General features: G+C 40.3%; 1 long non-coding RNA gene across 1 annotated transcript; it reads right to left on the bottom strand.

Annotated features, from left to right (window-relative positions):
* Nucleotides 1-33,915: 33,915 nt before the first annotated feature.
* On the bottom strand, nt 33,916-35,437 carry LOC137045446 (uncharacterized). Its single transcript, XR_010898775.1, has 2 exons — nt 35,385-35,437; nt 33,916-34,210 (listed from the first exon to the last, which is right to left on the bottom strand). It is a non-coding gene; the product is annotated as an uncharacterized lncRNA (long non-coding RNA).
* Nucleotides 35,438-72,089: the final 36,652 nt, after the last annotated feature.

Raw genomic sequence — 72,089 nt, forward strand, 5'->3', positions numbered from 1 at the left:
TGAGCTACCACCTGAATTGCAATAGCCCCTACTGGCCTCACTAAAGCATCTTCCAATAAAAATGTAGGTTTTGCCCAAAAAGTCTACCTTTCTTGTCACATCCTGGATAGAGCTGTTTAGATTTGTTAGGTAGCCAGCCTCTGGCCATGGGATGTTTCAGCAGAAAAATGTGAAGCTTACAAAAAACAATCAAGTTTTTTTCCAAAAAAAATTTATATTCATGTCACCGTCAGGCTAGAACCAGTAAAGTTTTGGTTGGGAGTCAGGCTTTGGCAATCAGACACCACAGCAGAGATGAGTTTTCCTATTTTTATAAAACGGGTCTAATGGAGGGGCAGCAAAATCTGAGGAGCTCCTAATTCCTCTCAGAATGAGCTGCCACCTGTATTGCAATAGCCCCTACTGGTCTCACTTAAGCATCTTCCAATAAAAATGTAGGTTTTGCAAAAAAAGTCTCCCTTTCATTTCACATCCTGGCTAGAACTGTTTAGATTTGGTAGGTAGCCAGCCTTTGGCCATGGGATGTTTCAGCAGAAAAAGGTGAAGCTTACAATAACAATCAAGTTTTTTTCCAAAAAAAAAAAATCCATTCATGTCACCGTCAGGTTAGAACCAGTAAAGTTTCGGTTGGTAGTCAGGCTTTGATAATCAGACACTACAGCAGAGATGAGGTTTTCTAATTTTATAAAACGGGTCTTATGGAGGGGCAGCAAAATCTGAGGAGCTCCTAATTCCTCTCAGAATGAGCTACCACCTGAATTGCAATAGCCCCTACTGGCCTCACTAAAGCATCTTCCAATAAAAATGTAGGTTTTGCAAAAAAAGTCTCCCTTTCATTTCACATCCTGGCTAGAACTGTTTAGATTTGGTAGTTAGCCAGCCTTTGGCCATGGGATGTTTCAGCAGAAAAAGGTGAAGCTTACAATAACAATCAAGTTTTTTTCCCAAAAAAAAAAATTCCATTCATGTCACCGCCAGGTTAGAACCAGTTAAGTTTCGGTTGGTAGTCAGGCTTTGATAATCAGACACTACAGCAGAGATGAGGTTTCCTAATTTTATAAAACGGGTCTTATGGAGGGGCAGCAAAATCTGAGGAGCTCATAAATCCTCTCAGAATGAGCTACCCCCTGAATTGCAATAGCCCCTACTGGCCTCACTAAAGCATCTTCCAATAAAAATGTAGGTTTTGCCAACAATGTCTACCTTTCTTGTCACATCCTGGATAGAGCTGTTTAGATTTGTTAGGTAGCCAGCGTCTGGCCATGGGATGTTTCAGCAGAAAAATGTGAAGATTACAATAACAATCAAGTTTTTTTCCAAAAAAAAATTTCCATTCATGTCACCATCAGGCTAGAACCTGTATAGTTTCGGTTGGAAGTCAGGCTTTGGTAATGAGACACTACAGAAGAGACGAGGTTTCCTAATTTTATAAAACGGGTCTTATGGAGGGGCAGCAAAATCTGAGGAGCTCCTAATTCCTCTCAGAATGAGCTACCACCTGAATTGCAATAGCCCCTACTGGCCTCACTAAAGCATCTTCCAATAAAAATGTAGGTTTTGCCAACAATGTCTACCTTTCTTGTCACATCCTGGATAGAGCTGTTTAGATTTGTTAGGTAGCCAGCGTCTGGCCATGGGATGTTACAGCAGAAAAATGTGAAGCTTACAAAAAACAATTAACTTGTTTTCCAAAAAAAAATTCCATTGATGTCACCGTCAGGCTAGAACCAGTAAAGCTTCAGTTGGTAGTCAGGCTTTGGTATTCAGACGCTACAGCAGAGATGAGGTTTCATATTTTTATAAAACGGGTCTTATGGAGGGGCAGCAAAATCTGAGGAGCTCATAAATCCTCTCAGAATGAGCTACCACCTGAATTGCAATAGCCCCTACTGGCTTCACATAAGCATCTTCCAATAAAAATGTAGGTTTTGCCAAAAATGTCTACCTTTCATGTCACATCCTGGCTAGAGCTGTTTAGATTTGGTAGGTAGCCAGCCTTTGGCCATGGGATGTTTCAGCAGAAAAATGTGAAGATTACAATAACAATCAAGTTTTTTTCCCAAAAAAAAATTCCATTCATGTCACCGTCAGGCTAGAACCAGTAAAGTTTTGGTTGGGAGTCAGGCTTTGGCAATCAGACACAACAACAGAGATGAGGTTTCCTAATTTTATAAAACGGGTCTAATGGAGGGGCAGCAAAATCTGAGGAGCTCCTAATTCCTCTCAGAATAAGCTGCCACCTGTATTGCAATAGCCCCTACTGGTCTCACTTAAGCATCTTCCAATAAAAATGTAGGTTTTGCAAAAAAAGTCTCCCTTTCATTTCACATCCTGGCTAGAACTGTTTAGATTTGGTAGGTAGCCAGACTTTGGCCATGGATATTTCAGCAGAAAAAGGTGAAGCTTACAATAACAATCAAGTTTTTTTCCAAAAAAAAAAAATTCCATTCATGTCACCGTCAGGTTAGAACCAGTAAAGTTTCGGTTGGTAGTCAGGCTTTGATAATCAGACACTACAGCAGAGATGAGGTTTCCTAATTTTATAAAACGGGTCTTATGGAGGGCCAGCAAAATCTGAGGAGCTCATAAATCCTCTCAGAATGAGCTACCACCTGAATTGCAATAGCCCCTACTGGCTTCACATAAGCATCTTCCAAAAAAAATGTAGGTTTTGCCAAAAATGTCTACCTTTCATGTCACATCCTGGCTAGAGCTGTTTAGATTTGGTAGGTAGCCAGCCTTTGGCCATGGGATGTTTCAGCAGAAAAATGTGAAGATTACAATAACAATCAAGTTTTTTTCCAAAAAAAAATTTCCATTCATGTCACCATCAGGCTAGAACCTGTAAAGTTTCGGTTGGTAGTCAGGCTTTGGTAATGAGACACTACAGCAGAGACGAGGTTTCCTAATTTTATAAAACGGGTCTTATGGAGGGGCAGCAAAATCTGAGGCGCTCCTAATTCCTCTCAGAATGAGCTACCACCTGAATTGCAATAGCCCCTACTGGCCTCACTAAAGCATCTTCCAATAAAAATGTAGGTTTTGCCAACAATGTCTACCTTTCTTGTCACATCCTGGATAGAGCTGTTTAGATTTGTTAGGTAGCCAGCGTCTGGCCATGGGATGTTTCAGCAGAAAAATGTGAAGATTACAATAACAATCAAGTTTTTTTCCAAAAAAAAATTTCCATTCATGTCACCATCAGGCTAGAACCTGTATAGTTTCGGTTGGAAGTCAGGCTTTGGTAATGAGACACTACAGAAGAGACGAGGTTTCCTAATTTTATAAAACGGGTCTTATGGAGGGGCAGCAAAATCTGAGGAGCTCCTAATTCCTCTCAGAATGAGCTACCACCTGAATTGCAATAGCCCCTACTGGCCTCACTAAAGCATCTTCCAATAAAAATGTAGGTTTTGCCAACAATGTCTACCTTTCTTGTCACATCCTGGATAGAGCTGTTTAGATTTGTTAGGTAGCCAGCGTCTGGCCATGGGATGTTACAGCAGAAAAATGTGAAGCTTACAAAAAACAATTAACTTGTTTTCCAAAAAAAAATTCCATTGATGTCACCGTCAGGCTAGAACCAGTAAAGCTTCAGTTGGTAGTCAGGCTTTGGTATTCAGACGCTACAGCAGAGATGAGGTTTCATATTTTTATAAAACGGGTCTTATGGAGGGGCAGCAAAATCTGAGGAGCTCATAAATCCTCTCAGAATGAGCTACCACCTGAATTGCAATAGCCCCTACTGGCTTCACATAAGCATCTTCCAATAAAAATGTAGGTTTTGCCAAAAATGTCTACCTTTCATGTCACATCCTGGCTAGAGCTGTTTAGATTTGGTAGGTAGCCAGCCTTTGGCCATGGGATGTTTCAGCAGAAAAATGTGAAGATTACAATAACAATCAAGTTTTTTTCCAAAAAAAATTCCATTCATGTCACCGTCAGGCTAGAACCAGTAAAGTTTTGGTTGGGAGTCAGGCTTTGGCAATCAGACACCACAACAGAGATGAGGTTTCCTAATTTTATAAAACGGGTCTAATGGAGGGGCAGCAAAATCTGAGGAGCTCCTAATTCCTCTCAGAATAAGCTGCCACCTGTATTGCAATAGCCCCTACTGGTCTCACTTAAGCATCTTCCAATAAAAATGTAGGTTTTGCAAAAAAAGTCTCCCTTTCATTTCACATCCTGGCTAGAACTGTTTAGATTTGGTAAGTAGCCAGACTTTGGCCATGGATGTTTCAGCAGAAAAAGGTGAAGCTTACAATAACAATCAAGTTTTTTTCCAAAAAAAAAAATTCCATTCATGTCACCATCAGGCTAGAACCTGTAAAGTTTCGGTTGGTAGTCAGGCTTTGGTAATGAGACACTACAGCAGAGACGAGGTTTCCTAATTTTATAAAAACGGGTCTTATGGAGGGGCAGCAAAATCTGAGGAGCTCCTAATTCCTCTCAGAATGAGCTACCACCTGAATTGCAATAGCCCCTACTGGTCTCACTTAAGCATCTTCCAATAAAAATGTAGGTTTTGCAAAAAAAGTCTCCCTTTCATTTCACATCCTGGCTAGAACTGTTTAGATTTGGTAGGTAGCCAGACTTTGGCCATGGATGTTTCAGCAGAAAAAGGTGAAGCTTACAATAACAATCAAGTTTTTTTCCAAAAAAAAAAATTCCATTCATGTCACCATCAGGCTAGAACCTGTAAAGTTTCGGTTGGTAGTCAGGCTTTGGTAATGAGACACTACAGCAGAGACGAGGTTTCCTAATTTTATAAAAACGGGTCTTATGGAGGGGCAGCAAAATCTGAGGAGCTCCTAATTCCTCTCAGAATGAGCTACCACCTGAATTGCAATAGCCCCTACTGGTCTCACTTAAGCATCTTCCAATAAAAATGTAGGTTTTGCAAAAAAAGTCTCCCTTTCATTTCACATCCTGGCTAGAACTGTTTAGATTTGGTAGGTAGCCAGCTTTTGGCCATGGGATGTTTCAGCAGAAAAAGGTGAAGCTTACAATAACAATCAAGTTTTTTCCCAAAAAAAAATAATTCCATTCATGTCACCGTCAGGTTAGAACCAGTAAAGTTTCGGTTGGTAGTCAGGCTTTGATAATCAGACACTACAGCAGAGATGAGGTTTTCTAATTGTATAAAACGGGTCTTATGGAGGGGCAGCAAAATCTGAGGACCTCCTAATTCCTCTCAGAATGAGCTACCACCTGAATTGCAATAGCCCCTACTGGCCTCACTAAAGCATCTTCCAATAAAAATGTAGGTTTTGCCCAAAATGTCTACCTTTCTTGTCACATCCTGGATAGAGCTGTTTAGATTTGTTAGGTAGCCAGCCTCTGGCCATGGGATGTTTCAGCGGAAAAAAATGTGAAGCTTACAAAAAACAATCAAGGTTTTTTCCAAAAAAAAATTCCATTCATGTCACCGTCAGGCTAGAACCAGTAAAGTTTTGGTTGGTAGTCAGGCTTTGGCAATCAGACACCACAGCAGAGATGAGTTTTTCTATTTTTATAAAACGGGTCTAATGGAGGGGCAGCAAAATCTGAGGAGCTCCTAATTCCTCTCAGAATGAGCTGCCACCTGTATTGCAATAGCCCCTACTGGTCTCACTTAAGCATCTTCCAATAAAAATTTAGGTTTTGCAAAAAAAGTCTCCCTTTCATTTCACATCCTGGCTAGAACTGTTTAGATTTGGTAGGTAGCCAGCCTTTGGCCATGGGATGTTTCAGCAGAAAAAGGTGAAGATTACAAAAAACAATCAACTTGTTTTCCAAAAAAAAATTCCATTGATGTCACCGTCAGTCTAGAACCAGTAAAGCTTTGGTTGGTAGTCAGGCTTTGGTATTCAGACGCTACAGCAGAGATGAGGTTTCATATTTTTATAAAACGGGTCTTATGGAGGGGCAGCAAAATCTGAGGAGCTCATAAATCCTCTCAGAATGAGCTACCACCTGAATTGCAATAGCCCTTATTGTCTTCACATAAGCATCTTCCAATAAAAATGTAGTTTTTGCCAAAAATGTCTACCTTTCATGTCACATCCTGGCTAGAGCTGTTTAGATTTGGTTGGTAGCCAGCCTTTGGCCATGGGATGTTTCAGCAGAAAAATTTGAAGATTACAATAACAATCAAGTTTTTTTCCAAAAAAAAAATTTCCATTCATGTCACCATCAGGCTAGAACCTGTAAAGTTTCGGTTGGTAGTCAGGCTTTGGTAATGAGACACTACAGCAGAGACGAGGTTTCCTAATTTTATAAAACGGGTCTTATGGAGGGGCAGCAAAATCTGAGGAGCTCCTAATTCCTCTCAGAATGAGCTACCACCTGAATTGCAATAGCCCCTACTGGTCTCACTTAAGCATCTTCCAATAAAAATGTAGGTTTTGCAAAAAAAGTCTCCCTTTCATTTCACATCCTGGCTAGAACTGTTTAGATTTGGTAGGTAGCCAGCTTTTGGCCATGGGATGTTTCAGCAGAAAAAGGTGAAGCTTACAATAACAATCAAGTTTTTTTCCAAAAAAAAAAATTCCATTCATGTCACCATCAGGCTAGAACCTGTAAAGTTTCGGTTGGTAGTCAGGCTTTGGTAATGAGACACTACAGCAGAGACGAGGTTTCCTAATTTTATAAAACGGGTTTTATGGAGGGGCAGCAAAATCTGAGGAGCTCCTAATTCCTCTCAGAATGAGCTACCACCTGAATTGCAATAGCCCCTACTGGCTTCACATAAGCATCTTCCAATAAAAATGTAGGTTTTGCCAACAATGTCTACCTTTCTTGTCACATCCTGGATAGAGCTGTTTAGATTTGTTAGGTAGCCAGCGTCTGGCCATGGGATGTTTCAGCAGAAAAATGTGAAGCTTACAAAAAACAATCAACTTGTTTTCCAAAAATAAATTCCATTGATGTCACCGTCAGGCTAGAACCAGTAAAGCTTCGGTTGGTAGTCAGGCTTTGGTATTCAGACGCTACAGCAGAGATGAGGTTTCATATTTTTATAAAACGGGTCTTATGGAGGGGCAGCAAAATCTGAGGAGCTCCTAATTCCTCTCAGAATGAGCTACCACCTGAATTGCAATAGCCCCTACTGGCCTCACTAAAGCATCTTCCAATAAAAATGTAGGTTTTGCAAAAAAAGTCTCCCTTTCATTTCACATCCTGGCTAGAACTGTTTAGATTTGGTAGGTAGCCAGCCTTTGGCCATGGGATGTTTCAGCAGAAAAAGGTGAAGCTTACAATAACAATCAAGTTTTTTTCCAAAAAAAAAAAATCCATTCATGTCACCATCAGGTTAGAACCAGTAAAGTTTCGATTGGTAGTCAGGCTTTGATAATCAGACACTACAGCAGAGATGAGGTTTTCTAATTTTATAAAACGGGTCTTATGGAGGGGCAGCAAAATCTGAGGAGCTCCTAATTCCTCTCAGAATGAGCTACCACCTGAATTGCAATAGCCCCTACTGGCCTCACTAAAGCATCTTCCAATAAAAATGTAGGTTTTGCAAAAAAAGTCTCCCTTTCATTTCACATCCTGGCTAGAACTGTTTAGATTTGGTAGTTAGCCAGCCTTTGGCCATGGGATGTTTCAGCAGAAAAAGGTGAAGCTTACAATAACAATCAAGTTTTTTTCCCAAAAAAAAAAATTCCATTCATGTCACCGCCAGGTTAGAACCAGTTAAGTTTCGGTTGGTAGTCAGGCTTTGATAATCAGACACTACAGCAGAGATGAGGTTTCCTAATTTTATAAAACGGGTCTTATGGAGGGGCAGCAAAATCTGAGGAGCTCATAAATCCTCTCAGAATGAGCTACCCCCTGAATTGCAATAGCCCCTTCTGGCTTCACATAAGCATCTTCCAATAAAAATGTAGGTTTTGCCAAAAATGTCTACCTTTCATGTCACATCCTGGCTAGAGCTGTTTAGATTTGGTTGGTAGCCAGCCTTTGGCCATGGGATGTTTCAGCAGAAAAATGTGAAGATTACAATAACAATCAAGTTTTTTTCCAAAAAAAAAATTACATTCATGTCACCATCAGGCTAGAACCTGTAAAGTTTCGGTTGGTAGTCAGGCTTTGGTAATGAGACACTACAGCAGAGACGAGGTTTCCTAATTTTATAAAACGGGTCTTATGGAGGGGCAGCAAAATCTGAGGAGCTCCTAATTCCTCTCAGAATGAGCTACCACCTGAATTGCAATAGCCCCTACTGTCCTCACTAAAGCATCTTCCAATAAAAATGTAGGTTTTGCCCAAAATGTCTACCTTTCTTGTCACATCCTGGATAGAGCTGTTTAGATTTGGTAGGTAGCCAGTCTCTGGCCATGGGATGTTTCAGCAGAAAAATGTGAAGCTTACAAAAAACAATCAAGTTTTTTTCCAAAAAAAATTTCCATTCATGTCACCGTCAGGCTAGAACCAGTAAAGTTTTGGTTGGTAGTCAGGCTTTGGTAATCAGACACCACAGCAGAGATGAGTTTTCCTGTTTTTATAAAACGGGTCTAATGGAGGGGCAGCAAAATCTGAGGAGCTCCTAATTCCTCTCAGAATGAGCTGCCACCTGTATTGCAATAGCCCCTACTGGTCTCACTTAAGCATCTTCCAATAAAAATGTAGGTTTTGCAAAAAAAGTCTCCCTTTCATTTCACATCCTGGCTAGAACTGTTTAGATTTGGTAGGTAGCCAGACTTTGGCCATGGATGTTTCAGCAGAAAAAGGTGAAGCTTACAATAACAATCAAGTTTTTTTCCAAAAAAAAAAAATTCCATTCATGTCACCGTCAGGTTAGAACCAGTAAAGTTTCGGTTGGTAGTCAGGATTTGATAATCAGACACTACAGCAGAGATGAGGTTTTCTAATTTTATAAAACGGGTCTTATGGAGGGGCAGCAAAATCTGAGGAGCTCATAAATCCTCTCAGAATGAGCTACCACCTGAATTGCAATAGCCCCTACTGGCTTCACATAAGCATCTTCCAAAAAAAATGTAGGTTTTGCCAAAAATGTCTACCTTTCATGTCACATCCTGGCTAGAGCTGTTTAGATTTGGTAGGTAGCCAGCCTTTGGCCATGGGATGTTTCAGCAGAAAAATGTGAAGATTACAATAACAATCAAGTTTTTTTCCAAAAAAAAATTTCCATTCATGTCACCATCAGGCTAGAACCTGTAAAGTTTCGGTTGGTAGTCAGGCTTTGGTAGTGAGACACTACAGCAGAGACGAGGTTTCCTAATTTTATAAAACGGGTCTTATGGAGGGGCAGCAAAATCTGAGGAGCTCCTAATTCCTCTCAGAATGAGCTACCACCTGAATTGCAATAGCCCCTACTGGCCTCACTAAAGCATCTTCCAATAAAAATGTAGGTTTTGCCAACAATGTCTACCTTTCTTGTCACATCCTGGATAGAGCTGTTTAGATTTGTTAGGTAGCCAGCGTCTGGCCATGGGATGTTTCAGCAGAAAAATGTGAAGATTACAATAACAATCAAGTTTTTTTCCAAAAAAAAATTCCATTGATGTCACCGTCAGGCTAGAACCAGTAAAGCTTCGGTTGGTAGTCAGGCTTTGGTATTCAGACGCTACAGCAGAGATGAGGTTTCATATTTTTATAAAACGGGTCTTATGGAGGGGCAGCAAAATCTGAGGAGCTCCTAATTCCTCTCAGAATGAGCTACCACCTGAATTGCAATAGCCCCTACTGGCCTCACTAAAGCATCTTCCAATAAAAATGTAGGTTTTGCCCAAAAAGTCTACCTTTCTTGTCACATCCTGGATAGAGCTGTTTAGATTTGTTAGGTAGCCAGCCTCTGGCCATGGGATGTTTCAGCAGAAAAATGTGAAGCTTACAAAAAACAATCAAGTTTTTTTCCAAAAAAAATTTATATTCATGTCACCGTCAGGCTAGAACCAGTAAAGTTTTGGTTGGGAGTCAGGCTTTGGCAATCAGACACCACAGCAGAGATGAGTTTTCCTATTTTTATAAAACGGGTCTAATGGAGGGGCAGCAAAATCTGAGGAGCTCCTAATTCCTCTCAGAATGAGCTGCCACCTGTATTGCAATAGCCCCTACTGGTCTCACTTAAGCATCTTCCAATAAAAATGTAGGTTTTGCAAAAAAAGTCTCCCTTTCATTTCACATCCTGGCTAGAACTGTTTAGATTTGGTAGGTAGCCAGCCTTTGGCCATGGGATGTTTCAGCAGAAAAAGGTGAAGCTTACAATAACAATCAAGTTTTTTTCCAAAAAAAAAAAATCCATTCATGTCACCGTCAGGTTAGAACCAGTAAAGTTTCGGTTGGTAGTCAGGCTTTGATAATCAGACACTACAGCAGAGATGAGGTTTTCTAATTTTATAAAACGGGTCTTATGGAGGGGCAGCAAAATCTGAGGAGCTCCTAATTCCTCTCAGAATGAGCTACCACCTGAATTGCAATAGCCCCTACTGGCCTCACTAAAGCATCTTCCAATAAAAATGTAGGTTTTGCAAAAAAAGTCTCCCTTTCATTTCACATCCTGGCTAGAACTGTTTAGATTTGGTAGTTAGCCAGCCTTTGGCCATGGGATGTTTCAGCAGAAAAAGGTGAAGCTTACAATAACAATCAAGTTTTTTTCCCAAAAAAAAAAATTCCATTCATGTCACCGCCAGGTTAGAACCAGTTAAGTTTCGGTTGGTAGTCAGGCTTTGATAATCAGACACTACAGCAGAGATGAGGCTTCCTAATTTTATAAAACGGGTCTTATGGAGGGGCAGCAAAATCTGAGGAGCTCATAAATCCTCTCAGAATGAGCTACCCCCTGAATTGCAATAGCCCCTACTGGCCTCACTAAAGCATCTTCCAATAAAAATGTAGGTTTTGCCAACAATGTCTACCTTTCTTGTCACATCCTGGATAGAGCTGTTTAGATTTGTTAGGTAGCCAGCGTCTGGCCATGGGATGTTTCAGCAGAAAAATGTGAAGATTACAATAACAATCAAGTTTTTTTCCAAAAAAAAATTTCCATTCATGTCACCATCAGGCTAGAACCTGTATAGTTTCGGTTGGAAGTCAGGCTTTGGTAATGAGACACTACAGAAGAGACGAGGTTTCCTAATTTTATAAAACGGGTCTTATGGAGGGGCAGCAAAATCTGAGGAGCTCCTAATTCCTCTCAGAATGAGCTACCACCTGAATTGCAATAGCCCCTACTGGCCTCACTAAAGCATCTTCCAATAAAAATGTAGGTTTTGCCAACAATGTCTACCTTTCTTGTCACATCCTGGATAGAGCTGTTTAGATTTGTTAGGTAGCCAGCGTCTGGCCATGGGATGTTTCAGCAGAAAAATGTGAAGATTACAATAACAATCAAGTTTTTTTCCAAAAAAAAATTCCATTCATGTCACCGTCAGGCTAGAACCAGTAAAGTTTTGGTTGGGAGTCAGGCTTTGGCAATCAGACACAACAACAGAGATGAGGTTTCCTAATTTTATAAAACGGGTCTAATGGAGGGGCAGCAAAATCTGAGGAGCTCCTAATTCCTCTCAGAATAAGCTGCCACCTGTATTGCAATAGCCCCTACTGGTCTCACTTAAGCATCTTCCAATAAAAATGTAGGTTTTGCAAAAAAAGTCTCCCTTTCATTTCACATCCTGGCTAGAACTGTTTAGATTTGGTAGGTAGCCAGACTTTGGCCATGGATATTTCAGCAGAAAAAGGTGAAGCTTACAATAACAATCAAGTTTTTTTCCAAAAAAAAAAAATTCCATTCATGTCACCGTCAGGTTAGAACCAGTAAAGTTTCGGTTGGTAGTCAGGCTTTGATAATCAGACACTACAGCAGAGATGAGGTTTCCTAATTTTATAAAACGGGTCTTATGGAGGGGCAGCAAAATCTGAGGAGCTCATAAATCCTCTCAGAATGAGCTACCACCTGAATTGCAATAGCCCCTACTGGCTTCACATAAGCATCTTCCAAAAAAAATGTAGGTTTTGCCAAAAATATCTACCTTTCATGTCACATCCTGGCTAGAGCTGTTTAGATTTGGTAGGTAGCCAGCCTTTGGCCATGGGATGTTTCAGCAGAAAAATGTGAAGATTACAATAACAATCAAGTTTTTTTCCAAAAAAAAATTTCCATTCATGTCACCATCAGGCTAGAACCTGTAAAGTTTCGGTTGGTAGTCAGGCTTTGGTAATGAGACACTACAGCAGAGACGAGGTTTCCTAATTTTATAAAACGGGTCTTATGGAGGGGCAGCAAAATCTGAGGCGCTCCTAATTCCTCTCAGAATGAGCTACCACCTGAATTGCAATAGCCCCTACTGGCCTCACTAAAGCATCTTCCAATAAAAATGTAGGTTTTGCCAACAATGTCTACCTTTCTTGTCACATCCTGGATAGAGCTGTTTAGATTTGTTAGGTAGCCAGCGTCTGGCCATGGGATGTTTCAGCAGAAAAATGTGAAGATTACAATAACAATCAAGTTTTTTTCCAAAAAAAAATTTCCATTCATGTCACCATCAGGCTAGAACCTGTATAGTTTCGGTTGGAAGTCAGGCTTTGGTAATGAGACACTACAGAAGAGACGAGGTTTCCTAATTTTATAAAACGGGTCTTATGGAGGGGCAGCAAAATCTGAGGAGCTCCTAATTCCTCTCAGAATGAGCTACCACCTGAATTGCAATAGCCCCTACTGGCCTCACTAAAGCATCTTCCAATAAAAATGTAGGTTTTGCCAACAATGTCTACCTTTCTTGTCACATCCTGGATAGAGCTGTTTAGATTTGTTAGGTAGCCAGCGTCTGGCCATGGGATGTTACAGCAGAAAAATGTGAAGCTTACAAAAAACAATTAACTTGTTTTCCAAAAAAAAATTCCATTGATGTCACCGTCAGGCTAGAACCAGTAAAGCTTCAGTTGGTAGTCAGGCTTTGGTATTCAGACGCTACAGCAGAGATGAGGTTTCATATTTTTATAAAACGGGTCTTATGGAGGGGCAGCAAAATCTGAGGAGCTCATAAATCCTCTCAGAATGAGCTACCACCTGAATTGCAATAGCCCCTACTGGCTTCACATAAGCATCTTCCAATAAAAATGTAGGTTTTGCCAAAAATGTCTACCTTTCATGTCACATCCTGGCTAGAGCTGTTTAGATTTGGTAGGTAGCCAGCCTTTGGCCATGGGATGTTTCAGCAGAAAAATGTGAAGATTACAATAACAATCAAGTTTTTTTCCAAAAAAAATTCCATTCATGTCACCGTCAGGCTAGAACCAGTAAAGTTTTGGTTGGGAGTCAGGCTTTGGCAATCAGACACCACAACAGAGATGAGGTTTCCTAATTTTATAAAACGGGTCTAATGGAGGGGCAGCAAAATCTGAGGAGCTCCTAATTCCTCTCAGAATAAGCTGCCACCTGTATTGCAATAGCCCCTACTGGTCTCACTTAAGCATCTTCCAATAAAAATGTAGGTTTTGCAAAAAAAGTCTCCCTTTCATTTCACATCCTGGCTAGAACTGTTTAGATTTGGTAAGTAGCCAGACTTTGGCCATGGATGTTTCAGCAGAAAAAGGTGAAGCTTACAATAACAATCAAGTTTTTTTCCAAAAAAAAAATTCCATTCATGTCACCATCAGGCTAGAACCTGTAAAGTTTCGGTTGGTAGTCAGGCTTTGGTAATGAGACACTACAGCAGAGACGAGGTTTCCTAATTTTATAAAAACGGGTCTTATGGAGGGGCAGCAAAATCTGAGGAGCTCCTAATTCCTCTCAGAATGAGCTACCACCTGAATTGCAATAGCCCCTACTGGTCTCACTTAAGCATCTTCCAATAAAAATGTAGGTTTTGCAAAAAAAGTCTCCCTTTCATTTCACATCCTGGCTAGAACTGTTTAGATTTGGTAGGTAGCCAGCTTTTGGCCATGGGATGTTTCAGCAGAAAAAGGTGAAGCTTACAATAACAATCAAGTTTTTTCCCAAAAAAAAATTCCATTCATGTCACCGTCAGGCTAGAACCAGTAAAGTTTTGGTTGGGAGTCAGGCTTTGGCAATCAGACACAACAACAGAGATGAGGTTTCCTAATTTTATAAAACGGGTCTAATGGAGGGGCAGCAAAATCTGAGGAGCTCCTAATTCCTCTCAGAATAAGCTGCCACCTGTATTGCAATAGCCCCTACTGGTCTCACTTAAGCATCTTCCAATAAAAATGTAGGTTTTGCAAAAAAAGTCTCCCTTTCATTTCACATCCTGGCTAGAACTGTTTAGATTTGGTAGGTAGCCAGACTTTGGCCATGGATGTTTCAGCAGAAAAAGGTGAAGCTTACAATAACAATCAAGTTTTTTTCCAAAAAAAAAAATTCCATTCATGTCACCATCAGGCTAGAACCTGTAAAGTTTCGGTTGGTAGTCAGGCTTTGGTAATGAGACACTACAGCAGAGACGAGGTTTCCTAATTTTATAAAAACGGGTCTTATGGAGGGGCAGCAAAATCTGAGGAGCTCCTAATTCCTCTCAGAATGAGCTACCACCTGAATTGCAATAGCCCCTACTGGTCTCACTTAAGCATCTTCCAATAAAAATGTAGGTTTTGCAAAAAAAGTCTCCCTTTCATTTCACATCCTGGCTAGAACTGTTTAGATTTGGTAGGTAGCCAGCTTTTGGCCATGGGATGTTTCAGCAGAAAAAGGTGAAGCTTACAATAACAATCAAGTTTTTTCCCAAAAAAAAATAATTCCATTCATGTCACCGTCAGGTTAGAACCAGTAAAGTTTCGGTTGGTAGTCAGGCTTTGATAATCAGACACTACAGCAGAGATGAGGTTTTCTAATTGTATAAAACGGGTCTTATGGAGGGGCAGCAAAATCTGAGGACCTCCTAATTCCTCTCAGAATGAGCTACCACCTGAATTGCAATAGCCCCTACTGGCCTCACTAAAGCATCTTCCAATAAAAATGTAGGTTTTGCCCAAAATGTCTACCTTTCTTGTCACATCCTGGATAGAGCTGTTTAGATTTGTTAGGTAGCCAGCCTCTGGCCATGGGATGTTTCAGCGGAAAAAAATGTGAAGCTTACAAAAAACAATCAAGGTTTTTTCCAAAAAAAAATTCCATTCATGTCACCGTCAGGCTAGAACCAGTAAAGTTTTGGTTGGTAGTCAGGCTTTGGCAATCAGACACCACAGCAGAGATGAGTTTTTCTATTTTTATAAAACGGGTCTAATGGAGGGGCAGCAAAATCTGAGGAGCTCCTAATTCCTCTCAGAATGAGCTGCCACCTGTATTGCAATAGCCCCTACTGGTCTCACTTAAGCATCTTCCAATAAAAATTTAGGTTTTGCAAAAAAAGTCTCCCTTTCATTTCACATCCTGGCTAGAACTGTTTAGATTTGGTAGGTAGCCAGCCTTTGGCCATGGGATGTTTCAGCAGAAAAAGGTGAAGATTACAAAAAACAATCAACTTGTTTTCCAAAAAAAAATTCCATTGATGTCACCGTCAGTCTAGAACCAGTAAAGCTTTGGTTGGTAGTCAGGCTTTGGTATTCAGACGCTACAGCAGAGATGAGGTTTCATATTTTTATAAAGGGGTCTTATGGAGGGGCAGCAAAATCTGAGGAGCTCATAAATCCTCTCAGAATGAGCTACCACCTGAATTGCAATAGCCCCTACTGTCTTCACATAAGCATCTTCCAATAAAAATGTAGGTTTTGCCAAAAATGTCTACCTTTCATGTCACATCCTGGCTAGAGCTGTTTAGATTTGGTTGGTAGCCAGCCTTTGGCCATGGGATGTTTCAGCAGAAAAATGTGAAGATTACAATAACAATCAAGTTTTTTTCCAAAAAAAAATTTCCATTCATGTCACCATCAGGCTAGAACCTGTAAAGTTTCGGTTGGTAGTCAGGCTTTGGTAATGAGACACTACAGCAGAGACGAGGTTTCCTAATTTTATAAAAACGGGTCTTATGGAGGGGCAGCAAAATCTGAGGAGCTCCTAATTCCTCTCAGAATGAGCTACCACCTGAATTGCAATAGCCCCTACTGGTCTCACTTAAGCATCTTCCAATAAAAATGTAGGTTTTGCAAAAAAAGTCTCCCTTTCATTTCACATCCTGGCTAGAACTGTTTAGATTTGGTAGGTAGCCAGCTTTTGGCCATGGGATGTTTCAGCAGAAAAAGGTGAAGCTTACAATAACAATCAAGTTTTTTTCCAAAAAAAAATAATTCCATTCATGTCACCGTCAGGTTAGAACCAGTAAAGTTTCGGTTGGTAGTCAGGCTTTGATAATCAGACACTACAGCAGAGATGAGGTTTTCTAATTTTATAAAACGGGCCTTATGGAGGGGCAGCAAAATCTGAGGACCTCCTAATTCCTCTCAGAATGAGCTACCACCTGAATTGCAATAGCCCCTACTGGCCTCACTAAAGCATCTTCCAATAAAAATGTAGGTTTTGCAAAAAAAGTCTCCCTTTCATTTCACATCCTGGCTAGAACTGTTTAGATTTGGTAGGCAGCCAGCCTTTGGCCATGGGATGTTTCAGCAGAAAAAGGTGAAGCTTACAATAACAATCAAGTTTTTTTCCAAAAAAAAAAAAATTCCATTCATGTCACCGTCAGGTTAGAACCAGTTAAGTTTCGGTTGGTAGTCAGGCTTTGATAATCAGACACTACAGCAGAGATGAGGTTTCCTAATTTTATAAAACGGGTCTTATGGAGGGGCAGCAAAATCTGAGGAGCTCCTAATTCCTCTCAGAATGAGCTACCACCTGAATTGCAATAGCCCCTACTGTCCTCACTAAAGCATCTTCCAATAAAAATGTAGGTTTTGCCCAAAATGTCTACCTTTCTTGTCACATCCTGGATAGAGCTGTTTAGATTTGTTAGGTAGCCAGCCTCTGGCCATGGGATGTTTCAGCAGAAAAATGTGAAGCTTACAAAAAACAATCAAGTTTTTTTCCAAAAAAAATTTCCATTGATGTCACCGTCTGGCTAGAACCAGTAAAGTTTTGGTTGGGAGTCAGGCTTTGGCAATCAGACACCACAGCAGAGATGAGTTCTCCTATTTTTATAAAACGGGTCTAATGGAGGGGCAGCAAAATCTGAGGAGCTCCTAATTCCTCTCAGAATGAGCTGCCACCTGTATTGCAATAGCCCCTACTGGTCTCACTTAAGCATCTTCCAATAAAAATGTAGGTTTTGCAAAAAAAAGTCTCCGTTTCATTTCACATCCTGGCTAGAACTGTTTAGATTTGGTAGGTAGCCAGCCTTTGGCCATGGGATGTTTCAGCAGAAAAATGTGAAGATTACAATAACAATCAAGTTTTTTTCAAAAAAAAAAATTCCATTCATGTCACCATCAGGCTAGAACCTGTAAAGTTTCGGTTGGTAGTCAGGCTTTGGTAATGAGACACTACAGCAGAGACGAGGTTTCCTAATTTTATAAAATGGGTCTTATGGAGGGGCAGCAAAATCTGAGGAGCTCCTAATTCCTCTCAGAATGAGCTACCACCTGAATTGCAATAGCCCCTACTGTCCTCACTAAAGCATCTTCCAATAAAAATGTAGGTTTTGCCCAAAATGTCTACCTTTCTTGTCACATCCTGGATAGAGCTGTTTAGATTTGTTAGGTAGCCAGCCTCTGGCCATGGGATGTTTCAGCAGAAAAATGTGAAGCTCACAAAAAAAAATAAAGTTTTTTTCCAAAAAAAATGTCCATTCATGTCACCGTCAGGCTAGAACCAGTAAAGTTTTGGTTGGGAGTCAGGCTTTGGCAATCAGACACCACAGCAGAGATGAGTTTTCCTATTTTTATAAAACGGGTCTAATGGAGGGGCAGCAAAATCTGAGGAGCTCCTAATTCCTCTCAGAATGAGCTGCCACCTGTATTGCAATAGCCCCTACTGGTCTCACTTAAGCATCTTCCAATAAAAATGTAGGTTTTGCAAAAAAAGTCTCCGTTTCATTTCACATCCTGGCTAGAACTGTTTAGATTTGGTAGGTAGCCAGCCTTTGGCCATGGGATGTTTCAGCAGAAAAAGGTGAAGCTTACAATTGTAGCGACTCAGGCGAATCAAACACACAATCGCCAGTTACATTTAACAAATATGTTGTGAAAGCTGTGTGCTGGGTGGCAGACCTTCCCCCAACACAACAGAGGGAGATTCTTCGTCACCCTGGAAACCATCTGATAAGATGTTTTATGGCCCCCAAAAGAATTTGGCCACATGAAGTTTCAGACACAAAGAGTTTAAGACACAGAGCTTTTGCCTCAAATTATAGACAAACCATCTATAAATGAACATGCACCCCAGGACATTATATGTAAACACATAACTGTCTTGTAAAATGTTTATTCTGTATGGTATTTTGCATCTTTTTGTCTGTGTCTTAACAAAGTACTAGTTCAGATAACCTCATATATGTCATGTCTCCTATCAAATTAATGCTCACTTCACGACTTACACTTCCATGTATATCACTTATTCAGAAAATGCAGTGTGTTTTTGTTGCATTAATTATAGTATGAAGACTCAGAGACCCACTGAGGCGAACTTTCAAACAAAGAGCTATAAAATCTGCTGAGGAATTTCCCGCCGGGAAATCCCAACACTCTCATTGGTTAAGTCTAACCCTGGAGGGTGGGACTACGGCCAGACCATAAAAGGAGGACCTCGGATGCCCTCCCTCGCTCTTACTCTCTTCTCTTCTCCGAAAATCTCTTGCTCTTACGTCTCCAACTCTCTCCCTGTGGGAGCCAACCCCCACGGTGGCTGGCACTTAAGCCATGCCACCAAGGCAGGCCCTCCAAGCAGGCCTCATCTCTTCCAAAAATCTTCTCTTCTACAATCCGATCTTCAACCACACGGAGCATCCCTAAAAGCAACCAGCCGCTCCCTCCCGACCTCGGAGAAAGCCACCGAACACGCAGGAACTTACGCACACAAGCGAGAAGCCAAAACGAAACCAAAAAGAATGCAAGTATTCTTATTCGTACTGCTGTAAAGAGGGTGTGTTATTTTCCCGTTGGGATAAATTAACTCCTTGAAAGGTCGTATGTGATGAACTGAAAGAAAGCTGTTTCTCACCTCTAATGCTTTGTACCATCTTTGTCTCTCTCTCTCCCTCTCTCTTTGTCTCTCTCTCTCTTTTATCTCTCTCTAACTTCAGTCTATTCATTATTCTCTTTTATGTATTCTTTCGTTAATATCTATATTTCTACTATCTTGATGCCTATTTAGTATGTACTTTCTGTGTGAATTGTAGTGTTATTTTTAGTCTGTGTTTATTAAACCTCCAAAGGACATTTAATGAGTTGAATCTGTTATTCTGCCACATACACAAAGTCAATGAAACTTGCGATCTAAACGTTACCTAACTGCTTATGCTACTATGTTAGTAAAGTAAACTGTATGACCATTTGAAATATTGAACTTGTCCTGATCAGTAAAGTTAATGTTTCTTATGCGCTCGTAAAGCAGTAATCCCTTATTGAGAATTAATTTGAAAAGTCTATAACTAATTTGCAGGACAAACTTAGTAGGATAATTTCAAGCAATGTCATAAAGGGTTACTTGTATTTAATTAAACAATTTTCCCTATCGGAAAATCTTAATACGTAATGAACAACTGGCAAATTATATTCATAAATTTATGAATATTGAATATTAAATCCCTTTTGAGTTAATTATTCCCCGAGACATTAAACTCATAAGTCATTGTTGTTATACAATAACAATCAAGTTTTTTTCCAAAAAAAAAAATTCCATTCATGTCACCGTCAGGTTAGAACCAATTAAGTTTCGGTTGGTAGTCAGGCTTTGATAATCAGACACTACAGCAGAGATGAGGTTTCCTAATTTTATAAAACGGGTCTTATGGAGGGGCAGCAAAATCTGAGGAGCTCATAAATCCTCTCAGAATGAGCTACCACCTGAATTGCAATAGCCCCTACTGGCCTCACTAAAGCATCTTCCAATAAAAATGTAGGTTTTGCCAACAATGTCTACCTTTCTTGTCACATCCTGGATAGAGCTGTTTAGATTTGTTAGGTAGCCAGCGTCTGGCCATGGGATGTTTCAGCAGAAAAATGTGAAGCTTACAAAAAACAATCAACTTGTTTTCCAAAAAAAAATTCCATTGATGTCACCGTCAGGCTAGAACCAGTAAAGCTTCGGTTGGTAGTCAGGCTTTGGTATTCAGACGCTACAGCAGAGATGAGGTTTCATATTTTTATAAAACGGGTCTTATGGAGGGGCAGCAAAATCTGAGGAGCTCATAAATCCTCTCAGAATGAGCTACCACCTGAATTGCAATAGCCCCTACTTGCTTCACATAAGCATCTTCCAATAAAAATGTAGGTTTTGCCAAAAATGTCTACCTTTCATGTCACATCCTGGCTAGAGCTGTTTAGATTTGGTAGGTAGCCAGCCTTTGGCCATGGGATGTTTCAGCAGAAAAATGTGAAGATTACAATAACAATCAAGTTTTTTTCCAAAAAAAAAAATTCCATTCATGTCACCATCAGGCTAGAACCTGTAAAGTTTCGGTTGGTAGTCAGGCTTTGGTAATGAGACACTACAGCAGAGACGAGGTTTCTTAATTTTATAAAACGGGTCTTATGGAGGGGCAGCAAAATCTGAGGAGCTCCTAATTCCTCTCAGAATGAGCTACCACCTGAATTGCAATAGCCCCTACTGGTCTCACTTAAGCATCTTCCAATAAAAATGTAGGTTTTGCAAAAAAAGTCTCCCTTTCATTTCACATCCTGGCTAGAACTGTTTAGATTTTGTAGGTAGCCAGCTTTTGGCCATGGGATGTTTCAGCAGAAAAAGGTGAAGCTTACAATAACAATCAAGTTTTTTTCCAAAAAAAAAAATTCCATTCATGTCACCGTCAGGTTAGAACCAGTAAAGTTTCGGTTGGTAGTCAGGCTTTGATAATCAGACACTACAGCAGAGATGAGGTTTCCTAATTTTATAAAACGGGTCTTATGGAGGGGCAGCAAAATCTGAGGAGCTCATAAATCCTCTCAGAATGAGCTACCACCTGAATTGCAATAGCCCCTACTGGCTTCACATAAGCATCTTCCAATAAAAATGTAGGTTTTGCCAAAAATGTCTACCTTTCATGTCACATCCTGGCTAGAGCTGTTTAGATTTGGTAGGTAGCCAGCCTTTGGCCATGGGATGTTTCAGCAGAAAAATGTGAAGATTACAATAACAATCAAGTTTTTTTCCAAAAAAAAATTTCCATTCATGTCACCATCAGGCTAGAACCTGTAAAGTTTCGGTTGGTAGTCAGGCTTTGGTAATGAGACACTACAGCAGAGACGAGCTTTCCTAATTTTATAAAACGGGTCTTATGGAGAGGCAGCAAAATCTGAGGAGCTTCTCATTCCTCTCAGAATGAGCTACCACCTGAATTGCAATAGCCCCTACTGGCCTCACTAAAGCATCTTCCAATAAAAATGTAGGTTTTGCCAACAATGTCTACCTTTCTTGTCACATCCTGGATAGAGCTGTTTAGATTTGTTAGGTAGCCAGCGTCTGGCCATGGGATGTTTCAGCAGAAAAATGTGAAGCTTACAAAAAACAATCAACTTGTTTTCCAAAAAAAATTCCATTGATGTCACCGTCAGTCTAGAACCAGTAAAGCTTTGGTTGGTAGTCAGGCTTTGGTATTCAGACGCTACAGCAGAGATGAGGTTTCATATTTTTATAAAACGGGTCTTATGGAGGGGCAGCAAAATCTGAGGAGCTCATAAATCCTCTCAGAATGAGCTACCACCTGAATTGCAATAGCCCCTACTGTCTTCACATAAGCATCTTCCAATAAAAATGTAGGTTTTGCCAAAAATGTCTACCTTTCATGTCACATCCTGGCTAGAGCTGTTTAGATTTGGTTGGTAGCCAGCCTTTGGCCATGGGATGTTTCAGCAGAAAAATGTGAAGCTTACAAAAAACAATCAACTTGTTTTCCAAAAAAAAATTCCATTGATGTCACCGTCAGGCTAGAACCAGTAAAGCTTCGGATGGTAGTCAGGCTTTGGTATTCAGACGCTACAGCAGAGATGAGGTTTCATATTTTTATAAAACAGGTCTTATGGAGGGGCAGCAAAATCTGAGGAGCTCATAAATCCTCTCAGAATGAGCTACCACCTGAATTGCAATAGCCCCTACTTGCTTCACATAAGCATCTTCCAATAAAAATGTAGGTTTTGCCAAAAATGTCTACCTTTCATGTCACATCCTGGCTAGAGCTGTTTAGATTTGGTAGGTAGCCAGCCTTTGGCCATGGGATGTTTCAGCAGAAAAATGTGAAGATTACAATAACAATCAAGTTTTTTTCCAAAAAAAAAATTCCATTCATGTCACCATCAGGCTAGAACCTGTAAAGTTTCGGTTGGTAGTCAGGCTTTGGTAATGAGACACTACAGCAGAGACGAGGTTTCCTAATTTTATAAAACGGGTCTTATGGAGGGGCAGCAAAATCTGAGGAGCTCCTAATTCCTCTCAGAATGAGCTACCACCTGTATTGCAATAGCCCCTACTGGTCTCACTTAAGCATCTTCCAATAAAAATTTAGGTTTTGCAAAAAAAGTCTCCCTTTCATTTCACATCCTGGCTAGAACTGTTTAGATTTGGTAGGTAGCCAGCCTTTGGCCATGGGATGTTTCAGCAGAAAAAGGTGAAGCTTACAATAACAATCAAGTTTTTTTCCAAAAAAAAAAATTCCATTCATGTCACCGTCAGGTTAGAACCAGTAAAGTTTCGGTTGGTAGTCAGGCTTTGATAATCAGACACTACAGCAGAGATGAGGTTTCCTAATTTTATAAAACGGGTCTTATGGAGGGGCAGCAAAATCTGAGGAGCTCATAAATCCTCTCAGAATGAGCTACCACCTGAATTGCAATAGCCCCTACTGGCTTCACATAAGCATCTTCCAATAAAAATGTAGGTTTTGCCAAAAATGTCTACCTTTCATGTCACATCCTGGCTAGAGCTGTTTAGATTTGGTAGGTAGCCAGCCTTTGGCCATGGGATGTTTCAGCAGAAAAATGTGAAGATTACAATAACAATCAAGTTTTTTTCCAAAAAAAAATTTCCATTCATGTCACCATCAGGCTAGAACCTGTAAAGTTTCGGTTGGTAGTCAGGCTTTGGTAATGAGACACTACAGCAGAGACGAGGTTTCCTAATTTTATAAAACGGGTCTTATGGAGAGGCAGCAAAATCTGAGGAGCTTCTCATTCCTCTCAGAATGAGCTACCACCTGAATTGCAATAGCCCCTACTGGCCTCACTAAAGCATCTTCCAATAAAAATGTAGGTTTTGCCAACAATGTCTACCTTTCTTGTCACATCCTGGATAGAGCTGTTTAGATTTGTTAGGTAGCCAGCGTCTGGCCATGGGATGTTTCAGCAGAAAAATGTGAAGCTTACAAAAAACAATCAACTTGTTTTCCAAAAAAAATTCCATTGATGTCACCGTCAGTCTAGAACCAGTAAAGCTTTGGTTGGTAGTCAGGCTTTGGTATTCAGACGCTACAGCAGAGATGAGGTTTCATATTTTTATAAAACGGGTCTTATGGAGGGGCAGCAAAATCTGAGGAGCTCATAAATCCTCTCAGAATGAGCTACCACCTGAATTGCAATAGCCCCTACTGTCTTCACATAAGCATCTTCCAATAAAAATGTAGGTTTTGCCAAAAATGTCTACCTTTCATGTCACATCCTGGCTAGAGCTGTTTAGATTTGGTTGGTAGCCAGCCTTTGGCCATGGGATGTTTCAGCAGAAAAATGTGAAGATTACAATAACAATCAAGTTTTTTTCCAAAAAAAAAATTCCATTCATGTCACCATCAGGCTAGGACCTGTAAAGTTTCGGTTGGTAGTCAGGCTTTGGTAATGAGACACTACAGCAGAGACGAGGTTTCTTAATTTTATAAAACGGGTCTTATGGAGGGGCAGCAAAATCTGAGGAGCTCCTAATTCCTCTCAGAATGAGCTACCACCTGAATTGCAATAGCCCCTACTGGTCTCACTTAAGCATCTTCCAATAAAAATGTAGGTTTTGCAAAAAAAGTCTCCCTTTCATTTCACATCCTGGCTAGAACTGTTTAGATTTTGTAGGTAGCCAGCTTTTGGCCATGGGATGTTTCAGCAGAAAAAGGTGAAGCTTACAATAACAATCAAGTTTTTTTCCAAAAAAAAAAATTCCATTCATGTCACCGTCAGGTTAGAACCAGTAAAGTTTCGGTTGGTAGTCAGGCTTTGATAATCAGACACTACAGCAGAGATGAGGTTTTCTAATTTTATAAAACGGGTCTTATGGAGGGGCAGCAAAATCTGAGGAGCTCCTAATTCCTCTCAGAATGAGCTACCACCTGAATTGCAATAGCCCCTACTGGCCTCACTAAAGCATCTTCCAATAAAAATGTAGGTTTTGCAAAAAAAGTCTCCCTTTCATTTCACATCCTGGCTAGAACTGTTTAGATTTGGTAGGTAGCCAGCCTTTGGCCATGGGATGTTTCAGCAGAAAAAGGTGAAGCTTACAATAACAATCAAGTTTTTTTCCAAAAAAAAAAATTCCATTCATGTCACCGTCAGGTTAGAACCAGTTAAGTTTTGGTTGGTAGTCAGGCTTTGATAATCAGACACTACAGCAGAGATGAGGTTTCCTAATTTTATAAAACGGGTCTTATGGAGGGGCAGCAAAATCTGAGTAGCTCATAAATCCTCTCAGAATGAGCTACCACCTGAATTGCAATAGCCCCTACTGGCTTCACATAAGCATCTTCCAATAAAAATGTAGGTTTTGCCAAAAATGTCTACCTTTCATGTCACATCCTGGCTAGAGCTGTTTAGATTTGGTTGGTAGCCAGCCTTTGGCCATGGGATGTTTCAGCAGAAAAATGTGAAGATTACAATAACAATCAAGTTTTTTTCCAAAAAAAAAATTCCATTCATGTCACCATCAGGCTAGAACCTGTAAAGTTTCGGTTGGTAGTCAGGCTTTGGTAAAGAGACACTACAGCAGAGACGAGGTTTCCTAATTTTATAAAACGGGTCTTATGGAGGGGCAGCAAAATCTGAGGAGCTCCTAATTCCTCTCAGAATGAGCTACCACCTGAATTGCAATAGCCCCTACTGGCCTCACTAAAGCATCTTCCAATAAAAATGTAGGTTTTGCCCAAAATGTCTACCTTTCTTGTCACATCCTGGATAGAGCTGTTTAGATTTGTTAGGTAGCCAGCCTCTGGCCATGGGATGTTTCAGCAGAAAAATGTGAAGCTTACAAAAAACAATCAAGTTTTTTTCCAAAAAAAATTTCCATTCATGTCACCGTCAGGCTAGAACCAGTAAAGTTTTGGTTGGTAGTCAGGCTTTGGCAATCAGACACCACAGCAGAGATGAGTTTTTCTATTTTTATAAAACGGGTCTAATGGAGGGGCAGCAAAATCTGAGGAGCTCCTAATTCCTCTCAGAATGAGCTGCCACCTGTATTGCAATAGCCCCTACTGGTCTCACTTAAGCATCTTCCAATAAAAATTTAGGTTTTGCAAAAAAAGTCTCCCTTTCATTTCACATCCTGGCTAGAACTGTTTAGATTTGGTAGGTAGCCAGCCTTTGGCCATGGGATGTTTCAGCAGAAAAAGGTGAAGCTTACAATAACAATCAAGTTTTTTTCCAAAAAAAAAAATTCCATTCATGTCACCGTCAGGTTAGAACCAGTAAAGTTTCGGTTGGTAGTCAGGCTTTGATAATCAGACACTACAGCAGAGATGAGGTTTCCTAATTTTATAAAACGGGTCTTATGGAGGGGCAGCAAAATCTGAGGAGCTCATAAATCCTCTCAGAATGAGCTACCACCTGAATTGCAATAGCCCCTACTGGCTTCACATAAGCATCTTCCAATAAAAATGTAGGTTTTGCCAAAAATGTCTACCTTTCATGTCACATCCTGGCTAGAGCTGTTTAGATTTGGTAGGTAGCCAGCCTTTGGCCATGGGATGTTTCAGCAGAAAAATGTGAAGATTACAATAACAATCAAGTTTTTTTCCAAAAAAAAATTTCCATTCATGTCACCATCAGGCTAGAACCTGTAAAGTTTCGGTTGGTAGTCAGGCTTTGGTAATGAGACACTACAGCAGAGACGAGCTTTCCTAATTTTATAAAACGGGTCTTATGGAGAGGCAGCAAAATCTGAGGAGCTTCTCATTCCTCTCAGAATGAGCTACCACCTGAATTGCAATAGCCCCTACTGGCCTCACTAAAGCATCTTCCAATAAAAATGTAGGTTTTGCCAACAATGTCTACCTTTCTTGTCACATCCTGGATAGAGCTGTTTAGATTTGTTAGGTAGCCAGCGTCTGGCCATGGGATGTTTCAGCAGAAAAATATGAAGCTTACAAAAAACAATCAACTTGTTTTCCAAAAAAAATTCCATTGATGTCACCGTCAGTCTAGAACCAGTAAAGCTTTGGTTGGTAGTCAGGCTTTGGTATTCAGACGCTACAGCAGAGATGAGGTTTCATATTTTTATAAAACGGGTCTTATGGAGGGGCAGCAAAATCTGAGGAGCTCATAAATCCTCTCAGAATGAGCTACCACCTGAATTGCAATAGCCCCTACTGTCTTCACATAAGCATCTTCCAATAAAAATGTAGGTTTTGCCAAAAATGTCTACCTTTCATGTCACATCCTGGCTAGAGCTGTTTAGATTTGGTTGGTAGCCAGCCTTTGGCCATGGGATGTTTCAGCAGAAAAATGTGAAGCTTACAAAAAACAATCAACTTGTTTTCCAAAAAAAAATTCCATTGATGTCACCGTCAGGCTAGAACCAGTAAAGCTTCGGTTGGTAGTCAGGCTTTGGTATTCAAACGCTACAGCAGAGATGAGGTTTCATATTTTTATAAAACGGGTCTTATGGAGGGGCAGCAAAATCTGAGGAGCTCATAAATCCTCTCAGAATGAGCTACCACCTGAATTGCAATAGCCCCTACTTGCTTCACATAAGCATCTTCCAATAAAAATGTAGGTTTTGCCAAAAATGTCTACCTTTCATGTCACATCCTGGCTAGAGCTGTTTAGATTTGGTAGGTAGCCAGCCTTTGGCCATGGGATGTTTCAGCAGAAAAATGTGAAGATTACAATAACAATCAAGTTTTTTTCCAAAAAAAAAATTCCATTCATGTCACCATCAGGCTAGAACCTGTAAAGTTTCGGTTGGTAGTCAGGCTTTGGTAATGAGACACTACAGCAGAGACGAGGTTTCCTAATTTTATAAAACGGGTCTTATGGAGGGGCAGCAAAATCTGAGGAGCTCCTAATTCCTCTCAGAATGAGCTACCACCTGTATTGCAATAGCCCCTACTGGTCTCACTTAAGCATCTTCCAATAAAAATTTAGGTTTTGCAAAAAAAGTCTCCCTTTCATTTCACATCCTGGCTAGAACTGTTTAGATTTGGTAGGTAGCCAGCCTTTGGCCATGGGATGTTTCAGCAGAAAAAGGTGAAGCTTACAATAACAATCAAGTTTTTTTCCAAAAAAAAAAATTCCATTCATGTCACCGTCAGGTTAGAACCAGTAAAGTTTCGGTTGGTAGTCAGGCTTTGATAATCAGACACTACAGCAGAGATGAGGTTTCCTAATTTTATAAAACGGGTCTTATGGAGGGGCAGCAAAATCTGAGGAGCTCATAAATCCTCTCAGAATGAGCTACCACCTGAATTGCAATAGCCCCTACTGGCTTCACATAAGCATCTTCCAATAAAAATGTAGGTTTTGCCAAAAATGTCTACCTTTCATGTCACATCCTGGCTAGAGCTGTTTAGATTTGGTAGGTAGTCAGCCTTTGGCCATGGGATGTTTCAGCAGAAAAATGTGAAGATTACAATAACAATCAAGTTTTTTTCCAAAAAAAAATTTCCATTCATGTCACCATCAGGCTAGAACCTGTAAAGTTTCGGTTGGTAGTCAGGCTTTGGTAATGAGACACTACAGCAGAGACGAGCTTTCCTAATTTTATAAAACGGGTCTTATGGAGAGGCAGCAAAATCTGAGGAGCTTCTCATTCCTCTCAGAATGAGCTACCACCTGAATTGCAATAGCCCCTACTGGCCTCACTAAAGCATCTTCCAATAAAAATGTAGGTTTTGCCAACAATGTCTACCTTTCTTGTCACATCCTGGATAGAGCTGTTTAGATTTGTTAGGTAGCCAGCGTCTGGCCATGGGATGTTTCAGCAGAAAAATGTGAAGCTTACAAAAAACAATCAACTTGTTTTCCAAAAAAAATTCCATTGATGTCACCGTCAGTCTAGAACCAGTAAAGTTTCGGTTGGTAGTCAGGCTTTGGTAATGAGACACTACAGCAGAGACGAGCTTTCATATTTTTATAAAACGGGTCTTATGGAGGGGCAGCAAAATCTGAGGAGCTTCTCATTCCTCTCAGAATGAGCTACCACCTGAATTGCAATAGCCCCTACTGGCCTCACTAAAGCATCTTCCAATAAAAATGTAGGTTTTGCCAACAATGTCTACCTTTCTTGTCACATCCTGGATAGAGCTGTTTAGATTTGTTAGGTAGCCAGCGTCTGGCCATGGGATGTTTCAGCAGAAAAATGTGAAGCTTACAAAAAACAATCAACTTGTTTTCCAAAAAAAATTCCATTGATGTCACCGTCAGTCTAGAACCAGTAAAGCTTTGGTTGGTAGTCAGGCTTTGGTATTCAGACGCTACAGCAGAGATGAGGTTTCATATTTTTATAAAACGGGTCTTATGGAGGGGCAGCAAAATCTGAGGAGCTCATAAATCCTCTCAGAATGAGCTACCACCTGAATTGCAATAGCCCCTACTGTCTTCACATAAGCATCTTCCAATAAAAATGTAGGTTTTGCCAAAAATGTCTACCTTTCATGTCACATCCTGGCTAGAGCTGTTTAGATTTGGTTGGTAGCCAGCCTTTGGCCATGGGATGTTTCAGCAGAAAAATGTGAAGCTTACAAAAAACAATCAACTTGTTTTCCAAAAAAAAATTCCATTGATGTCACCGTCAGGCTAGAACCAGTAAAGCTTCGGTTGGTAGTCAGGCTTTGGTATTCAGACGCTACAGCAGAGATGAGGTTTCATATTTTTATAAAACGGGTCTTATGGAGGGGCAGCAAAATCTGAGGAGCTCATAAATCCTCTCAGAATGAGCTACCACCTGAATTGCAATAGCCCCTACTTGCTTCACAAAATTTCCATTCATGTCACCATCAGGCTAGAACCTGTAAAGTTTCGGTTGGTAGTCAGGCTTTGGTAATGAGACACTACAGCAGAGACGAGCTTTCCTAATTTTATAAAACGGGTCTTATGGAGAGGCAGCAAAATCTGAGGAGCTTCTCATTCCTCTCAGAATGAGCTACCACCTGAATTGCAATAGCCCCTACTGGCCTCACTAAAGCATCTTCCAATAAAAATGTAGGTTTTGCCAACAATGTCTACCTTTCTTGTCACATCCTGGATAGAGCTGTTTAGATTTGTTAGGTAGCCAGCGTCTGGCCATGGGATGTTTCAGCAGAAAAATGTGAAGCTTACAAAAAACAATCAACTTGTTTTCCAAAAAAAATTCCATTGATGTCACCGTCAGTCTAGAACCAGTAAAGCTTTGGTTGGTAGTCAGGCTTTGGTATTCAGACGCTACAGCAGAGATGAGGTTTCATATTTTTATAAAACGGGTCTTATGGAGGGGCAGCAAAATCTGAGGAGCTCATAAATCCTCTCAGAATGAGCTACCACCTGAATTGCAATAGCCCCTACTGTCTTCACATAAGCATCTTCCAATAAAAATGTAGGTTTTGCCAAAAATGTCTACCTTTCATGTCACATCCTGGCTAGAGCTGTTTAGATTTGGTTGGTAGCCAGCCTTTGGCCATGGGATGTTTCAGCAGAAAAATGTGAAGATTACAATAACAATCAAGTTTTTTTCCAAAAAAAAATTTCCATTCATGTCACCATCAGGCTAGAACCTGTAAAGTTTCGGTTGGTAGTCAGGCTTTGGTAATGAGACACTACAGCAGAGACGAGGTTTCTTAATTTTATAAAACGGGTCTTATGGAGGGGCAGCAAAATCTGAGGAGCTCCTAATTCCTCTCAGAATGAGCTACCACCTGAATTGCAATAGCCCCTACTGGTCTCACTTAAGCATCTTCCAATAAAAATGTAGGTTTTGCAAAAAAAGTCTCCCTTTCATTTCACATCCTGGCTAGAACTGTTTAGATTTTGTAGGTAGCCAGCTTTTGGCCATGGGATGTTTCAGCAGAAAAAGGTGAAGCTTACAATAACAATCAAGTTTTTTTCCAAAAAAAAAAATTCCATTCATGTCACCGTCAGGTTAGAACCAGTAAAGTTTCGGTTGGTAGTCAGGCTTTGATAATCAGACACTACAGCAGAGATGAGGTTTTCTAATTTTATAAAACGGGTCTTATGGAGGGGCAGCAAAATCTGAGGAGCTCCTAATTCCTCTCAGAATGAGCTACCACCTGAATTGCAATAGCCCCTACTGGCCTCACTAAAGCATCTTCCAATAAAAATGTAGGTTTTGCAAAAAAAGTCTCCCTTTCATTTCACATCCTGGCTAGAACTGTTTAGATTTGGTAGGTAGCCAGCCTTTGGCCATGGGATGTTTCAGCAGAAAAAGGTGAAGCTTACAATAACAATCAAGTTTTTTTCCAAAAAAAAAAATTCCATTCATGTCACCGTCAGGTTAGAACCAGTTAAGTTTTGGTTGGTAGTCAGGCTTTGATAATCAGACACTACAGCAGAGATGAGGTTTCCTAATTTTATAAAACGGGTCTTATGGAGGGGCAGCAAAATCTGAGGAGCTCATAAATCCTCTCAGAATGAGCTACCACCTGAATTGCAATAGCCCCTACTGGCTTCACATAAGCATCTTCCAATAAAAATGTAGGTTTTGCCAAAAATGTCTACCTTTCATGTCACATCCTGGCTAGAGCTGTTTAGATTTGGTTGGTAGCCAGCCTTTGGCCATGGGATGTTTCAGCAGAAAAATGTGAAGATTACAATAACAATCAAGTTTTTTTCCAAAAAAAAAATTCCATTCATGTCACCATCAGGCTAGAACCTGTAAAGTTTCGGTTGGTAGTCAGGCTTTGGTAAAGAGACACTACAGCAGAGACGAGGTTTCCTAATTTTATAAAACGGGTCTTATGGAGGGGCAGCAAAATCTGAGGAGCTCCTAATTCCTCTCAGAATGAGCTACCACCTGAATTGCAATAGCCCCTACTGGCCTCACTAAAGCATCTTCCAATAAAAATGTAGGTTTTGCCCAAAATGTCTACCTTTCTTGTCACATCCTGGATAGAGCTGTTTAGATTTGTTAGGTAGCCAGCCTCTGGCCATGGGGTGTTTCAGCAGAAAAAAGTGAAGCTTACAAAAAACAATCAAGTTTTTTTCCAAAAAAAATTTCCATTCATGTCACCGTCAGGCTAGAACCAGTAAAGTTTTGGTTGGTAGTCAGGCTTTGGCAATCAGACACCACAGCAGAGATGAGTTTTTCTATTTTTATAAAACGGGTCTAATGGAGGGGCAGCAAAATCTGAGGAGCTCCTAATTCCTCTCAGAATGAGCTGCCACCTGTATTGCAATAGCCCCTACTGGTCTCACTTAAGCATCTTCCAATAAAAATTTAGGTTTTGCAAAAAAAGTCTCCCTTTCATTTCACATCCTGGCTAGAACTGTTTAGATTTGGTAGGTAGCCAGCCTTTGGCCATGGGATGTTTCAGCAGAAAAAGGTGAAGCTTACAATAACAATCAAGTTTTTTTCCAAAAAAAAAAATTCCATTCATGTCACCGTCAGGTTAGAACCAGTAAAGTTTCGGTTGGTAGTCAGGCTTTGATAATCAGACACTACAGCAGAGATGAGGTTTCCTAATTTTATAAAACGGGTCTTATGGAGGGGCAGCAAAATCTGAGGAGCTCATAAATCCTCTCAGAATGAGCTACCACCTGAATTGCAATAGCCCCTACTGGCTTCACATAAGCATCTTCCAATAAAAATGTAGGTTTTGCCAAAAATGTCTACCTTTCATGTCACATCCTGGCTAGAGCTGTTTAGATTTGGTAGGTAGCCAGCCTTTGGCCATGGGATGTTTCAGCAGAAAAATGTGAAGATTACAATAACAATCAAGTTTTTTTCCAAAAAAAAATTTCCATTCATGTCACCATCAGGCTAGAACCTGTAAAGTTTCGGTTGGTAGTCAGGCTTTGGTAATGAGACACTACAGCAGAGACGAGCTTTCCTAATTTTATAAAACGGGTCTTATGGAGAGGCAGCAAAATCTGAGGAGCTTCTCATTCCTCTCAGAATGAGCTACCACCTGAATTGCAATAGCCCCTACTGGCCTCACTAAAGCATCTTCCAATAAAAATGTAGGTTTTGCCAACAATGTCTACCTTTCTTGTCACATCCTGGATAGAGCTGTTTAGATTTGTTAGGTAGCCAGCGTCTGGCCATGGGATGTTTCAGCAGAAAAATGTGAAGCTTACAAAAAACAATCAACTTGTTTTCCAAAAAAAATTCCATTGATGTCACCGTCAGTCTAGAACCAGTAAAGCTTTGGTTGGTAGTCAGGCTTTGGTATTCAGACGCTACAGCAGAGATGAGGTTTCATATTTTTATAAAACGGGTCTTATGGAGGGGCAGCAAAATCTGAGGAGCTCATAAATCCTCTCAGAATGAGCTACCACCTGAATTGCAATAGCCCCTACTGTCTTCACATAAGCATCTTCCAATAAAAATGTAGGTTTTGCCAAAAATGTCTACCTTTCATGTCACATCCTGGCTAGAGCTGTTTAGATTTGGTTGGTAGCCAGCCTTTGGCCATGGGATGTTTCAGCAGAAAAATGTGAAGATTACAATAACAATCAAGTTTTTTTCCAAAAAAAAAATTCCATTCATGTCACCATCAGGCTAGAACCTGTAAAGTTTCGGTTGGTAGTCAGGCTTTGGTAATGAGACACTACAGCAGAGACGAGGTTTCTTAATTTTATAAAACGGGTCTTATGGAGGGGCAGCAAAATCTGAGGAGCTCCTAATTCCTCTCAGAATGAGCTACCACCTGAATGAGATACCCCTCGCTGCAGACTGTAGCGCGCTGACGTCACGAATATACGTCACGAATATTACGTATTGCATATCTTTAAAACGCATGCGCAATAACGTGGTGACAGCGCATGTGTGTACTATTTGCGTTATGCGATGATGTCACATGTTTTGATTTCTTGTTTGACGTCCCACGTCTTTAAAATGCATGAGAAAACTTGACTTAATAGGTTAATAAAATGTTAAAAACGCTAAAGTAATAATAAAAAACAGCAAAACGGAGTACACATATCCTTGGTTTTGACCATGCCATCTGAGGTAAAACAATATAATTATAAAGAATTACAGAGTATACTCTGTAATGGCTGTGTATTTTATTTAAACTAAGTGTAGTTTAGATTACAACTCTTTATTGTCCACGCAGGTGGAAATTCATCTTTAGCCTCACAAAAATTATTAATTTGAATTCCCAATTCAATACAGCAAACACACGAAGAAACTTGCAAGAATTACATGCCCCATGCATTACAAACGTATAAACTAATTACGCTAAGACCATAAATAAGTAATATCACTAAATAAATAAATAAATAAACCACCCTTAGTAACATAATGTACATAGATCATTAATTGTATAAAATAATGGCAGATGGTATAAATGTGTTATTTTCACATTATGTTGTAGCCTACATTGTTCTTCTTTATTTTTGTGTATTATATTTTTTGGACAGTTTCTGTTGCTTTGACAATACGGCATGTAAAACATTTATGCCAATAAAGTAGTTTGATGTTAAACTGATTACATACAGTACATTTTCAGTGTCTATATCCCATATTATAACTCATAAGAGTGACAACTTTCTTTTATTTCAAAGCAAAGCAGACATCGCTTTTATCATTATAATTACAGAATTATGTACACATACAGATTATCATACACACATATACAAACATTCAACCCGAGCAATAGCCCTCATCCTCGTTATCTGGATGAAATCACCACAGGTCTCCCCATCCGCCATCAGGAGCAGACCCGGGTGGGCAGTCCTTCGATAGTGCAGAGCAAGCACAGTGTCAATGAGCAGGGCACCCGAAACTCTTGTTTGTGTTCTGTGGAAAATGCACACCAGTTCTAGACACCTAATTTAGATAAAATATAGAACAAACAATGTTGAATAATTTTGAAGAAAGGCATTAACATGGTACAGGGTCATACCAGGACAATATTTTAAAATGTATTATTGGAAGAAGTTAGACAAAGATATGCTTGAGTGTTATTAGCTTTGTCTGTAAAGTACCTAAGAGACTTATTTTATTAAGAATAAAAACAAGATAAAAAAATTCTCAAGACAAACTTTAGATTGAAAAAGCCTAGCCTGAAAGTTTGAAATAGTTTCAATAGCTATGAAGTTTGAAGATTCATTAGTTCAAAGTAGTTACAGTCTATCAGAAACAAAAACATGATAAATAGATAGACACAGACAGACATAACAGACAAACAATATATATATATTTTTGGCAAGACAAACATTACAGACAGACACATTACAGACTGGCATGACATGCAGGCAGACAGACATATTACAGACTGGCATGACATGCAGGCAGACAGACACATTACAGACTGGCATGACATGCAGGCAGACAGACACATTACAGACTGGCATGACATGCAGGCAGACAGACACATTACAGACTGGCATGACATGCAGGCAGACAGACACATTACAGACTGGCATGACATGCAGGCAGACAGACACATTACAGACTGGCATGACATGCAGGCAGACAGACACATTACAGACTGGCATGACATACAGACAGACACATTACAGACTGGCATGACATGCAGGCAGACAGACACATTACAGACTGGCATGACATGCAGGCAGACAGACACATTACAGACTGGCATGACATGCAGGCAGACAGACAGATATTTGATTTGTTTTCAACATAAATTCCCATAATTTTATTAATTCTTTTGAGACTCCAATTTACATTTGCATTCCATGTAAATGCATCTCTGTTTAAAGATGTTTAAATATCTATTTGGAAAAACAAGACAAAAATTAGGATTTTTATTTTATTTTTGCAATGCATGCAACAATCAATGACATGACTTCCTTAATTTAAGTCTTTCAGCTCTATTTTAAGACATCTTCAAAGCATTAATTTGTTTAGAGGCACACATGTTAAACATTAATAAATTAAACATTTATGACGCTCTATATGGCATCCCTAACAATTAAAGGCTGTTAACACAAACACACAATTGTTAAATACAACATAAATACACTGCTTATTGACTTACTGCCATGGAATCCATACCTTTCGAGCGAACGCTAACATCATCCTCAGGTGATTGAAGTTGAAAATGAATGTATGCGCATGCGCGAATACACAAAAGTGACATCATCGGCGCGCATGCGTATTTAATACCGACGAAACGTCACTTTGCGCATGCGCGCTAACACATTCGTGACGCAATATTCGTGACGTCACCGCGCTACAGTCTGCAGCGAGGAGTATTTGACCTGAATTGCAATAGCCCCTACTGGTCTCACTTAAGCATCTTCCAATAAAAATGTAGGTTTTGCAAAAAAAGTCTCCCTTTCATTTCACATCCTGGCTAGAACTGTTTAGATTTTGTAGGTAGCCAGCTTTTGGCCATGGGATGTTTCAGCAGAAAAAGGTGAAGCTTACAATAACAATCAAGTTTTTTTCCAAAAAAAAAAATTCCATTCATGTCACCGTCAGGTTAGAACCAGTAAAGTTTCGGTTGGTAGTCAGGTTTTGATAATCAGACACTACAGCAGAGATGAGGTTTTCTAATTTTATAAAACGGGTCTTATGGAGGGGCAGCAAAATCTGAGGAGCTCCTAATTCCTCTCAGAATGAGCTACCACCTGAATTGCAATAGCCCCTACTGGCCTCACTAAAGCATCTTCCAATAAAAATGTAGGTTTTGCAAAAAAAGTCTCCCTTTCATTTCACATCCTGGCTAGAACTGTTTAGATTTGGTAGGTAGCCAGCCTTTGGCCATGGGATGTTTCAGCAGAAAAAGGTGAAGCTTACAATAACAATCAAGTTTTTTTCCCAAAAAAATTTCCATTCATGTCACCGTCAGGCTAGAACCAGTAAAGTTTTGGTTGGTAGTCAGGCTTTGGCAATCAGACACCAAAGCAGAGATGAGTTTTTCTATTTTTATAAAACGGGTCTAATGGAGGGGCAGCAAAATCTGAGGAGCTCCTAATTCCTCTCAGAATGAGCTGCCACCTGTATTGCAATAGCCCCTACTGGTCTCACTTAAGCATCTTCCAATAAAAATTTAGGTTTTGCAAAAAAAGTCTCCCTTTCATTTCACATCCTGGCTAGAACTGTTTAGATTTGGTAGGTAGCCAGCCTTTGGCCATGGGATGTTTCAGCAGAAAAAGGTGAAGATTACAAAAAACAATCAACTTGTTTTCCAAAAAAAAATTCCATTGATGTCACCGTCAGTCTAGAACCAGTAAAGCTTTGGTTGGTAGTCAGGCTTTTGTATTCAGACGCTACAGCAGAGATGAGGTTTCATATTTTTATAAAACGGGTCTTATGGAGGGGCAGCAAAATCTGAGGAGCTCATAAATCCTCTCAGAATGAGCTACCACCTGAATTGCAATAGCCCCTATTGTCTTCACATAAGCATCTTCCAATAAAAATGTAGGTTTTGCCAAAAATGTCTACCTTTCATGTCACATCCTTGCTAGAGCTGTTTAGATTTGGTTGGTAGCCAGCCTTTGGCCATGGGATGTTTCAGCAGAAAAATTTGAAGATTACAATAACAATCAAGTTTTTTTCCAAAAAAAAATTTCCATTCATGTCACCATCAGGCTAGAACCTGTAAAGTTTCGGTTGGTAGTCAGGCTTTGGTAATGAGACACTACAGCAGAGACGAGGTTTCCTAATTTTATAAAACGGGTCTTATGGAGGGGCAGCAAAATCTGAGGAGCTCCTAATTCCTCTCAGAATGAGCTACCACCTGAATTGCAATAGCCCCTACTGGTCTCACTTAAGCATCTTCCAATAAAAATGTAGGTTTTGCAAAAAAAGTCTCCCTTTCATTTCACATCCTGGATAGAGCTGTTTAGATTTGTTAGGTAGCCAGCCTCTGGCCATGGGATGTTTCAGCAGAAAAATGTGAAGCTTACAAAAAACAATCAAGTTTTTTTCCAAAAAAAATTTCCATTCATGTCACTGTCAGGCTAGAACCAGTAAAGTTTTGGTTGGGAGTCAGGCTTTGGCAATCAGACACCACAGCAGAGATGAGTTTTCCTATTTTTATAAAACGGGTCTAATGGAGGGGCAGCAAAATCTGAGGAGCTCCTAATTCCTCTCAGAATGAGCTGCCACCTGTATTGCAATAGCCCCTACTGGTCTCACTTAAGCATCTTCCAATAAAAATGTAGGTTTTGCAAAAAAAGTCTCCGTTTCATTTCACATCCTGGCTAGAACTGTTTAGATTTGGTAGGTAGCCAGCCTTTGGCCATGGGATGTTTCAGCAGAAAAAGGTGAAGCTTACAATAACAATCAAGTTTTTTTCCAAAAAAAAAAATTCCATTCATGTCACCGTCAGGTTAGAACCAGTAAAGTTTCGGTTGGTAGTCAGGCTTTGATAATCAGACACTACAACAGAGATGAGGTTTCCTAATTTTATAAAACGGGTCTTATGGAGGGGCAGCAAAATCTGAGGAGCTCATAAATCCTCTCAGAATGAGCTACCACCTGAATTGCAATAGCCCCTACTGGCTTCACATAAGCATCTTCCAATAAAAATGTAGGTTTTGCCAAAAATGTCTACCTTTCATGTCACATCCTGGCTAGAGCTGTTTAGATTTGGTAGGTAGCCAGCCTTTGGCCATGGGATGTTTCAGCAGAAAAATGTGAAGATTACAATAACAATCAAGTTTTTTTCCAAAAAAAAATTTCCATTCATGTCACCATCAGGCTAGAACCTGTAAAGTTTCGGTTGGTAGTCAGGCTTTGGTAATGAGACACTACAGCAGAGACGAGCTTTCCTAATTTTATAAAACGGGTCTTATGGAGAGGCAGCAAAATCTGAGGAGCTCCTAATTCCTCTCAGAATGAGCTACCACCTGAATTCCAATAGCCCCTCCTGGCCTCACTAAAGCATCTTCCAATAAAAATGTAGGTTTTGCCAACAATGTCTACCTTTCTTGTCACATCCTGGATAGAGCTGTTTAGATTTGTTAGGTAGCCAGCGTCTGGCCATGGGATGTTTCAGCAGAAAAATGTGAAGCTTACAAAAAACAATCAACTTGTTTTCCAAAAACAAATTCCATTGATGTCACCGTCAGTCTAGAACCAGTAAAGCTTTGGTTGGTAGTCAGGCTTTGGTATTCAGACGCTACAGCAGAGATGAGGTTTCATATTTTTATAAAACGGGTCTTATGGAGGGGCAGCAAAATCTGAGGAGCTCATAAATCCTCTCAGAATGAGCTACCACCTGAATTGCAATAGCCCCTACTGTCTTCACATAAGCATCTTCCAATAAAAATGTAGGTTTTGCCAAAAATGTCTACCTTTCATGTCACATCCTGGCTAGAGCTGTTTAGATTTGGTTGGTAGCCAGCCTTTGGCCATGGGATGTTTCAGCAGAAAAATGTGAAGATTACAATAACAATCAAGTTTTTTTCCAAAAAAAAATTTCCATTCATGTCACCATCAGGCTAGAACCTGTAAAGTTTCGGTTGGTAGTCAGGCTTCGGTAATGAGACACTACAGCAGAGACAAGGTTTCTTAATTTTATAAAACGGGTCTTATGGAGGGGCAGCAAAATCTGAGGAGCTCCTAATTCCTCTCAGAATGAGCTACCACCTGAATTGCAATAGCCCCTACTGGTCTCACTTAAGCATCTTCCAATAAAAATGTAGGTTTTGCAAAAAAAGTCTCCCTTTCATTTCACATCCTGGCTAGAACTGTTTAGATTTGGTAGGTAGCCAGCTTTTGGCCATGGGATGTTTCAGCAGAAAAAGGTGAAGCTTACAATAACAATCAAGTTTTTTTCCAAAAAAAAAAAATTCCATTCATGTCACCGTCAGGTTAGAACCAGTAAAGTTTCGGTTGGTAGTCAGGCTTTGATAATCAGACACTACAGCAGAGATGAGGTTTTCTAATTTTATAAAACGGGTCTTATGGAGGGGCAGCAAAATCTGAGGAGCTCATAAATCCTCTCAGAATGAGCTACCACCTGAATTGCAATAGCCCCTACTTGCTTCACATAAGCATCTTCCAATAAAAATGTAGGTTTTGCCAAAAATGTCTACCTTTCATGTCACATCCTGGCTAGAGCTGTTTAGATTTGGTAGGTAGCCAGCCTTTGGCCATGGGATGTTTCAGCAGAAAAATGTGAAGATTACAATAACAATCAAGTTTTTTTCCAAAAAAAAAATTCCATTCATGTCACCATTAGGCTAGAACCTGTAAAGTTTCGGTTGGTAGTCAGGCTTTGGTAATGAGACACTACAGCAGAGAGGAGGTTTCCTAATTTTATAAAACGGGTCTTATGGAGGGGCAGCAAAATCTGAGGAGCTCCTAATTCCTCTCAGAATGAGCTACCACCTGTATTGCAATAGCCCCTACTGGTCTCACTTAAGCATCTTCCAATAAAAATTTAGGTTTTGCAAAAAAAGTCTCCCTTTCATTTCACATCCTGGCTAGAACTGTTTAGATTTGGTAGGTAGCCAGCCTTTGGCCATGGGATGTTTCAGCAGAAAAAGGTGAAGCTTACAATAACAATCAAGTTTTTTTCCAAAAAAAAAAATTCCATTCATGTCACCGTCAGGTTAGAACCAGTAAAGTTTCGGTTGGTAGTCAGGCTTTGATAATCAGACACTACAGCAGAGATGAGGTTTCCTAATTTTATAAAACGGGTCTTATGGAGGGGCAGCAAAATCTGAGGAGCTCATAAATCCTCTCAGAATGAGCTACCACCTGAATTGCAATAGCCCCTACTGGCTTCACATAAGCATCTTCCAATAAAAATGTAGGTTTTGCCAAAAATGTCTACCTTTCATGTCACATCCTGGCTAGAGCTGTTTAGATTTGGTAGGTAGCCAGCCTTTGGCCATGGGATGTTTCAGCAGAAAAATGTGAAGATTACAATAACAATCAAGTTTTTTTCCAAAAAAAAATTTCCATTCATGTCACCATCAGGCTAGAACCTGTAAAGTTTCGGTTGGTAGTCAGACTTTGGTAATGAGACACTACAGCAGAGACGAGCTTTCCTAATTTTATAAAACGGGTCTTATGGAGAGGCAGCAAAATCTGAGGAGCTTCTCATTCCTCTCAGAATGAGCTACCACCTGAATTGCAATAGCCCCTACTGGCCTCACTAAAGCATCTTCCAATAAAAATGTAGGTTTTGCCAACAATGTCTACCTTTCTTGTCACATCCTGGATAGAGCTGTTTAGATTTGTTAGGTAGCCAGCGTCTGGCCATGGGATGTTTCAGCAGAAAAATGTGAAGCTTACAAAAAACAATCAACTTGTTTTCCAAAAAAAATTCCATTGATGTCACCGTCAGTCTAGAACCAGTAAAGCTTTGGTTGGTAGTCAGGCTTTGGTATTCAGACGCTACAGCAGAGATGAGGTTTCATATTTTTATAAAACGGGTCTTATGGAGGGGCAGCAAAATCTGAGGAGCTCATAAATCCTCTCAGAATGAGCTACCACCTGAATTGCAATAGCCCCTACTGTCTTCACATAAGCATCTTCCAATAAAAATGTAGGTTTTGCCAAAAATGTCTACCTTTCATGTCACATCCTGGCTAGAGCTGTTTAGATTTGGTTGGTAGCCAGCCTTTGGCCATGGGATGTATGTTTCAGCAGAAAAATGTGAAGATTACAATAACAATCAAGTTTTTTTCCAAAAAAAAAATTCCATTCATGTCACCATCAGGCTAGAACCTGTAAAGTTTCGGTTGGTAGTCAGGCTTTGGTAATGAGACACTACAGCAGAGACGAGGTTTCTTAATTTTATAAAACGGGTCTTATGGAGGGGCAGCAAAATCTGAGGAGCTCCTAATTCCTCTCAGAATGAGCTACCACCTGAATTGCAATAGCCCCTACTGGTCTCACTTAAGCATCTTCCAATAAAAATGTAGGTTTTGCAAAAAAAGTCTCCCTTTCATTTCACATCCTGGCTAGAACTGTTTAGATTTTGTAGGTAGCCAGCTTTTGGCCATGGGATGTTTCAGCAGAAAAAGGTGAAGCTTACAATAACAATCAAGTTTTTTTCCAAAAAAAAAAATTCCATTCATGTCACCGTCAGGTTAGAACCAGTAAAGTTTCGGTTGGTAGTCAGGCTTTGATAATCAGACACTACAGCAGAGATGAGGTTTTCTAATTTTATAAAACGGGTCTTATGGAGGGGCAGAAAAATCTGAGGAGCTCCTAATTCCTCTCAGAATGAGCTACCACCTGAATTGCAATAGCCCCTACTGGCCTCACTAAAGCATCTTCCAATAAAAATGTAGGTTTTGCAAAAAAAGTCTCCCTTTCATTTCACATCCTGGCTAGAACTGTTTAGATTTGGTAGGTAGCCAGCCTTTGGCCATGGGATGTTTCAGCAGAAAAAGGTGAAGCTTACAATAACAATCAAGTTTTTTTCCAAAAAAAAAAATTCCATTCATGTCACCGTCAGGTTAGAACCAGTTAAGTTTTGGTTGGTAGTCAGGCTTTGATAATCAGACACTACAGCAGAGATGAGGTTTCCTAATTTTATAAAACGGGTCTTATGGAGGGGCAGCAAAATCTGAGGAGCTCATAAATCCTCTCAGAATGAGCTACCACCTGAATTGCAATAGCCCCTACTGGCTTCACATAAGCATCTTCCAATAAAAATGTAGGTTTTGCCAAAAATGTCTACCTTTCATGTCACATCCTGGCTAGAGCTGTTTAGATTTGGTTGGTAGCCAGCCTTTGGCCATGGGATGTTTCAGCAGAAAAATGTGAAGATTACAATAACAATCAAGTTTTTTTCCAAAAAAAAAATTCCATTCATGTCACCATCAGGCTAGAACCTGTAAAGTTTCGGTTGGTAGTCAGGCTTTGGTAAAGAGACACTACAGCAGAGACGAGGTTTCCTAATTTTATAAAACGGGTCTTATGGAGGGGCAGCAAAATCTGAGGAGCTCCTAATTCCTCTCAGAATGAGCTACCACCTGAATTGCAATAGCCCCTACTGGCCTCACTAAAGCATCTTCCAATAAAAATGTAGGTTTTGCCCAAAATGTCTACCTTTCTTGTCACATCCTGGATAGAGCTGTTTAGATTTGTTAGGTAGCCAGCCTCTGGCCATGGGATGTTTCAGCAGAAAAATGTGAAGCTTACAAAAAACAATCAAGTTTTTTTCCAAAAAAAATTTCCATTCATGTCACCGTCAGGCTAGAACCAGTAAAGTTTTGGTTGGTAGTCAGGCTTTGGCAATCAGACACCACAGCAGAGATGAGTTTTTCTATTTTTATAAAACGGGTCTAATGGAGGGGCAGCAAAATCTGAGGAGCTCCTAATTCCTCTCAGAATGAGCTGCCACCTGTATTGCAATAGCCCCTACTGGTCTCACTTAAGCATCTTCCAATAAAAATTTAGGTTTTGCAAAAAAAGTCTCCCTTTCATTTCACATCCTGGCTAGAACTGTTTAGATTTGGTAGGTAGCCAGCCTTTGGCCATGGGATGTTTCAGCAGAAAAAGGTGAAGCTTACAATAACAATCAAGTTTTTTTCCAAAATAAAAAATTTCCATTCATGTCACCGTCAGGTTAGAACCAGTAAAGTTTCGGTTGGTAGTCAGGCTTTGATAATCAGACACTACAGCAGAGATGAGGTTTCCTAATTTTATAAAACGGGTCTTATGGAGGGGCAGCAAAATCTGAGGAGCTCATAAATCCTCTCAGAATGAGCTACCACCTGAATTGCAATAGCCCCTACTGGCTTCACATAAGCATCTTCCAATAAAAATGTAGGTTTTGCCAAAAATGTCTACCTTTCATGTCACATCCTGGCTAGAGCTGTTTAGATTTGGTAGGTAGCCAGCCTTTGGCCATGGGATGTTTCAGCAGAAAAATGTGAAGATTACAATAACAATCAAGTTTTTTTCCAAAAAAAAATTTCCATTCATGTCACCATCAGGCTAGAACCTGTAAAGTTTCGGTTGGTAGTCAGGCTTTGGTAATGAGACACTACAGCAGAGACGAGCTTTCCTAATTTTATAAAACGGGTCTTATGGAGAGGCAGCAAAATCTGAGGAGCTTCTCATTCCTCTCAGAATGAGCTACCACCTGAATTGCAATAGCCCCTACTGGCCTCACTAAAGCATCTTCCAATAAAAATGTAGGTTTTGCCAACAATGTCTACCTTTCTTGTCACATCCTGGATAGAGCTGTTTAGATTTGTTAGGTAGCCAGCGTCTGGCCATGGGATGTTTCAGCAGAAAAATGTGAAGCTTACAAAAAACAATCAACTTGTTTTCCAAAAACAAATTCCATTGATGTCACCGTCAGTCTAGAACCAGTAAAGCTTTGGTTGGTAGTCAGGCTTTGGTATTCAGACGCTACAGCAGAGATGAGGTTTCATATTTTTATAAAACGGGTCTTATGGAGGGGCAGCAAAATCTGAGGAGCTCATAAATCCTCTCAGAATGAGCTACCACCTGAATTGCAATAGCCCCTACTGTCTTCACATAAGCATCTTCCAATAAAAATGTAGGTTTTGCCAAAAATGTCTACCTTTCATGTCACATCCTGGCTAGAGCTGTTTAGATTTGGTTGGTAGCCAGCCTTTGGCCATGGGATGTTTCAGCAGAAAAATGTGAAGATTACAATAACAATCAAGTTTTTTTCCAAAAAAAAATTTCCATTCATGTCACCATCAGGCTAGAACCTGTAAAGTTTCGGTTGGTAGTCAGGCTTTGGTAATGAGACACTACAGCAGAGACGAGGTTTCTTAATTTTATAAAACGGGTCTTATGGAGGGGCAGCAAAATCTGAGGAGCTCCTAATTCCTCTCAGAATGAGCTACCACCTGAATTGCAATAGCCCCTACTGGTCTCACTTAAGCATCTTCCAATAAAAATGTAGGTTTTGCAAAAAAAGTCTCCCTTTCATTTCACATCCTGGCTAGAACTGTTTAGATTTGGTAGGTAGCCAGCTTTTGGCCATGGGATGTTTCAGCAGAAAAAGGTGAAGCTTACAATAACAATCAAGTTTTTTTCCAAAAAAAAAAAATTCCATTCATGTCACCGTCAGGTTAGAACCAGTAAAGTTTCGGTTGGTAGTCAGGCTTTGATAATCAGACACTACAGCAGAGATGAGGTTTTCTAATTTTATAAAACGGGTCTTATGGAGGGGCAGCAAAATCTGAGGAGCTCCTAATTCCTCTCAGAATGAGCTACCACCTGAATTGCAATAGCCCCTACTGGCCTCACTAAAGCACCTTCCAATAAAAATGTAGGTTTTGCAAAAAAAGTCTCCCTTTCATTTCACATCCTGGCTAGAACTGTTTAGATTTGGTAGGTAGCCAGCCTTTGGCCATGGGATGTTTCAGCAGAAAAAGGTGAAGCTTACAATAACAATCAAGTTTTTTTCCAAAAAAAAAAATTCCATTCATGTCACCGTCAGGTTAGTACCAGTTAAGTTTCGGTTGGTAGTCAGGCTTTGATAATCAGACACTACAGCAGAGATGAGGTTTCCTAATTTTATAAAACGGGTCTTATGGAGGGGCAGCAAAATCTGAGGAGCTCATAAATCCTCTCAGAATGAGCTACCACCTGAATTGCAATAGCCCCTACTGGCTTCACATAAGCATCTTCCAATAAAAATGTAGGTTTTGCCAAAAATGTCTACCTTTCATGTCACATCCTGGCTAGAGCTGTTTAGATTTGGTTGGTAGCCAGCCTTTGGCCATGGGATGTTTCAGCAGAAAAATGTGAAGATTACAATAACAATCAAGTTTTTTTCCAAAAAAAAAATTCCATTCATGTCACCATCAGGCTAGAACCTGTAAAGTTTCGGTTGGTAGTCAGGCTTTGGTAATGAGACACTACAGCAGAGACGAGGTTTCCTAATTTTATAAAACGGGTCTTATGGAGGGGCAGCAAAATCTGAGGAGCTCCTAATTCCTCTCAGAATGAGCTACCACCTGAATTGCAATAGCCCCTACTGTCCTCACTAAAGCATCTTCCAATAAAAATGTAGGTTTTGCCCAAAATGTCTACCTTTCTTGTCACATCCTGGATAGAGCTGTTTAGATTTGTTAGGTAGCCAGCCTCTGGCCATGGGATGTTTCAGCAGAAAAATGTGAAGCTTACAAAAAACAATCAAGTTTTTTTCCAAAAAAAATGTCAATTCATGTCACCGTCAGGCTAGAACCAGTAAAGTTTTGGTTGGGAGTCAGGCTTTGGCAATCAGACACCACAGCAGAGATGAGTTTTCCTATTTTTATAAAACGGGTCTAATGGAGGGGCAGCAAAATCTGAGGAGCTCCTAATTCCTCTCAGAATGAGCTGCCACCTGTATTGCAATAGCCCCTACTGGTCTCACTTAAGCATCTTCCAATAAAAATGTAGGTTTTGCAAAAAAAGTCTCCGTTTCATTTCACATCCTGGCTAGAACTGTTTAGATTTGGTAGGTAGCCAGCCTTTGGCCATGGGATGTTTCAGCAGAAAAAGGTGAAGCTTACAATTGTAGCGACTCAGGCGAATCAAACACACAATCGCCAGTTACATTTAACAAATATGTTGTGAAAGCTGTGTGCTGGGTGGCAGACCTTTCCCCAACACAACAGAGGGAGATTCTTCGTCACCCTGGAAACCATCTGATAAGATGTTTTATGGCCCCCAAAAGAATTTGGCCACATGAAGTTTCAGACACAAAGAGTTTAAGACACAGAGCTTTTGCCTCAAATTATAGACAAACCATCTATAAATGAACATGCACCCCAGGACATTATATGTAAACACATAACTGTCTTGTAAAATGTTTATTCTGTATGGTATTTTGCATCTTTTTGTCTGTGTCTTAACAAAGTACTAGTTCAGATAACCTCATATATGTCATGTCTCCTATCAAATTAATGCTCACTTCACGACTTACACTTCCATGTATATCACTTATTCAGAAAATGCAGTGTGTGTTTGTTGCATTAATTATAGTATGAAGACTCAGAGACCCACTGAGGCGAACTTTCAAACAAAGAGCTATAAAATCTGCTGAGGAATTTCCCGCCGGGAAATCCCAACACTCTCATTGGTTAAGTCTAACCCTGGAGGGTGGGACTACGGCCAGACCATAAAAGGAGGACCTCGGATGCCCTCCCTCGCTCTTACTCTCTTCTCTTCTCCGAAAATCTCTTGCTCTTACGTCTCCAACTCTCTCCCTGTGGGAGCCAACCCCCACGGTGGCTGGCACTTAAGCCATGCCACCAAGGCAGGCCCTCCAAGCAGGCCTCATCTCTTCCAAAAATCTTCTCTTCTACAATCCGATCTTCAACCACACGGAGCATCCCTAAAAGCAACCAGCCGCTCCCTCCCGACCTCGGAGAAAGCCACCGAACACGCAGGAACATACGCACACAAGCGAGAAGCCAAAACGAAACCAAAAAGAATGCAAGTATTCTTATTCGTACTGCTGTAAAGAGGGTGTGTTATTTTCCCGTTGGGATAAATTAACTCCTTGAAAGGTCGTATGTGATGAACTGAAAGAAAGCTGTTTCTCACCTCTAATGCTTTGTACCATCTTTGTCTCTCTCTCTCCCTTTCTCTTTGTCTCTCTCTCTCTTTTATCTCTCTCTAACTTCAGTCTATTCATTATTCTCTTTTATGTATTCTTTCGTTAATATCTATATTTCTACTATCTTGATGCCTATTTAGTATGTACTTTCTGTGTGAATTGTAGTGTTATTTTTAGTCTGTGTTTATTAAACCTCCAAAGGACATTTAATGAGTTGAATCTGTTATTCTGCCACATACACAAAGTCAATGAAACTTGCGATCTAAACGTTACCTAACTGCTTATGCTACTATGTTAGTAAAGTAAACTGTATGACCATTTGAAATATTGAACTTGTCCTGATCAGTAAAGTTAATGTTTCTTATGCGCTCGTAAAGCAGTAATCCCTTATTGAGAATTAATTTGAAAAGTCTATAACTAATTTGCAGGACAAACTTAGTAGGATAATTTCAAGCAATGTCATAAAGGGTTACTTGTATTTAATTAAACAATTTTCCCTATCGGAAAATCTTAATACGTAATGAACAACTGGCAAATTATATTCATAAATTTATGAATATTGAATATTAAATCCCTTTTGAGTTAATTATTCCCCGAGACATTAAACTCATAAGTCATTGTTGTTATACAATAACAATCAAGTTTTTTTCCAAAAAAAAAAATTCCATTCATGTCACCGTCAGGTTAGAACCAGTTAAGTTTCGGTTGGTAGTCAGGCTTTGATAATCAGACACTACAGCAGAGATGAGGTTTTCTAATTTTATAAAACGGGTCTTATGGAGGGGCAGCAAAATCTGAGGAGCTCATAAATCCTCTCAGAATGAGCTACCACCTGAATTGCAATAGCCCCTACTGGCCTCACTAAAGCATCTTCCAATAAAAATGTAGGTTTTGCCAACAATGTCTACCTTTCTTGTCACATCCTGGATAGAGCTGTTTAGATTTGTTAGGTAGCCAGCGTCTGGCCATGGGATGTTTCAGCAGAAAAATGTGAAGCTTACAAAAAACAATCAACTTGTTTTCCAAAAAAAAATTCCATTGATGTCACCGTCAGGCTAGAACCAGTAAAGTTTCGGTTGGTAGTCAGGCTTTGGTATTCAGACGCTACAGCAGAGATGAGGTTTCATATTTTTATAAAACGGGTCTTATGGAGGGGCAGCAAAATCTGAGGAGCTCATAAATCCTCTCAGAATGAGCTACCACCTGAATTGCAATAGCCCCTACTTGCTTCACATAAGCATCTTCCAAAAAAAATGTAGGTTTTGCCAAAAATGTCTACCTTTCATGTCACATCCTGGCTAGAGCTGTTTAGATTTGGTAGGTAGCCAGCCTTTGGCCATGGGATGTTTCAGCAGAAAAATGTGAAGATTACAATAACAATCAAGTTTTTTTCCAAAAAAAAAATTCCATTCATGTCACCATCAGGCTAGAACCTGTAAAGTTTCGGTTGGTAGTCAGGCTTTGGTAATGAGACACTACAGCAGAGACGAGGTTTCCTAATTTTATAAAACGGGTCTTATGGAGGGGCAGCAAAATCTGAGGAGCTCCTAATTCCTCTCAGAATGAGCTACCACCTGTATTGCAATAGCCCCTACTGGTCTCACTTAAGCATCTTCCAATAAAAATTTAGGTTTTGCAAAAAAAGTCTCCCTTTCATTTCACATCCTGGCTAGAACTGTTTAGATTTGGTAGGTAGCCAGCCTTTGGCCATGGGATGTTTCAGCAGAAAAAGGTGAAGCTTACAATAACAATCAAGTTTTTTTCCAAAAAAAAAAATTCCATTCATGTCACCGTCAGGTTAGAACCAGTAAAGTTTCGGTTGGTAGTCAGGCTTTGATAATCAGACACTACAGCAGAGATGAGGTTTCCTAATTTTATAAAACCGGTCTTATGGAGGGGCAGCAAAATCTGAGGAGCTCATAAATCCTCTCAGAATGAGCTACCACCTGAATTGCAATAGCCCCTACTGGCTTCACATAAGCATCTTCCAATAAAAATTTAGGTTTTGCCAAAAATGTCTACCTTTCATGTCACATCCTGGCTAGAGCTGTTTAGATTTGGTAGGTAGCCAGCCTTTGGCCATGGGATGTTTCAGCAGAAAAATGTGAAGATTACAATAACAATCAAGTTTTTTTCCAAAAAAAAATTCCATTCATGTCACCGTCAGGCTAGAACCAGTAAAGTTTTGGTTGGTAGTCAGGCTTTGGCAATCAGACACCACAGCAGAGATGAGTTTTTCTATTTTTATAAAACGGGTCTAATGGAGGGGCAGCAAAATCTGAGGAGCTCCTAATTCCTCTCAGAATGAGCTGCCACCTGTATTGCAATAGCCCCTACTGGTCTCACTTAAGCATCTTCCAATAAAAATTTAGGTTTTGCAAAAAAAAGTCTCCCTTTCATTTCACATCCTGGCTAGAACTGTTTAGATTTGGTAGGTAGCCAGCCTTTGGCCATGGGATGTTTCAGCAGAAAAAGGTGAAGCTTACAATAACAATCAAGTTTTTTTCCAAAAAAAAAAAATCCATTCATGTCACCATCAGGTTAGAACCAGTAAAGTTTCGGTTGGTAGTCAGGCTTTGATAATCAGACACTACAGCAGAGATGAGCTTTCCTAATTTTATAAAATGGGTCTTATGGAGGGGCAGCAAAATCTGAGGAGCTCATAAATCCTCTCAGAATGAGCTACCACCTGAATTGCAATAGCCCCTACTGGCTTCACATAAGCATCTTCCAAAAAAAATGTAGGTTTTGCCAAAAATGTCTACCTTTCATGTCACATCCTGGCTAGAGCTGTTTAGATTTGGTAGGTAGCCAGCCTTTGGCCATGGGATGTTTCAGCAGAAAAATGTGAAGATTACAATAACAATCAAGTTTTTTTCCAAAAAAAAATTTCCATTCATGTCACCATCAGGCTAGAACCTGTAAAGTTTCGGTTGGTAGTCAGGCTTTGGTAATGAGACACTACAGCAGAGACGAGGTTTCCTAATTTTATAAAACGGGTCTTATGGAGGGGCAGCAAAATCTGAGGAGCTCCTAATTCCTCTCAGAATGAGCTACCACCTGAATTGCAATAGCCCCTACTGGCCTCACTAAAGCATCTTCCAATAAAAATGTAGGTTTTGCCAACAATGTCTACCTTTCTTGTCACATCCTGGATAGAGCTGTTTAGATTTGTTAGGTAGCCAGCGTCTGGCCATGGGATGTTACAGCAGAAAAATGTGAAGCTTACAAAAAACAATCAACTTGTTTTCCAAAAAAAAATTCCATTGATGTCACCGTCAGGCTAGAACCAGTAAAGCTTCAGTTGGTAGTCAGGCTTTGGTATTCAGACGCTACAGCAGAGATGAGGTTTCATATTTTTATAAAATGGGTCTTATGGAGGGGCAGCAAAATCTGAGGAGCTCATAAATCCTCTCAGAATGAGCTACCACCTGAATTGCAATAGCCCCTACTGGCTTCACATAAGCATCTTCCAATAAAAATGTAGGTTTTGCCAAAAATGTCTACCTTTCATGTCACATCCTGGCTAGAGCTGTTTAGATTTGGTAGGTAGCCAGCCTTTGGCCATGGGATGTTTCAGCAGAAAAATGTGAAGATTACAATAACAATCAAGTTTTTTTCCAAAAAAAAATTTCCATTCATGTCACCATCAGGCTAGAACCTGCAAAGTTTCGGTTGGTAGTCAGGCTTTGGTAATGAGACACTACAGCAGAGACGAGGTTTCCTAATTTTATAAAACGGGTCTTATGGAGGGGCAGCAAAATCTGAGGAGCTCCTAATTCCTCTCAGAATGAGCTACCACCTGAATTGCAATAGCCCCTACTGGCCTCACTAAAGCATCTTCCAATAAAAATGTAGGTTTTGCCAACAATGTCTACCTTTCTTGTCACATCCTGGATAGAGCTGTTTAGATTTGTTAGGTAGCCAGCGTCTGGCCATGGGATGTTTCAGCAGAAAAATGTGAAGCTTACAAAAAACAATCAACTTGTTTTCCAAAAAAAAATTCCATTGATGTCATCATCAGGCTAGAACCAGTAAAGCTTCGGTTGGTAGCCAGGCTTTGGTATTCAGACACTACAGCAGAGACGAGATTTCCTAATTTTATAAAACGGGTCTTATGGAGGGGCAGCAAAATCTGAGGAGCTCCTAATTCCTCTCAGAATGAGCTGCCACCTGTATTGCAATAGCCCCTACTGGTCTCACTTACGCATCTTCCAATAAAAATGTAGGTTTTGCAAAAAAAAGTCTCCCTTTCATTTCACATCCTGGCTAGAACTGTTTAGATTTGGTAGGTAGCCAGCCTTTGGCCATGGGATGTTTCAGCAGAAAAAGGTGAAGCTTACAATAACAATCAAGTTTTTTTCCAAAAAAAAATTCCATTCATGTCACCGTCAGGTTAGAACCAGTAAAGTTTCGGTTGGTAGTCAGGCTTTGATAATCAGACACTACAGCAGAGATGAGGTTTCCTAACTTTATAAAACGGGTCTTATGGAGGGGCAGCAAAATCTGAGGAGCTCATAAATCCTCTCGGAATGAGCAATCACCTGAATTGCAATAGCCCCTACTGGCTTCACATAAGCATCTTCCAATAAAAATGTAGGTTTTGCCAAAAATGTCTACCTTTCATGTCACATCCTGGCTAGAGCTGTTTAGATTTGGTAGGTAGCCAGCCTTTGGCCATTGGATGTTTCAGCAGAAAAATGTGAAGATTACAATAACAATCAAGTTTTTTTCCAAAAAAAAATTTCCATTCATGTCACCATCAGGCTAGAACCTGTAAAGTTTCGGTTGGTAGTCAGGCTTTGGTAATGAGACACTACAGCAGAGACGAGGTTTCCTAATTTTATAAAACGGGTCTTATGGAGGGGCAGCAAAATCTGAGGAGCTCCTAATTCCTCTCAGAATTAGCTACCACCTGAATTGCAATAGCCCCTACTGGCCTCACTAAAGCATTTTCCAATAAAAATGTAGGTTTTGCCAACAATGTCTACCTTTCTTGTCACATCCTGGATAGAGCTGTTTAGATTTGTTAGGTAGCCAGCGTCTGGCCATGGGATGTTTCAGCAGAAAAATGTGAAGCTTACAAAAAACAATCAACTTGTTTTCCAAAAAAAAATTCCATTGATGTCATCATCAGGCTAGAACCAGTAAAGCTTCGGTTGGTAGCCAGGCTTTGGTATTCAGACACTACAGCAGAGACGAGATTTCCTAATTTTATAAAACGGGTCTTATGGAGGGGCAGCAAAATCTGAGGAGCTCCTAATTCCTCTCAGAATGAGCTGCCACCTGTATTGCAATAGCCCCTACTGGTCTCAGTTAAGCATCTTCCAATAAAAATGTAGGTTTTGCAAAAAAAAGTCTCCCTTTCATTTCACATCCTGGCTAGAACTGTTTAGATTTGGTAGGTAGCCAGCCTTTGGCCATGGGATGTTTCAGCAGAAAAAGGTGAAGCTTACAATAACAATCAAGTTTTTTTCCAAAAAAAAAAATTCCATTCATGTCACCGTCAGGTTAGAACCAGTAAAGTTTCGGTTGGTAGTCAGGCTTTGATAATCAGACACTACAGCAGAGATGAGGTTTCCTAACTTTATAAAACGGGTCTTATGGAGGGGCAGCAAAATCTGAGGAGCTCATAAATCCTCTCAGAATGAGCTACCACCTGAATTGCAATAGCCCCTACTGGCTTCACATAAGCATCTTCCAATAAAAATGTAGGTTTTGCCAAAAATGTCTACCTTTCATGTCACATCCTGGCTAGAGCTGTTTAGATTTGGTAGGTAGCCAGCCTTTGGCCATTGGATGTTTCAGCAGAAAAATGTGAAGATTACAATAACAATCAAGTTTTTTTCCAAAAAAAAATTTCCATTCATGTCACCATCAGGCTAGAACCTGTAAAGTTTCGGTTGGTAGTCAGGCTTTGGTAATGAGACACTACAGCAGAGACGAGGTTTTCTAATTTTATAAAACGGGTCTTATGGAGGGGCAGCAAAATCTGAGGAGCTCCTAATTCCTCTCAGAATGAGCTACCACCTGAATTGCAATAGCCCCTACTGGCCTCACTAAAGCATCTTCCAATAAAAATGTAGGTTTTGCCAACAATGTCTACCTTTCTTGTCACATCCTGGATAGAGCTGTTTAGATTTGTTAGGTAGCCAGCGTCTGGCCATGGGATGTTTCAGCAGAAAAATGTGAAGCTTACAAAAAACAATCAACTTGTTTTCCAAAAAAAAATTCCATTGATGTCACCGTCAGGCTAGAACCAGTAAAGCTTCGGTTGGTAGTCAGGCTTTGGTATTCAGACGCTACAGCAGAGATGAGGTTTCATATTTTTATAAAACGGGTCTTATGGAGGGGCAGCAAAATCTGAGGAGCTCATAAATCCTCTCGGAATGAGCTACCACCTAAATTGCAATAGCCCCTACTGGCCTCACTAAAGCATCTTCCAATAAAAATGTAGGTTTTGCCAACAATGTCTACCTTTCTTGTCACATCCTGGATAGAGCTGTTTAGATTTGTTAGGTAGCCAGCGTCTGGCCATGGGATGTTTCAGCAGAAAAATGTGAAGCTTACAAAAAACAATCAACTTGTTTTCCAAAAAAAAATTCCATTGATGTCAACGTAAGGCTAGAACCAGTAAAGCTTCGGTTGGTAGTCAGGCTTTGGTATTCAGACGCTACAGCAGAGATGAGGTTTCATATTTTTATAAAACGGGTCTTATGGAGGGGCAGCAAAATCTGAGGAGCTCATAAATCCTCTCAGAATGAGCTACCACCTGAATTGCAATAGCCCCTACTGGCTTCACATAAGCATCTTCCAATAAAAATGTAGGTTTTGCCAAAAATGTCTACCTTTCATGTCACATCCTGGCTAGAGCTGTTTAGATTTGGTAGGTAGCCAGCCTTTGGCCATGGGATGTTTCAGCAGAAAAATGTGAAGATTACAATAACAATCAAGTTTTTTTCCAAAAAAAAATTTCCATTCATGTCACCATCAGGCAAGAACCTGTAAAGTTTCGGTTGGTAGTCAGGCTTTGGTAATGAGACACTACAGCAGAGACAAGGTTTCCTAATTTTATAAAACGGGTCTTATGTAGGGGCAGCAAAATCTGAGGAGCTCCTAATTCCTCTCAGAATGAGCTACCACCTGAATTGCAATAGCCCCTACTGGCCTCACTAAAGCATCTTCCAATAAAAATGTAGGTTTTGCCAACAATGTCTACCTTTCTTGTCACATCCTGGATAGAGCTGTTTAGATTTGTTAGGTAGCCAGCCTCTGGCCATGGGATGTTTCAGCAGAAAAATGTGAAGCTTACAAAAAACAATCAAGTTTTTTTCCAAAAAATATTTCCATTCATGTCACCGTCAGGCTAGAACCAGTAAAGTTTTGGTTGGTAGTCAGGCTTTGGCAATCAGACACCACAGCAGAGATGAGTTTTTCTAGTTTTATAAAACGGGTCTAATGGAGGGGCAGCAAAATCTGAGGAGCTCCTAATTCCTCTCAGAATGAGCTGCCACCTGTATTGCAATAGCCCCTACTGGTCTCACTTAAGCATCTTCCAATAAAAATTTAGGTTTTGCAAAAAAAGTCTCCCTTTCATTTCACATCCTGGCTAGAACTGTTTAGATTTGGTAGGTAGCCAGCCTTTGGCCATGGGATGTTTCAGCAGAAAAAGGTGAAGATTACAAAAAACAATCAACTTGTTTTCCAAAAAAAAATTCCATTGATGTCACCGTCAGTCTAGAACCAGTAAAGCTTTGGTTGGTAGTCAGGCTTTGGTATTCAGACGCTACAGCAGAGATGAGGTTTCATATTTTTATAAAACGGGCCTTATGGAGGGGCAGCAAAACCTGAGGAGCTCATAAATCCTCTCAGAATGAGCTACCACCTGAATTGCAATAGCCCCTACTGTCTTCACATAAGCATCTTCCAATAAAAATGTAGGTTTTGCCAAAAATGTCTACCTTTCATGTCACATCCTGGCTAGAGCTGTTTAGATTTGGTTGGTAGCCAGCCTTTGGCCATGGGATGTTTCAGCAGAAAAATGTGAAGATTACAATAACAATCAAGTTTTTTTCCAAAAAAAAAAATTCCATTCATGTCACCATCAGGCTAGAACCTGTAAAGTTTCGGTTTGTAGTCAGGCTTTGGTAATGAGACACTACAGCAGAGACGAGGTTTCCTAATTTTATAAAAACGGGTCTTATGGAGGGGCAGCAAAATCTGAGGAGCTCCTAATTCCTCTCAGAATGAGCTACCACCTGAATTGCAATAGCCCCTACTGGTCTCACTTAAGCATCTTCCAATAAAAATGTAGGTTTTGCAAAAAAAGTCTCCCTTTCATTTCACATCCTGGCTAGAACTGTTTAGATTTGGTAGGTAGCCAGCTTTTGGCCATGGGATGTTTCAGCAGAAAAAGGTGAAGCTTACAATAACAATCAAGTTTTTTCCCCAAAAAAAAATAATTCCATTGATGTCACCGTCAGGTTAGAACCAGTAAAGTTTCGGTTGGTAGTCAGGCTTTGATAATCAGACACTACAGCAGAGATGAGGTTTTCTAATTGTATAAAACGGGTCTTATGGAGGGGCAGCAAAATCTGAGGACCTCCTAATTCCTCTCAGAATGAGCTACCACCTGAATTGCAATAGCCCCTACTGGCCTCACTAAAGCATCTTCCAATAAAAATGTAGGTTTTGCCAACAATGTCTACCTTTCTTGTCACATCCTGGATAGAGCTGTTTAGATTTGTTAGGTAGCCAGCGTCTGGCCATGGGATGTTTCAGCAGAAAAATGTGAAGATTACAATAACAATCAAGTTTTTTTCCAAAAAAAAAATTCCATTCATGTCACCATCAGGCTAGAACCTGTATAGTTTCGGTTGGAAGTCAGGCTTTGGTAATGAGACACTACAGCAGAGACGAGGTTTCCTAATTTTATAAAACGGGTCTTATGGAGGGGCAGCAAAATCTGAGGAGCTCCTAATTCCTCTCAGAATGAGCTACCACCTGAATTGCAATAGCCCCTACTGGCCTCACTAAAGCATCTTCCAATAAAAATGTAGGTTTTGCCAACAATGTCTACCTTTCTTGTCACATCCTGGATAGAGCTGTTTAGATTTGTTAGGTAGCCAGCGTCTGGCCATGGGATGTTTCAGCAGAAAAATGTGAAGCTTACAAAAAACAATCAACTTGTTTTCCAAAAAAAAATTCCATTGATGTCATCATCAGGCTAGAACCAGTAAAGCTTCGGTTGGTAGCCAGGTTTTGGTATTCAGACACTACAGCAGAGACGAGATTTCCTAATTTTATAAAACGGGTCTTATGGAGGGGCAGCAAAATCTGAGGAGCTCCTAATTCCTCTCAGAATGAGCTGCCACCTGTATTGCAATAGCCCCTACTGGTCTCAGTTAAGCATCTTCCAATAAAAATGTAGGTTTTGCAAAAAAAAGTCTCCCTTTCATTTCACATCCTGGCTAGAACTGTTTAGATTTGGTAGGTAGCCAGCCTTTGGCCATGGGATGTTTCAGCAGAAAAAGGTGAAGCTTACAATAACAATCAAGTTTTTTTCCAAAAAAAAAAATTCCATTCATGTCACCGTCAGGTTAGAACCAGTAAAGTTTCGGTTGGTAGTCAGGCTTTGATAATCAGACACTACAGCAGAGATGAGGTTTCCTAACTTTATAAAACGGGTCTTATGGAGGGGCAGCAAAATCTGAGGAGCTCATAAATCCTCTCAGAATGAGCTACCACCTGAATTGCAATAGCCCCTACTGGCTTCACATAAGCATCTTCCAATAAAAATGTAGGTTTTGCCAAAAATGTCTACCTTTCATGTCACATCCTGGCTAGAGCTGTTTAGATTTGGTAGGTAGCCAGCCTTTGGCCATGGGATGTTTCAGCAGAAAAATGTGAAGATTACAATAACAATCAAGTTTTTTTCAAAAAAAAAAATTCCATTCATGTCACCATCAGGCTAGAACCTGTAAAGTTTCGGTTGGTAGTCAGGCTTTGGTAATGAGACACTACAGCAGAGACGAGGTTTCCTAATTTTATAAAACGGGTCTTATGGAGGGGCAGCAAAATCTGAGGAGCTCCTAATTCCTCTCAGAATGAGCTACCACCTGAATTGCAATAGCCCCTACTGGTCTCACTTAAGCATCTTCCAATAAAAATGTAGGTTTTGCAAAAAAAGTCTCCCTTTCATGTCACATCCTGGCTAGAACTGTTTAGATTTGGTAGGTAGCCAGCTTTTGGCCATGGGATGTTTCAGCAGAAAAAGGTGAAGCTTACAATAACAATCAAGTTTTTTTCCAAAAAAAATAATTCCATTCATGTCACCGTCAGGTTAGAACCAGTAAAGTTTCGGTTGGTAGTCAGGCTTTGATAATCAGACACTACAGCAGAGATGAGGTTTTCTAATTGTATAAAACGGGTCTTATGGAGGGGCAGCAAAATCTGAGGAGCTCCTAATTCCTCTCAGAATGAGCTACCACCTGAATTGCAATAGCCCCTACTGGCCTCACTAAAGCATCTTCCAATAAAAATGTAGGTTTTGCCCAAAATGTCTACCTTTCTTGTCACATCCTGGATAGAGCTGTTTAGATTTGTTAGGTAGCCAGCCTCTGGCCATGGGATGTTTCAGCAGAAAAATGTGAAGCTTACAAAAAACAATCAACTTGTTTTCCAAAAAAAAATTCCACTCATGTCACCGTCAGGCTAGAACCAGTAAAGTTTTGGTTGGTAGTCAGGCTTTGGCAATCAGACACCACAGCAGAGATGAGGTTTCCTAATTTTATAAAACGGGTCTTATGGAGGGGCAGCAAAATCTGAGGAGCTCCTAATTCCTCTCAGAATGAGCTACCACCTGAATTGCAATAGCCCCTACTGGCCTCACTAAAGCATCTTCCAATAAAAATGTAGGTTTTGCAAAAAAAGTCTCCCTTTCATTTCACATCCTGGCTAGAACTGTTTAGATTTGGTAGGTAGCCAGCCTTTGGCCAAGGGATGTTTCAGCAGAAAAAGGTGAAGGTTACAATAACAATCAAGTTTTTTTCCAAAAAAAAAAATTCCATTCATGTCACCGTCAGGTTAGAACCAGTAAAGTTTCGGTTGGTAGTCAGGCTTTGATAATCAGACACTACAGCAGAGATGAGGTTTCCTAATTTTATAAAATGGGTCTTATGGAGGGGCAGCAAAATCTGAGGAGCTCATAAATCCTCTCAGAATGAGCTACCACCTGAATTGCAATAGCCCCTACTGGCTTCACATAAGCATCTTCCAATAAAAATGTAGGTTTTGCTAAAAATGTCTACCTTTCATGTCACATCCTGGCTAGAGCTGTTTAGATTTGGTAGGTAGCCAGCCTTTGGCCATTGGATGTTTCAGCAGAAAAATGTGAAGATTACAATAACAATCAAGTTTTTTTCCAAAAAAAAATTTCCATTCATGTCACCATCAGGCTAGAACCTGTAAAGTTTCGGTTGGTAGTCAGGCTTTGGTAATGAGACACTACAGCAGAGACGAGCTTTCCTAATTTTATAAAACGGGTCTCATGGAGGGGCAGCAAAATCTGAGGAGCTCCTAATTCCTCTCAGAATGAGCTACCACCTGAATTGCAATAGCCCCTACTGGCCTCACTAAAGCATCTTCCAATAAAAATGTAGGTTTTGCCAACAATGTCTACCTTTCTTGTCACATCCTGGATAGAGCTGTTTAGATTCGTTAGGTAGCCAGCGTCTGGCCATGGGATGTTTCAGCAGAAAAATGTGAAGCTTACAAAAAACAATCAACTTGTTTTCCAAAAAAAAATTCCATTGATGTCACCGTCAGTCTAGAACCAGTAAAGCTTTGGTTGGTAGTCAGGCTTTGGTATTCAGACGCTACAGTAGAGATGAGGTTTCATATTTTTATAAAACGGGTCTTATGGAGGGGCAGCAAAATCTGAGGAGCTCATAAATCCTCTCAGAATGAGCTACCACCTGAATTGCAATAGCCCCTACTGGCCTCACTAAAGCATCTTCCAATAAAAATGTAGGTTTTGCCAACAATGTCTACCTTTCTTGTCACATCCTGGATAGAGCTGTTTAGATTTGTTAGGTAGCCAGCGTCTGGCCATGGGATGTTTCAGCAGAAAAATGTGAAGCTTACAAAAAACAATCAACTTGTTTTCCAAAAAAAAATTCCATTGATGTCAACGTAAGGCTAGACCCAGTAAAGCTTCGGTTGGTAGTCAGGCTTTGGTATTCAGACGCTACAGCAGAGATGAGGTTTCATATTTTTATAAAACGGGTCTTATGGAGGGGCAGCAAAATCTGAGGAGCTCATAAATCCTCTCAGAATGAGCTACCACCTGAATTGCAATAGCCCCTACTGGCTTCACATAAGCATCTTCCAATAAAAATGGAGGTTTTGCCAAAAATGTCTACCTTTCATGTCACATCCTGGCTAGAGCTGTTTAGATTTGGTAGGTAGCCAGCCTTTGGCCATGGGATGTTTCAGCAGAAAAATGTGAAGATTACAATAACAATCAAGTTTTTTTCCAAAAAAAAATTTCCATTCATGTCACCATCAGGCAAGAACCTGTAAAGTTTCGGTTGGTAGTCAGGCTTTGGTAATGAGACACTACAGCAGAGACAAGGTTTCCTAATTTTATAAAACGGGTCTAATGTAGGGGCAGCAAAATCTGAGGAGCTCCTAATTCCTCTCAGAATGAGCTACCACCTGAATTGCAATAGCCCCTACTGGCCTCACTAAAGCATCTTCCAATAAAAATGTAGGTTTTGCCAACAATGTCTACCTTTCTTGTCACATCCTGGATAGAGCTGTTTAGATTTGTTAGGTAGCCAGCCTCTGGCCATGGGATGTTTCAGCAGAAAAATGTGAAGCTTACAAAAAACAATCAAGTTTTTTTCCAAAAAATATTTCCATTCATGTCACCGTCAGGCTAGAACCAGTAAAGTTTTGGTTGGTAGTCAGGCTTTGGCAATCAGACACTACAGCAGAGATGAGGTTTTCTAATTGTATAAAACGGGTCTTATGGAGGGGCAGCAAAATCTGAGGAGCTCCTAATTCCTCTCAGAATGAGCTACCACCTGAATTGCAATAGCCCCTACTGGCCTCACTAAAGCATCTTCCAATAAAAATGTAGGTTTTGCCCAAAATGTCTACCTTTCTTGTCACATCCTGGATAGAGCTGTTTAGATTTGTTAGGTAGCCAGCCTCTGGCCATGGGATGTTTCAGCAGAAAAATGTGAAGCTTACAAAAAACAATCAACTTGTTTTCCAAAAAAAAATTCCACTCATGTCACCGTCAGGCTAGAACCAGTAAAGTTTTGGTTGGGAGTCAGGCTTTGGCAATCAGACACCACAGCAGAGATGAGGTTTCCTAATTTTATAAAACGGGTCTTATGGAGGGGCAGCAAAATCTGAGGAGCTCCTAATTCCTCTCAGAATGAGCTACCACCTGAATTGCAATAGCCCCTACTGGCCTCACTAAAGCATCTTCCAATAAAAATGTAGGTTTTGCCAACAATGTTTACCTTTCTTGTCACATCCTGGATAGAGCTGTTTAGATTTGTTAGGTAGCCAGCGTCTGGCCATGGGATGTTTCAGCAGAAAAATGTGAAGCTTACAAAAAACAATCAACTTGTTTCCAAAAAAAAATTCCATTCATGTCACCGTCAGGCTAGAACCAGTAAAGTTTTGGTTGGGAGTCAGGCTTTGGCAATCAGACACCACAGCAGAGATGAGGTTTCCTAATTTTATAAAACGGGTCTTATGGAGGGGCAGCAAAATCTGAGGAGCTCCTAATTCCTCTCAGAATGAGCTACCACCTGAATTGCAATAGCCCCTACTGGCCTCACTAAAGCATCTTCCAATAAAAATGTAGGTTTTGCCAACAATGTCTACCTTTCTTGTCACATCCTGGATAGAGCTGTTTAGATTTGTTAGGTAGCCAGCGTCTGGCCATGGGATGTTTCAGCAGAAAAATGTGAAGATTACAATAAACAATCAACTTGTTTTCCAAAAAAAAATTCCATTGATGTCACCGTCAGGCTAGAACCAGTAAAGCTTCGGTTGGTAGTCAGGCTTTGGTATTCAGACGCTACAGCAGAGATGAGGTTTCATATTTTTATAAAACGGGTCTTATGGAGGGGCAGCAAAATCTGAGGAGCTCATAAATCCTCTCGGAATGAGCTACCACCTAAATTGCAATAGCCCCTACTGGCCTCACTAAAGCATCTTCCAATAAAAATGTAGGTTTTGCCAAAAATGTCTACCTTTCTTGTCACATCCTGGATAGAGCTGTTTAGATTTGTTAGGTAGCCAGCGTCTGGCCATGGGATGTTTCAGCAGAAAAATGTGAAGCTTACAAAAAACAATCAACTTGTTTTCCAAAAAAAAATTCCATTGATGTCAACGTAAGGCTAGAACCAGTAAAGCTTCGGTTGGTAGTCAGGCTTTGGTATTCAGACGCTACAGCAGAGATGAGGTTTCATATTTTTATAAAACGGGTCTTATGGAGGGGCAGCAAAATCTGAGGAGCTCATAAATCCTCTCAGAATGAGCTACCACCTGAATTGCAATAGCCCCTACTGGCTTCACATAAGCATCTTCCAATAAAAATGTAGGTTTTGCCAAAAATGTCTACCTTTCATGTCACATCCTGGCTAGAGCTGTTTAGATTTGGTAGGTAGCCAGCCTTTGGCCATGGGATGTTTCAGCAGAAAAATGTGAAGATTACAATAACAATCAAGTTTTTTTCCAAAAAAAAATTTCCATTCATGTCACCATCAGGCAAGAACCTGTAAAGTTTCGGTTGGTAGTCAGGCTTTGGTAATGAGACACTACAGCAGAGACAAGGTTTCCTAATTTTATAAAACGGGTCTTATGTAGGGGCAGCAAAATCTGAGGAGCTCCTAATTCCTCTCAGAATGAGCTACCACCTGAATTGCAATAGCCCCTACTGGCCTCACTAAAGCATCTTCCAATAAAAATGTAGGTTTTGCCAACAATGTCTACCTTTCTTGTCACATCCTGGATAGAGCTGTTTAGATTTGTTAGGTAGCCAGCCTCTGGCCATGGGATGTTTCAGCAGAAAAATGTGAAGCTTACAAAAAACAATCAAGTTTTTTTCCAAAAAATATTTCCATTCATGTCACCGTCAGGCTAGAACCAGTAAAGTTTTGGTTGGTAGTCAGGCTTTGGCAATCAGACACCACAGCAGAGATGAGTTTTTCTAGTTTTATAAAACGGGTCTAATGGAGGGGCAGCAAAATCTGAGGAGCTCCTAATTCCTCTCAGAATGAGCTGCCACCTGTATTGCAATAGCCCCTACTGGTCTCACTTAAGCATCTTCCAATAAAAATTTAGGTTTTGCAAAAAAAGTCTCCCTTTCATTTCACATCCTGGCTAGAACTGTTTAGATTTGGTAGGTAGCCAGCCTTTGGCCATGGGATGTTTCAGCAGAAAAAGGTGAAGATTACAAAAAACAATCAACTTGTTTTCCAAAAAAAAATTCCATTGATGTCACCGTCAGTCTAGAACCAGTAAAGCTTTGGTTGGTAGTCAGGCTTTGGTATTCAGACGCTACAGCAGAGATGAGGTTTCATATTTTTATAAAACGGGCCTTATGGAGGGGCAGCAAAACCTGAGGAGCTCATAAATCCTCTCAGAATGAGCTACCACCTGAATTGCAATAGCCCCTACTGTCTTCACATAAGCATCTTCCAATAAAAATGTAGGTTTTGCCAAAAATGTCTACCTTTCATGTCACATCCTGGCTAGAGCTGTTTAGATTTGGTTGGTAGCCAGCCTTTGGCCATGGGATGTTTCAGCAGAAAAATGTGAAGATTACAATAACAATCAAGTTTTTTTCCAAAAAAAAAAATTCCATTCATGTCACCATCAGGCTAGAACCTGTAAAGTTTCGGTTTGTAGTCAGGCTTTGGTAATGAGACACTACAGCAGAGACGAGGTTTCCTAATTTTATAAAAACGGGTCTTATGGAGGGGCAGCAAAATCTGAGGAGCTCCTAATTCCTCTCAGAATGAGCTACCACCTGAATTGCAATAGCCCCTACTGGTCTCACTTAAGCATCTTCCAATAAAAATGTAGGTTTTGCAAAAAAAGTCTCCCTTTCATTTCACATCCTGGCTAGAACTGTTTAGATTTGGTAGGTAGCCAGCTTTTGGCCATGGGATGTTTCAGCAGAAAAAGGTGAAGCTTACAATAACAATCAAGTTTTTTCCCCAAAAAAAAATAATTCCATTGATGTCACCGTCAGGTTAGAACCAGTAAAGTTTCGGTTGGTAGTCAGGCTTTGATAATCAGACACTACAGCAGAGATGAGGTTTTCTAATTGTATAAAACGGGTCTTATGGAGGGGCAGCAAAATCTGAGGACCTCCTAATTCCTCTCAGAATGAGCTACCACCTGAATTGCAATAGCCCCTACTGGCCTCACTAAAGCATCTTCCAATAAAAATGTAGGTTTTGCCAACAATGTCTACCTTTCTTGTCACATCCTGGATAGAGCTGTTTAGATTTGTTAGGTAGCCAGCGTCTGGCCATGGGATGTTTCAGCAGAAAAATGTGAAGATTACAATAACAATCAAGTTTTTTTCCAAAAAAAAAATTCCATTCATGTCACCATCAGGCTAGAACCTGTATAGTTTCGGTTGGAAGTCAGGCTTTGGTAATCAGACACTACAGCAGAGACGAGGTTTCCTAATTTTATAAAACGGGTCTTATGGAGGGGCAGCAAAATCTGAGGAGCTCCTAATTCCTCTCAGAATGAGCTACCACCTGAATTGCAATAGCCCCTACTGGCCTCACTAAAGCATCTTCCAATAAAAATGTAGGTTTTGCCAACAATGTCTACCTTTCTTGTCACATCCTGGATAGAGCTGTTTAGATTTGTTAGGTAGCCAGCGTCTGGCCATGGGATGTTTCAGCAGAAAAATGTGAAGCTTACAAAAAACAATCAACTTGTTTTCCAAAAAAAAATTCCATTGATGTCATCATCAGGCTAGAACCAGTAAAGCTTCGGTTGGTAGCCAGGTTTTGGTATTCAGACACTACAGCAGAGACGAGATTTCCTAATTTTATAAAACGGGTCTTATGGAGGGGCAGCAAAATCTGAGGAGCTCCTAATTCCTCTCAGAATGAGCTGCCACCTGTATTGCAATAGCCCCTACTGGTCTCAGTTAAGCATCTTCCAATAAAAATGTAGGTTTTGCAAAAAAAAGTCTCCCTTTCATTTCACATCCTGGCTAGAACTGTTTAGATTTGGTAGGTAGCCAGCCTTTGGCCATGGGATGTTTCAGCAGAAAAAGGTGAAGCTTACAATAACAATCAAGTTTTTTTCCAAAAAAAAAAATTCCATTCATGTCACCGTCAGGTTAGAACCAGTAAAGTTTCGGTTGGTAGTCAGGCTTTGATAATCAGACACTACAGCAGAGATGAGGTTTCCTAACTTTATAAAACGGGTCTTATGGAGGGGCAGCAAAATCTGAGGAGCTCATAAATCCTCTCAGAATGAGCTACCACCTGAATTGCAATAGCCCCTACTGGCTTCACATAAGCATCTTCCAATAAAAATGTAGGTTTTGCCAAAAATGTCTACCTTTCATGTCACATCCTGGCTAGAGCTGTTTAGATTTGGTAGGTAGCCAGCCTTTGGCCATGGGATGTTTCAGCAGAAAAATGTGAAGATTACAATAACAATCAAGTTTTTTTCAAAAAAAAAAATTCCATTCATGTCACCATCAGGCTAGAACCTGTAAAGTTTCGGTTGGTAGTCAGGCTTTGGTAATGAGACACTACAGCAGAGACGAGGTTTCCTAATTTTATAAAACGGGTCTTATGGAGGGGCAGCAAAATCTGAGGAGCTCCTAATTCCTCTCAGAATGAGCTACCACCTGAATTGCAATAGCCCCTACTGGCCTCACTAAAGCATCTTCCAATAAAAATGTAGGTTTTGCAAAAAAAGTCTCCCTTTCATTTCACATCCTGGCTAGAACTGTTTAGATTTGGTAGGTAGCCAGCCTTTGGCCAAGGGATGTTTCAGCAGAAAAAGGTGAAGGTTACAATAACAATCAAGTTTTTTTCCAAAAAAAAAAATTCCATTCATGTCACCGTCAGGTTAGAACCAGTAAAGTTTCGGTTGGTAGTCAGGCTTTGATAATCAGACACTACAGCAGAGATGAGGTTTCCTAATTTTATAAAATGGGTCTTATGGAGGGGCAGCAAAATCTGAGGAGCTCATAAATCCTCTCAGAATGAGCTACCACCTGAATTGCAATAGCCCCTACTGGCTTCACATAAGCATCTTCCAATAAAAATGTAGGTTTTGCTAAAAATGTCTACCTTTCATGTCACATCCTGGCTAGAGCTGTTTAGATTTGGTAGGTAGCCAGCCTTTGGCCATTGGATGTTTCAGCAGAAAAATGTGAAGATTACAATAACAATCAAGTTTTTTTCCAAAAAAAAATTTCCATTCATGTCACCATCAGGCTAGAACCTGTAAAGTTTCGGTTGGTAGTCAGGCTTTGGTAATGAGACACTACAGCAGAGACGAGCTTTCCTAATTTTATAAAATGGGTCTCATGGAGGGGCAGCAAAATCTGAGGAGCTCCTAATTCCTCTCAGAATGAGCTACCACCTGAATTGCAATAGCCCCTACTGGCCTCACTAAAGCATCTTCCAATAAAAATGTAGGTTTTGCCAACAATGTCTACCTTTCTTGTCACATCCTGGATAGAGCTGTTTAGATTCGTTAGGTAGCCAGCGTCTGGCCATGGGATGTTTCAGCAGAAAAATGTGAAGCTTACAAAAAACAATCAACTTGTTTTCCAAAAAAAAATTCCATTGATGTCACCGTCAGTCTAGAACCAGTAAAGCTTTGGTTGGTAGTCAGGCTTTGGTATTCAGACGCTACAGTAGAGATGAGGTTTCATATTTTTATAAAACGGGTCTTATGGAGGGGCAGCAAAATCTGAGGAGCTCATAAATCCTCTCAGAATGAGCTACCACCTGAATTGCAATAGCCCCTACTGGCCTCACTAAAGCATCTTCCAATAAAAATGTAGGTTTTGCCAACAATGTCTACCTTTCTTGTCACATCCTGGATAGAGCTGTTTAGATTTGTTAGGTAGCCAGCGTCTGGCCATGGGATGTTTCAGCAGAAAAATGTGAAGCTTACAAAAAACAATCAACTTGTTTTCCAAAAAAAAATTCCATTGATGTCAACGTAAGGCTAGACCCAGTAAAGCTTCGGTTGGTAGTCAGGCTTTGGTATTCAGACGCTACAGCAGAGATGAGGTTTCATATTTTTATAAAACGGGTCTTATGGAGGGGCAGCAAAATCTGAGGAGCTCATAAATCCTCTCAGAATGAGCTACCACCTGAATTGCAATAGCCCCTACTGGCTTCACATAAGCATCTTCCAATAAAAATGTAGGTTTTGCCAAAAATGTCTACCTTTCATGTCACATCCTGGCTAGAGCTGTTTAGATTTGGTAGGTAGCCAGCCTTTGGCCATGGGATGTTTCAGCAGAAAAATGTGAAGATTACAATAACAATCAAGTTTTTTTCCAAAAAAAAATTTCCATTCATGTCACCATCAGGCAAGAACCTGTAAAGTTTCGGTTGGTAGTCAGGCTTTGGTAATGAGACACTACAGCAGAGACAAGGTTTCCTAATTTTATAAAACGGGTCTTATGTAGGGGCAGCAAAATCTGAGGAGCTCCTAATTCCTCTCAGAATGAGCTACCACCTGAATTGCAATAGCCCCTACTGGCCTCACTAAAGCATCTTCCAATAAAAATGTAGGTTTTGCCAACAATGTCTACCTTTCTTGTCACATCCTGGATAGAGCTGTTTAGATTTGTTAGGTAGCCAGCCTCTGGCCATGGGATGTTTCAGCAGAAAAATGTGAAGCTTACAAAAAACAATCAAGTTTTTTTCCAAAAAATATTTCCATTCATGTCACCGTCAGGCTAGAACCAGTAAAGTTTTGGTTGGTAGTCAGGCTTTGGCAATCAGACACTACAGCAGAGATGAGGTTTTCTAATTGTATAAAACGGGTCTTATGGAGGGGCAGCAAAATCTGAGGAGCTCCTAATTCCTCTCAGAATGAGCTACCACCTGAATTGCAATAGCCCCTACTGGCCTCACTAAAGCATCTTCCAATAAAAATGTAGGTTTTGCCCAAAATGTCTACCTTTCTTGTCACATCCTGGATAGAGCTGTTTAGATTTGTTAGGTAGCCAGCCTCTGGCCATGGGATGTTTCAGCAGAAAAATGTGAAGCTTACAAAAAACAATCAACTTGTTTTCCAAAAAAAAATTCCACTCATGTCACCGTCAGGCTAGAACCAGTAAAGTTTTGGTTGGGAGTCAGGCTTTGGCAATCAGACACCACAGCAGAGATGAGGTTTCCTAATTTTATAAAACGGGTCTTATGGAGGGGCAGCAAAATCTGAGGAGCTCCTAATTCCTCTCAGAATGAGCTACCACCTGAATTGCAATAGCCCCTACTGGCCTCACTAAAGCATCTTCCAATAAAAATGTAGGTTTTGCCAACAATGTTTACCTTTCTTGTCACATCCTGGATAGAGCTGTTTAGATTTGTTAGGTAGCCAGCGTCTGGCCATGGGATGTTTCAGCAGAAAAATGTGAAGCTTACAAAAAACAATCAACTTGTTTCCAAAAAAAAATTCCATTCATGTCACCGTCAGGCTAGAACCAGTAAAGTTTTGGTTGGGAGTCAGGCTTTGGCAATCAGACACCACAGCAGAGATGAGGTTTCCTAATTTTATAAAACGGGTCTTATGGAGGGGCAGCAAAATCTGAGGAGCTCCTAATTCCTCTCAGAATGAGCTACCACCTGAATTGCAATAGCCCCTACTGGCCTCACTAAAGCATCTTCCAATAAAAATGTAGGTTTTGCCAACAATGTCTACCTTTCTTGTCACATCCTGGATAGAGCTGTTTAGATTTGTTAGGTAGCCAGCGTCTGGCCATGGGATGTTTCAGCAGAAAAATGTGAAGATTACAATAAACAATCAACTTGTTTTCCAAAAAAAAATTCCATTGATGTCACCGTCAGGCTAGAACCAGTAAAGCTTCGGTTGGTAGTCAGGCTTTGGTAATGAGACACTACAGCAGAGATGAGGTTTCATATTTTTATAAAACGGGTCTTATGGAGGGGCAGCAAAATCTGAGGAGCTCATAAATCCTCTCAGAATGAGCTACCACCTGAATTGCAATAGCCCCTACTGGCTTCACATAAGCATCTTCCAATAAAAATGTAGGTTTTGCCAAAAATGTCTACCTTTCATGTCACATCCTGGCTAGAGCTGTTTAGATTTGGTAGGTAGCCAGCCTTTGGCCATGGGATGTTTCAGCAGAAAAATGTGAAGATTACAATAACAATCAAGTTTTTTTCAAAAAAAAAAATTCCATTCATGTCACCATCAGGCTAGAACCTGTAAAGTTTCGGTTGGTAGTCAGGCTTTGGTAATGAGACACTACAGCAGAGACGAGGTTTCCTAATTTTATAAAACGGGTCTTATGGAGGGGCAGCAAAATCTGAGGAGCTCCTAATTCCTCTCAGAATGAGCTACCACCTGAATTGCAATAGCCCCTACTGGTCTCACTTAAGCATCTTCCAATAAAAATGTAGGTTTTGCAAAAAAAGTCTCCCTTTCATGTCACATCCTGGCTAGAACTGTTTAGATTTGGTAGGTAGCCAGCTTTTGGCCATGGGATGTTTCAGCAGAAAAAGGTGAAGCTTACAATAACAATCAAGTTTTTTTCCAAAAAAAATAATTCCATTCATGTCACCGTCAGGTTAGAACCAGTAAAGTTTCGGTTGGTAGTCAGGCTTTGATAATCAGACACTACAGCAGAGATGAGGTTTTCTAATTGTATAAAACGGGTCTTATGGAGGGGCAGCAAAATCTGAGGAGCTCCTAATTCCTCTCAGAATGAGCTACCACCTGAATTGCAATAGCCCCTACTGGCCTCACTAAAGCATCTTCCAATAAAAATGTAGGTTTTGCCCAAAATGTCTACCTTTCTTGTCACATCCTGGATAGAGCTGTTTAGATTTGTTAGGTAGCCAGCCTCTGGCCATGGGATGTTTCAGCAGAAAAATGTGAAGCTTACAAAAAACAATCAACTTGTTTTCCAAAAAAAAATTCCACTCATGTCACCGTCAGGCTAGAACCAGTAAAGTTTTGGTTGGGAGTCAGGCTTTGGCAATCAGACACCACAGCAGAGATGAGGTTTCCTAATTTTATAAAACGGGTCTTATGGAGGGGCAGCAAAATCTGAGGAGCTCCTAATTCCTCTCAGAATGAGCTACCACCTGAATTGCAATAGCCCCTACTGGCCTCACTAAAGCATCTTCCAATAAAAATGTAGGTTTTGCAAAAAAAGTCTCCCTTTCATTTCACATCCTGGCTAGAACTGTTTAGATTTGGTAGGTAGCCAGCCTTTGGCCAAGGGATGTTTCAGCAGAAAAAGGTGAAGGTTACAATAACAATCAAGTTTTTTTCCAAAAAAAAAAATTCCATTCATGTCACCGTCAGGTTAGAACCAGTAAAGTTTCGGTTGGTAGTCAGGCTTTGATAATCAGACACTACAGCAGAGATGAGGTTTCCTAATTTTATAAAATGGGTCTTATGGAGGGGCAGCAAAATCTGAGGAGCTCATAAATCCTCTCAGAATGAGCTACCACCTGAATTGCAATAGCCCCTACTGGCTTCACATAAGCATCTTCCAATAAAAATGTAGGTTTTGCTAAAAATGTCTACCTTTCATGTCACATCCTGGCTAGAGCTGTTTAGATTTGGTAGGTAGCCAGCCTTTGGCCATTGGATGTTTCAGCAGAAAAATGTGAAGATTACAATAACAATCAAGTTTTTTTCCAAAAAAAAATTTCCATTCATGTCACCATCAGGCTAGAACCTGTAAAGTTTCGGTTGGTAGTCAGGCTTTGGTAATGAGACACTACAGCAGAGACGAGCTTTCCTAATTTTATAAAACGGGTCTCATGGAGGGGCAGCAAAATCTGAGGAGCTCCTAATTCCTCTCAGAATGAGCTACCACCTGAATTGCAATAGCCCCTACTGGCCTCACTAAAGCATCTTCCAATAAAAATGTAGGTTTTGCCAACAATGTCTACCTTTCTTGTCACATCCTGGATAGAGCTGTTTAGATTCGTTAGGTAGCCAGCGTCTGGCCATGGGATGTTTCAGCAGAAAAATGTGAAGCTTACAAAAAACAATCAACTTGTTTTCCAAAAAAAAATTCCATTGATGTCACCGTCAGTCTAGAACCAGTAAAGCTTTGGTTGGTAGTCAGGCTTTGGTATTCAGACGCTACAGTAGAGATGAGGTTTCATATTTTTATAAAACGGGTCTTATGGAGGGGCAGCAAAATCTGAGGAGCTCATAAATCCTCTCAGAATGAGCTACCACCTGAATTTCAATAGCCCCTACTGTCTTCACATAAGCATCTTCCAATAAAAATGTAGGTTTTGCCAAAAATGTCTACCTTTCATGTCACATCCTGGCTAGAGCTGTTTAGATTTGGTTGGTAGCCAGCCTTTGGCCATGGGATGTTTCAGCAGAAAAATGTGAAGATTACAATAACAATCAAGTTTTTTTCCAAAAAAAAATTTCCATTCATGTCACCATCAGGCTAGAACCTGTAAAGTTTCGGTTGTTAGTCAGGCTTTGGTAATGAGACACTACAGCAGAGACGAGGTTTCCTAATTTTATAAAATGGGTCTTATGGAGGGGCAGCAAAATCTGAGGAGCTCCTAATTCCTCTCAGAATGAGCTACCACCTGAATTGCAATAGCCCCTACTGGTCTCACTTAAGCATCTTCCAATAAAAATGTAGGTTTTGCAAAAAAAGTCTCCCTTTCATGTCACATCCTGGCTAGAACTGTTTAGATTTGGTAGGTAGCCAGCTTTTGGCCATGGGATGTTTCAGCAGAAAAAGGTGAAGCTTACAATAACAATCAAGTTTTTTTCCAAAAAAAATAATTCCATTCATGTCACCGTCAGGTTAGAACCAGTAAAGTTTCGGTTGGTAGTCAGGCTTTGATAATCAGACACTACAGCAGAGATGAGTTTTTCTAATTGTATAAAACGGGTCTTATGGAGGGGCAGCAAAATCTGAGGAGCTCCTAATTCCTCTCAGAATGAGCTACCACCTGAATTGCAATAGCCCCTACTGGCCTCACTAAAGCATCTTCCAATAAAAATGTAGGTTTTGCCCAAAATGTCTACCTTTCTTGTCACATCCTGGATAGAGCTGTTTAGATTTGTTAGGTAGCCAGCCTCTGGCCATGGGATGTTTCAGCAGAAAAATGTGAAGCTTACAAAAAACAATCAACTTGTTTTCCAAAAAAAAATTCCACTCATGTCACCGTCAGGCTAGAACCAGTAAAGTTTTGGTTGGTAGTCAGGCTTTGGCAATCAGACACCACAGCAGAGATGAGGTTTCCTAATTTTATAAAACGGGTCTTATGGAGGGGCAGCAAAATCTGAGGAGCTCCTAATTCCTCTCAGAATGAGCTACCACCTGAATTGCAATAGCCCCTACTGGCCTCACTAAAGCATCTTCCAATAAAAATGTAGGTTTTGCAAAAAAAGTCTCCCTTTCATTTCACATCCTGGCTAGAACTGTTTAGATTTGGTAGGTAGCCAGCCTTTGGCCAAGGGATGTTTCAGCAGAAAAAGGTGAAGGTTACAATAACAATCAAGTTTTTTTCCAAAAAAAAAAATTCCATTCATGTCACCGTCAGGTTAGAACCAGTAAAGTTTCGGTTGGTAGTCAGGCTTTGATAATCAGACATTACAGCAGAGATGAGGTTTCCTAATTTTATAAAATGGGTCTTATGGAGGGGCAGCAAAATCTGAGGAGCTCATAAATCCTCTCAGAATGAGCTACCACCTGAATTGCAATAGCCCCTACTGGCTTCACATAAGCATCTTCCAATAAAAATGTAGGTTTTGCTAAAAATGTCTACCTTTCATGTCACATCCTGGCTAGAGCTGTTTAGATTTGGTAGGTAGCCAGCCTTTGGCCATTGGATGTTTCAGCAGAAAAATGTGAAGATTACAATAACAATCAAGTTTTTTTCCAAAAAAAAATTTCCATTCATGTCACCATCAGGCTAGAACCTGTAAAGTTTCGGTTGGTAGTCAGGCTTTGGT

The sequence above is a fragment of the Pseudorasbora parva genome, chromosome 17 (assembly GCF_024679245.1).
Source record: "Pseudorasbora parva isolate DD20220531a chromosome 17, ASM2467924v1, whole genome shotgun sequence".
NCBI classification, from domain to species: Eukaryota; Metazoa; Chordata; class Actinopteri; order Cypriniformes; family Gobionidae; genus Pseudorasbora; species Pseudorasbora parva.